Here is a 72,089-nt window from a genome sequence, read left to right on the forward strand (position 1 = left end):
TGCTAGAGAGCCAAGGAGATGAGAGTACGTGCTTTTGTTTTGGTGAAAGTGATTAGTGAATGATTAGGGAAATGAGATTAGGGTTAAGTATTTAGAATTCCACTAATTACTATCTACATCCCTAAGTATTATAATTTACAAATGCACACCATCTCATATTTGACAAGTTTACTGTTTCATAGTTCCACCACCAAGTTTACACATTTGACAAGTTTCACAAATAACCAATAACTATACACAATCAAACAATCAAACATATATAATTTCATGGAAATCAATTGTGCAATTACATGAACGTGCAATAAATACGAAATAGAAATCTTGGAACTTTGAGTTGTCACATTATCCCCAACTTAAAAGAAATTTCGTCCCGAAATTTGGTACGCACTCACTGAGGAAGCTAGGTAAGTTACATCGTTTACTGGTTTTCCTGGGGTGTCACATCATCCCCCCGTTGATTTGGAATTTCGTCCCGAAATTCAGTAGTAGTAGCTTCAGCCTCAGTAGTGGATGCATTGGTTTCGAATAACTGGGGGTACTTTTCTTTCATTTGATCTTCGCGCTCCCAGGTGTACTCTGGGCCACGTCGGGAGTTCCAACGAACTCGCACAAGAGGGATTCTCTTGTGTTTGAGGACCTTCACATCCCGGTCCGTGATTTCAACTGGTTCCTCGACGAACTGCAACCGCTCGTCGATAGTGAGTTCCTTGAAAGGAACTATAAGGGTCTCATCTGACAGGCACTTCTTCAGATTCGACACATGAAATACATTGTGAACTGCACCGAGTTCAGGAGGTAGGTTTAATCTGTAGGCTACTTTGCCAATTTTCTCAATGATCTCGAACGGTCCAACATACCGTGGATTGAGTTTGCCTCGTTTGCCAAAACGAACCACACCCTTCCAGGGTGAGACTTTTAGTAAAACCCGGTCTCCGACCTGAAATTCCAATGGTCTCTTACGCTTATCCGCGTAGGCTTTCTGACGGTCGCGTGCTGCCGCCATGCGTTGTCGTATCTGTGCAATCTTTTCTGTGGCGTCCACTACAATCTCTGGACCCGTAATCTGACTATCCCCCACCTCTGCCCAACAGAGAGGTGACCGGCATTTACGTCCGTACAATGCCTCGAATGGAGCGGCTTGAATGCTGGTGTGGTAACTGTTATTGTATGAAAACTCCACTAAAGGGAGGTGCTTTTCCCAGCCGTTTCCGAAATCGATGACACACGCTCGAAGCATGTCTTCTAGAGTTTGGATGGTTCGCTCAGACTGCCCATCCGTCTGAGGATGATATGCTGTGCTCATGTCTAAACGTGAGCCGAAGGATTTGTGCATCGCTTGCCATAGCTCTGACGTAAATCGTGCGTCGCGATCCAAAATAATGGATGTGGGCACTCCGTGCCTCGAAACAATTTCCTTGAGGTAAACGTCTGCGAGAGTGGAGAACTTATCCGTTTCCTTAATCGGTAGGAAGTGTGCAGACTTGGTGAGTCGATCAACTATGACCCATATGGTGTCGTTTCCCCGCTGGGATCTAGGTAAGCCTGTAACGAAGTCCATGGAAATTTCTTCCCATTTCCACTGTGGTATCCTGGGCTGCTGAAGTAGGCCAGCTGGTTTCTGATTTTTCAACCTTGACTCTCACACAGGTTAAGCATTTTCCAACGTACGTAGCGATGTGGGCCTTCATACTAGGCCACCAAGAAGTAGTGCTGATGTCGTGGTACCTTCTATCCGACCCTGGATGTACCGAATAGCGAGACTTGTGAGCTTCATCCATTACAAGTTCGCGTAAACCGCCATAAAGTGGGACCCAAATACGCCCCGTTACATAGTAAGCGCCGTCTTCCTTTTGTTCCATGCGTTGCCTTGAGCCGCGTAAGGCTTCAGCTTTGACGTTTTCGGGTTTCAGTGCTTCTAACTGAGCAGCTCGTATCTGTGCAGGAAGACTGGACTGAATAGTAAGCTGCAAGGCTCGTACGCGTCTAGGTAGAGTGTCTTTTCGACTGAGAGCGTCAGCCACAACATTGGCCTTGCCTGGATGGTACTTGATGGCGCATTCGTAATCATTAAGTAGTTCAACCCATCTCCGTTGACGCATATTCAAATCCTTTTGCTTAAGAATATGCTCGAGACTCCTGTGATCGGTGTAAATCGTGCACCTGGTACCGTACAGGTAGTGTCGCCATATCTTAAGCGCGAAAACAACAGCTCCCAGCTCTAAATCGTGCGTCGTATAATTCCGTTCATGAACCTTGAGTTGCCGAGAAGCGTAGGCTATCACTTTATCACGTTGCATCAACACACATCCAAGCCCCTGTATCGATGCGTCACAATAAACCACGAAGTCATCCGTGCCCTGGGGCAATGAGAGGATAGGTGCGCTGCATAGTCTATCCTTCAAGTACTGAAAAGCAGTTTCCTGCGTCTTAACCCATCTGTAAACGACACCTTTCTGTGTTAGCATAGTGAGCGGCTGCGCGATCTTGGAGAAGTCTTTGATAAACCGCCTGTATTATCCTGTCAAACCCAAGGATTGGCGTATTTCTGTTGGTGTACGCGGTGCTGGCTAATTCCTGATCGAATCTACCTTGGATGGATCGACATGGATCCCATCCCTGTTCACCACATGGCCTAAGAAGTGGACTTCATGAAACCAGAAGTCGCATTTTGAAAACTTGGCGTACAATTGATCCTTTCGAAGAAGTTCCAAGATAAGACGTAAGTGCTGCTCGTGTTCCTCCTGACTCTTGGAGTAGATCAGAATGGCGTCGATGAAGGCAATGACGAACTTGTCAAGGTAGGGTTTGCATACCCTGTTCATAAGATCCATGAAAAACTGCAAGCGAGCTCTGAATGCTGTCTTGGAGACGTCCTCATCCCGGACTCTCAGCTGATGATAACCAGACCTTAGATCAACCTTGGAGTGGTAACTCGACCTTTGCAACTGGTCGAATAAGTCGTCAATGCGCGAAAGAGGATAACGGTTCTTCGCTTTGACCTTGTTCAGTTCACGGTAATCAATGCACATCCTGAAAGTGCCATCTTTCTTTTTCACGAAAAGTACTGGAGCTCCCCAAGGCGATAAGCTTGGACGAATAAAACCCTTTTCCAAGAGCTCTTGTAGTTGCTTTGACAGTTCTTCCAGTTCGGTTGGAGCTAAACGATACGGTGCGCGAGCTATAGGTGCTGCTCCTGGAGCGAGCTCGATTTGATATTCGTCCTGATGATGCGGCGGTAGACTAGGTAAATCCTTGCGAGACACCTGAGGAAAGTCGCGTACAGCTGGATGGTGTTCCAACTTCTTTTCTTTGCATGGGATTTCTGCTTGCTGTTGCTGCTGGCGATACCGATTTGCAGGCCGTGGACTCCTGAATCCTTAGCTTCATGGCCCATCTTGAGACACCTCTGGAAACGTCCCTCGTTGCACTAACCACCGTGGTGTCTGTTGCATTAGTTACACATTGGGTGAATTCCCCGATATCCACCCTGCCCCTGACCACCAGAAGTTGGCTGACTCGGCTCTGGTGATCACTATTCTTGCGCTGCTGCTGTGCTTGAGACTGAACGGTAGCTGAACCCTTGCTGGAATACCCATCCCATTTCCGCTTGTTGTCACTAGGAGTAGTGGAAGTAGCAGGAGTGGTAGCGGTAGTAATAGCGCTGAGACAACTAGGCAGCCTGTTCTGTTCCACTGCCTGATCCGTGAGGCGATAAGTAAGACACTGAATGTCTTGAATGTTGTCGAGGTTAGCCGATGTAGCATGGCTCTGAATTTCTGAGGCTAGACCCTTGTGATACAATTCGATATGCTTGCTTGGAGGGTCCACCATGGTTGGACACAAGATGGCCAGTTCGTTCTATCGTTTCGTATATGCATCAACTTCTGACCCCGTCATTTTCAAATGGTAAAGCTCCACTTCCAACTTGTGGATGTCATCACGCGTGCAGTATTCCCTTTCAATGCGTTCTTTGAATTCGTTCCAGGGGGTGGCGTTAGCAGCTGCCAACCCGAGAATCTGTACTTGCGCGTTCCACCAGGTTAGCGCGATTCCTTCCAACGTACTAGTGGCGTACTTAACCCTGCGTGCCTCAGGGCATTCACACATCTCGAATACTGACTCGAGCTTCTCAACCCAATGGAGTAGTCCCACCGCTCCTTCTGTGCCACTGAATGTGCTTGGTCGACAGTCCATGAAGTTCTTGAATGTGCAGACAGGTTGCTGTGCGTTCTGACCCGTTGCGCGAGAAAGATAGGTCAAGGTTAAGCGCGAGAGTTGGGTCACGAGAGTAGGATCTAACGACCTAGGATAGGTTTGGAATAGCAGGTTATACCTCCTGCTGGTGCGGCTGCAAGCGCCGCAGCGACTTGTTCGTTAATGAGAGCCGTCAACTGGGCTTGTGTCATGTCAACACGTCCAGACATGATCGAACAGTAAAGGTAGCATAAGTATGAATGGTTCGCGAGTAGTACGATGACAGAAGAGTGTAAGCACGTATGTGTTCTCAAGCAATAACAAGTTGTGAGCAAGGTAATGTAAGCATACTACGAGCAAAGTTCTATGCAAATTCTAGCATGTAGGCAATAAACATAAACCTTATTACCTAGTATGTCGAGTCTTGCACGTGGAGCGAAGCGTCGTTGTGGATCGTTGAGAGCACTGTTCTGGTTATAGTTTGGTTTTAATAAAAACGTTTTCCCATATTAAAACCAAGTTCTCTATAACCAATGGCTCTGATACCAATCTACCATATGGTACATGTACATAATGCTTCATATGTTGTACGCACACTAGGTGTTTGATGAAATGCTCAAAAGAATAATATGTATAGTTTGTAAGGTGAATGTATGAGATTTAGTTGTACTAAATAAACGAATGAATGTGTTGTTATAGGCGTGAAAGAAAAGGTTCCAACACTGAGAAAACGGAAGGATCACAAGGCCGAGGTATGTTTCGTTGCATACAAGTCCTTGTTATATTTTCTATTTATATAATTTGATGTAAAACTATCCTTGTATAACAAATGCGACAAGTAGTAAGTAAGCGACAAATCCCTAGTGGATTTGGGTATGCTAACGAAAGTGGTGATAAGCTATGCATTTTGATCGATTGAAATTCAATTGTGTCAAGTAAAGATGAACGCCATCCGTTCTAACGGATAGCTTTGAATGCTATAAATAAGATGAAAGTTATAATCCGCTTTACGGATATAAGAAAGAGTAATGTTGAAAGCAAATAAACCCAATTAAACGGGTTGAATGTGTATGCTTAACTCTCGATGAGAGTGTTTATGCTAAACCCAATTAAACGGGTTGAATGTGTATGCTTATCTCTCGATGAGAGTGTTTATGCCAACCCAATTAAACGGGTCGAATGTGTATGCTTAACTCTCAATGAGAGTGTTTATGCCTAACCCAACTATTGGGGTAGTCGAATGCGTAAAAGTAAGAATGTTTTTGTATGGATAAAGCTAAAACGAAAGGTTATGATTTACTATGGTGATAACTAACCTTTTAAGATTTTGATTGTTAATGTAGGTAAAACACCTCTATAGGCGATTTGGAGATATGGAGCGAGCACATGTTCAAGCCTTATTATACCAAGCGCTTCCGCAAGTTTATATGCATGCTTTTGGGTCCATGTTTTTGTTACTTTGTTAAACCTTGTTAAAAGTTTTAGATTTGAAAACTTGTTGTTTTTGTTTGGGATGGTTTAATGTAAAAAGGGTCGTATGTGAACGTTGTCTATTATGGTAAAAAACAGGGGTCACGTCCGTTTTACGAACGGGTCATGCCCAATTTTTTGTAAAATTTTTCATTATGTGTTAAAGTTTGTATTTTGATGTCCGAAAAATCATCCTTTTGTGAGTAATCTAACATTATGGAAAAGCGGACCTTACAAGTTGAACATTTTCTTTATAAGTTTTACCGTTTCGATCATCATCATCTTTCATTGTGGATTTAAGCTTCTCAAATTTTTCAGTAATTTTACGGTTTTTAAGAACTAACTTTTCATTTTCTTGTCTAATCCTCTCATGATCAGTTTTATCATTTTCAATTTTGTTAGTTAGCTCTTTTATCCGTTCAGTTGAAGCTTTAACCATCTTGTCACGATCAAGAATTTGATTCTCAACGTTTCTGACCTTAGCTGTCAGATCCTCAACCTTCTTTCCGTTGAGATATGTGATCGTATTACAAAATTTGCGTTCTTTGATGCAATTTTTGCAATCAACATCCCCATTAACTTTCTTACCTGATTCAGTCGTTAACGTGTTTGAACTGACCTGGCTTTTAGACTCAGAGACGGATTTAGAATCTACCTCAATCGTCTTAGCTGCAAGCACCTTGTCAACCATCTTTCCGAGATTTTCAGCAGTCAATTCCTGAGTAGTGTCAATGATTCCAGTATCAACTTTCTTTGACTTCTCTATCTCTTCTTTCTCCTTCTTCTCTTTCTCTTTCTCGTCTCCAGTTCCCCACCATTTATTATGCCAATAATCATCTTCATCTTTTAACTCTTTGATTATGGCCTCTAGATCAAGAGTGTTGTGATCAATAGCAATGTTTCCATATGGGTCAAGATAACACTCCTTATCTGGATCCCATCTATTTGCTCTCTTTGCTTCCGAAAAGATACCAGATATTCTGATCATTCTGTTTGTGGCCAACAACCTTCTGTAATTGTACTTCTGTTCTTCATTTATGTTGTCTTTCCACGGAACAGGTTCATTCTTTGCCATGAATGCGTAACCAACCGCATCTTCCTCCGGTAGCAGTTCACTCCAGTCATAACCCTCATCATCATAAATCACCGCAAGAGCTCTAGATTTCTCTTTGTTCTCTTCAATCTACTTCATTCTTGGCGGCTCCGATTTGTTTTGATGATATATTGCCTTCTTGTAATAATCTTCCCTAAATGGGTTTTCAGACTCATCAGCATATGCGTTTCTGCATTCACGCTTGAAGTGACCTTTCTGCTTACACTTGAAGCATGTCACCTTGGACTTATGAAACCCCAACTTGGTAGATGGTCCACCAATTGACTTCCTGCCGGTTATTTCCATGAAACGCTAAGCTCGACGAACAACACTGGCCATGCACCACCTTATGTCGATTAGTTCCATTTCTTCAGGATCTATTTGATCATAGTCCTCTTTTGTAAGGTTAGTGTTGCCTATCTTCCCAGCTACAAGGCTTTCATAAGATTCCAATACTGACGCTAGGAAAACCATCTGCTGCTTAGCCGACTCCTCGCTAAAATTCTGAGCATTCTTCATGTCTACAGCGATGTTGCAGTGAAACAAATTCTTTGCATCAGACTGGTTTGAATTTGATGATGATCCATTGTGATAACCACTGTGATATCCACTGCTTTGACTCCTATGACTTTCTTTGCTCGTTGTGGAGACATTCTCAGCAGAAAACGCAATTTTGGGAGAATTGTTCTTTGGCATCATGCTCTTTGGATAATACAAATCCAAGTTCTGCTGGTACGATGAGTGATTAACTTTATGTGTCTTCTTCAATTCCAACTCGTGACTCTCGAGTTTCTCAATCAGCAAATCTACAGTCAACACTTCTGGCTCTTTGATAGTATTCTTCAGCATCATCGCATAATATTGCCAATCCATCTCGTCTGGCAATGAATCGAACAATTTGTCTACTAGCTCATCTTCAGGATACTTAATTCCATGTCTAGCTAGTTCCAGCTTTAGATGCCCAAACCTCTCGATCATTTTTGAAACTGATTCATTCTTTAAACACCCGAACAAATCAAATTCTTTCCTAAGAAGTTTCTTTTTGTTTTTCACGATTTCAGTACTTCCTAAACATTTCTTTTCTAACTTTTTCCAGAGATCTTTTGCACTAGAATATTCGATCAGAGAGATTATATCTTCACGAACAGATTGAAACAACAATGCTACACATTTCTGCTCAGCAACAAACGACTCGATCTCATCAGATGTTGATAAAGTTTCACCCTCTTTGCCTCCATTATCGTATCCATTTTTGATACTCTTCCAACTCGGAAATGCAAAAGCCATCAACCAATCTTTGAATTTCTTTGCCCACCGACTATACTCCTCGATAGCCATCAACTTCGGTGGTTTGTTGTAAGTTCCGAAAGCACTTTCAACTTCCAAAGAATCCGATAACTTCTTCTTGGCATTTGGCGGGTTCTCATTGTTGTTGCTTGTAGATGTATAGTATCCCGAATTTCCAGCAAATGCGTACATGTCACTAAACGGGTTCAAGAAAATGTCATCCATCTTGAATGTACCTACAAAATCAGCAAACACTTAGAAAAATTTTCAAAATTTTGAAAAATGTACACTCGAGCGAAATTACTGATAAGCGAAATCAGACAATTAAGTTCCTTAAGAGTGAAATCAGAATGTATCTAAAAGCGAAATCATAAACTTTATGTCCTTAAAAGCGAAATTAGGAATTATATGTTCCTATGAGCGAAATTATGATGTATCTACGAGCGAAATCACTGAATTTTATGTCCTTATTAGCGAAATCAATCAATTACAATTCGATGTCCTTAAAAGCGAAATCAGGTTTTAGCTAATTTTTACCATTTTTAAGCCGTATTTTAACCTGATTCTTTCTAGGGTTTGTTAAATGTATGTTTTACACGTTATACTCGAAATTCAGTCCATTTCAACCGTAGGAACTAGTTCAAATCAGAAAAGTATGAGAAGAAGTGAGTAGAAGTAAGAGAATATGGTAGAATCAAGCTGTAGTAGTATGAACTCCTCGTCCTGAGCTCTGATACCACTTGTTGGACCGTTCTATGACCCGAAAAGTCAGATCATCTTTGCATACAAAGGCGGAATCAATGTAGACAAAGTAACAACAGTTCCTTTTAATTTCCTTCTTTATAAACACTTTCTGAGTCGTTTTTCAAGAATTCTGACAAAAATCCGGCAGCACCTCGACTCTGATTTCGCTCAACTGATTCATAAGTGAAATCACATCATGGTATTTATAAGCCTATGATTTCGCTCCAACGACATGACACATGAGCAAAACCTCTCACTAAACCTAAGAGCGAAACCCCTAAAAACCCTATAAGCGAAATCATCTCTAACCTGTACATATGAGCGAAATTAACAAGTTAAGCCATATTTTGACTTTCAAGCTCCAATCTAACCTATCTTGACCTAAGACTCAATACAAACGTAGTCAACAGACATTTCATGCACCAACATATAACCTCTGCTGATGAAGCAAAATGTATGATGAACCTAAGTTCTGCTATGGACCAACAGATATTACACAATTGAACAAAAGATTTATAATATAAGATGTTTAATAGATGATGATCAACAACTCATATAGTCTGTTGAATCACCCTATAACAGTGCTTAACCTTTAACAGATCTTTAACACTGCTTAGGGGTTAACAGATGTTAGCACACTATAACAGTGCTTAGCCTCTAACAGATGCTAATGTATCTCAGACCCCAACAATTTTCATTCATCAATCTTACAATAATATATAACCTACTACTTATCCAGTCCATCAATATCACCAAACATGTATAATAAAGGTTAACCTTACTTGATATTCAACCAATAGACATTACATAACATATTCATCATTGTAGCCATTACGAACAAAACTTTTAACCACAGTTTGTTAAAACAACAGTTAACAGACATAAATAAAAACCACAAGGATTCTTCAAAAATAAGTGGTTTCTACTTATCTCTCATACCAATTCTTTTTTCATAAGCATCTAATTGTTAACCTTAGTCAGCTTCTTCTGGGTTCTTCTCACATTAGTGGATAGCTCACCAACGTTGGCAACATCAGCATCTTGAGCCATCCACTTTCCATTCTGACTTGATCCAGAATCCTTTTCAACTTCAACGACTGAAGAGTCGGCCGTAACAGAGACAACATCCTTCCAACAGATCACAAAACAACTATTGATCTCATTTAATAAAATAAGGAACTCTTTTTAAACGTACTAAACATACTATAAAAATAAATACTCACCCTTGAAGTTCGTTCAGCAGACACCTGAGAAGAGTCTGAAAGGTTAACGTCTTTAACGTCAGCTACCTCTTGAGTACCTAAAGGATCATAATATATGATATCATATAAAAAGTACACAATCCAGTGTTTAAAACTCAAAAGAAAAATAAATAGATTGAAAGAGTAATTTTATATGCTACCTCATCAGTATTTTCATCACTATTACCATCTCCACCAACCAACTCAGCAATTATTACTGGATCCTCAGTTGTTTTTTGCACAGTATAAACACGATAGTCATTTTTAAGATTGAACTCTGAAACATCAATCTTAAAAGCAGCCTTCTTATCAACCAATCGAAATATCTCATGAGGGAATCCAATATCATTGGCCTTAACCTGCCTCTCTCTTATGTCACTCGCCACTAATCCAAGAAGCTTCTAAACATCTCTATCAAACATAACAAAAGAAACACTACCACTCTCATCCTGCACCCGCACTTGTACCTTGAACCTGAAATATACACAACTAACTAAGTAAACTGCAAAACTATATTCAAATATGAGTCTTAGAATGTTACTTATATAAATATAACTCTAAATAATCATCATTGCTTACTTTATGGTGATCGATGTACATTCAGTGTGACATCTAATACAAACCAAAGAAGTTGCAGGCAATCGAAGAATATCATCTGAAACATTCTCAACATTCTGCAAGTATTCACTTTTACCCATCACCTTCTTGAAACACTTACGACAGGCAGCATAAAGCCAACCATACTCTTCTTACACAATCTTAATTGTTGCAACCACAACACAAGACATTTCCTGTAAAAACACAACACACTTCGTGTAGAAACACGCAGGTGACAAACCAAACAAATGACCAAACTATATACAAAGAAGTGAAACCTTTTCTATCTCGCTAATCTCATCAACATGTTTCTTCACACCTTCAGTTACAAATTCTTTATGTAATGGAAAAATACTCTGAGACGATAGTATTGTCTGAGAAGTAGAACTACTCCCTTGTCCAAACTTCAATATATGCCTTTTGAATACCACAAATGATTAGAATTAGTATACAAATGACATGAAACCAAGTATTTGACTTTACCATCTATATATAATAGAAATTATATTAACAATTACCTCACCCTTAGTTCATCAACTTCATCAATTTCTTGATTCAGAAAAATACGTGTTGCAAACTTGTCACTTTGAACAGTATATTCACCTACACGGAAAAGTATATAGATATTCAATGTATACCTGTCTTTATATTGCCAGAAATAAACAGTATAGTTATGATTTGTAGAAAGTAACAAAAATACCTTTCCATTCCTTACACTTTCCATGCTGTATAACAGCCATCACATGCTCATGAGGTGGGACTTTAGAAATGAAGTCCTTAATCTGCAGAGCATAATCATTCCACACAGTACACCGCAAAACCTTACCACTACATGAAAAGAATATTCATATCAAAACAACATTGAATGAATAAAAACAGAAAATAAATCAGGAAAACTATAACATTTATTAAAGTAGCAAATGGTTTCAATTTCAGTACTATATTCACTAAGAATAAACTGTAGACCTCATTTATTACCATGATTCAGCGTTACATACAAACAATATAAACCTCATTTATTACCATTACATGATCCCACATTAAATACAAACATTCTTCATCTTATTTATTAACATCATTAAATACATTTTATGATCACTACATGACTGAACAAATAAACAACAACTTACTCCAAATCTTCAATATCGAAATTCATCTTCTTAGTCTCCTTTGGAGGTCGATCAAAGATTTCAAGATCTCCACAAGAAATCACAGATCCAACAACATCTACATGATCATATTATACAATAATATAAGTAAAACTCTCTAATATTATACAAGCAAGATATGATTACAAAAATATACATTACCAACACTCAAAGCGTTTAATGCCTCTCTTTGAAGAATATCTTCATAAGCTCTGAAATTGAAACCATACTCAACACCTTGCCAATCTCTCACACGAGTAACAGTTGTGCATCTATAAAAGTTGATTTTATAAGGCTGCACTACTACTTTATATAAATCTTTATTCTCACCAACACCAAACTTCGAAAGAATCACAACAGCATCTTCTTGCAGCTGCCCATCAAAAACAGGTAGCAGATGACTCTTAATACCTCCTTGAATCTTAGCACCTTGAAGAACATTTAAAGAAATTATGTTTTTAGCATACAACACTACATTTTCTAAAATAAAATGGAAAAGCAGAGATATAAATTACCTTCTCATCAATGAAGATGATCTCCATTTTGTAACCCTGATTCCATTTTCGTATAATTCTCGCCTTCATGTTCCACATATCCTTAGCAGGATTCAAATCGTTAACAATACTAAGATTATTACTGTCAACTGATATTGACATGCTTCTAACTCGGAATTCGGGTTGTGATTAAATTTCAAATTTCAAATCAGAGAAGATGAAAGCGTGATGAAATATGAAGAGGGAAATGAGAAGAAAAACCTTATATAAGAAGGATGATTGACAAGAGTTTGAATCTGAGTGACATGCATTAATTGCTAATTACTTATTCCCATGCATATTTAAATTTGAATTTCTCGGTAATTAGCGTTAAACATCTGCTGATCTAAAAGTATTACAGAAGATAACAACATCTGCTGCTGCTAAGTATACATTTGCCAAAGGAACCAGCTGCTACTTTCTCGTAGATGGGCAGTGGTTGCCCTTTAGAATATGGGTCAGACCTTTAAAATTTGAAAATACACAAGGCAGTGGTTTGATGTGGGCCAACTTTGAATTTTAAAATCTTTTAATATTAGGCTTTATGATGTAATAATGAGATAAGAAAAGCCTTGTTGGACACCCTCTCCTGCTGACACATCAGCTTTTCTTAAGTCACTTGGATTTCTCCTTTTATAGAACGTATAGATATATGTAGATGTGGTTGGAGGTTAAGATAAAAAAAAACAAAAACAAAACCAAATCAGCCATAAGGGACTTGCGGCCGGAGCTGTCCTTCATCTTTTTATTATTATTACTAGTGCTAATACCCGCGAATTTCACGGTGTTAAGAAATGATATGTTTGTACTTTTGGTAACAGTTTTAACCTTTCATACTTTTAACTCTTAAAAACGCCACATATAAAAAATAGTTTAATAAACCCTAATTTATGAAATCGAGTTAGATGAACATATAATCAATATATGATAAAACCCAATTTACGTAATTGAGCTAGATGAATATATGACCAACAAATGGTTATAATCTTTTTATATAGATGCAAAAGAAAGTTAGCGACGTACAGTTACATATCACTCTCCACCTTCTCCCTTGTAGTATACTTTAAAAACACCATGAGTACCACCTATTTTCCAACATTCATGCTACCTATAACTTTAAAAGACGGCCTTTAACATAAATATGATAGATAAAAAATAAACAAAAACTCCTATGAACGACCATAGTTGCAGCGTTTCTTATTTGTCTGCTAAAATTTTACTCTTTTTATTAGTCAAGCACAACCAATATTCCACACCAAAACATAAGATTTACATTAAGATTATATTTGAGTTTTGACTTATGAGACTTTAGCCCAAGGCAACTACATCTCCAGCCATTAATCTTTTACATGCCAAAATAATATTTTTTTTTGTGTACATTCATTTTTTAATACAAATAACTAATCATTTCATCACATTCTCTACACATATGTATTTAATTTCCTACTCCTATTAACAAGTAGTGCTAATACCCGCGAACCTCGCGGGTTGGACAAAATAATACGTCTTGTTGGTTTGAGTTTTAAATATGAAGCAACCCTATCTCTGAAATAAGATAAGCGTAAAATGACGGGAGATTTATAAAGTTAAATTCATAAATGAGAACCTCAAATATTTGGTAAAATAACAAGGATTTGTTGAAAAAGAGATATGCAACTACAAACTCAAATTCACAACTATTTTGCAGCTATATAAGCAAATCTTAACAACGGGCTATACAAACATTCACTAATGCTGGAATGTCCAAGTTGCCTACTTGTAACACTTGTTACCATCCAAACAATAACTGTGACAACTCGAACTTTAGACTTGCTGTGATGTAACGTTACGTGCTTATGTGATATTTTCGGACTAATGAATGTTATGATATTATGTGCTTTTTATGTGTGTGTGTTATGTTTATCTTTATCGAGCCAAACCCGATCCGCACAACACTACAAACCGGCCACACAAAGCCCTTTGGGCCACACCTTGTACGCGGACCATTAGACAACCGAGTGGGCTCGGCCCACTCCCCACTCGCAACCACTATACCAAAACTAAGGGTCTTGTTTTCCTCTCATTTGTTACAACACAAGAACACACACACAAACCCTAGAAGCTTTGCTCTCCCTCTCTCGTTTACTTGGAACCCGACGGCGAACAACACTTCTCGGCTCACCCTCTCTTTGATTTCAACCGGTTAGTGTACATTGTTATTTGATTGTATTTGATGATTTTATATGATTCTTGAACATTACATGATGTAATTCGGATGATGATAGTATGGTTGATTGGGATAGAACCGGTTTACATGTGTGCTTTGTTATAAATCAAATGTTAATATGTGTTTCGGATTGTTAACATGTTCATACGGATCGGATGAAACTCGATGAAATCTGTTGTTATGCTATAGGATTCGGATGTTAACTTGTGGATATGCTAAGTTTTGGGCTAGGTAATTAGTCACGGTTACATGTTCATAGAAATAGATTATTGTTCATATGAATGCAGTTCACGTTTTTGATGTTCTTGAATTGTTATGAATATGCATGAAATCTGAATTAACTGATGATAAATTTCTGTGATCGATCTGATTTCGAAACTGCCGTAGATGTTTGCTAGAATCACGGAATAGTCAATGCAGGAATTATGGAAACCAGTTACACACGCGGTTGCGACTCGGCATCACTCGTTGCGAGTCGGAACCCCACTCGAGACCACGAACAGCACAAGCCGGAACCACGGTTGCGAGTCCCGTTGCGACTCGTAACCAGGCCATGATGAACCGAGATCACCATTTCGACTCGCAACCAGCAGTTGCAACTCGTAATCTCCGGTTGCGACTCGAGATCTCCGTTGCGACTCGAGACCACCCTTTACACGCACACCGTTGGGCCTTCACTGTCACGGGCCCAATCTATTGAGCCCAACGATTTGAATTGTGGACTGTTTATTAATGGACTTGTATGTGTTTGCTATTTGGGCCGATTGAGAATCTGGATTGTTTTGTTATTGGGCTGCTTATGTCATTGGGCCGGGTATGAATGGACTTAGAACAATTGGATCCTCACATGCTATGTCTTATCTGTTTACGTGCGTACATGGTTGCCATGACTATACGTGATTACTATATACGTGCTATATACGAACCTGACTCGTATAATAACCATGATAGGACGTGAGTGATCATTTACTTGCTACTTGTACTTTCTGTGTATCTGCCGAGCAAACCAAGGTGAGTTCACACAGCCAAGGCATGGGATTCCCGGGTTGGGAATTGGGTTGGATATGTTGAATTTGGAATGATTACTCGTACTTACGCATATACCAGACTATAGACCATCGTCCTCAGGTTAGTCAGGACACGTTACGTAAAGCCTACGTAACCCAGTATATTTGCCATATGTCTCCCGGGTCGGGAGGACACGTTACGTAAAGCCTACGTAACCCAATACCATTCACTGGCTTCCAGGTCGGAAGGCCACGCTGCGTAAAGCCTACGTAGCCCCCACGCGTACCACTGTCCTCGGGGAAGGGCACGTCACGTAAAGCCTACGTGACCCTGTACGTTTTCCTGTTCTCGGTAAAGAAGAACACATGGTCGGAAGTTAGTCTAGTAAGTACCGTTAATGAGAAGCCCTCATTAACCAGGATGAACATGGGAAGCCCCCACCTTTAGTACACACTAGTATGGGAAGCCCCCACTAGCTATACTTATGCATGTTATGAACTTACTTTCTGTGAACTCGCTCAACTAGTTTGTTGATTATTTGCTGCATGCCTTGCAGGACCTTAGGTATACTTGGAGCTTGCACAGGGAAGAGCAGGTCGTTGTGGGCAGATGGATCGTAATGATGTTGAACTCATAACTTGTAAAAACTATTTGGATTTACTTTACTATGCTTCCGCTACTTAAAACAGTGTTTGGTTTTTGAAACATCAATCATGTCATGGTGACTTATATTAACTACTTCTATTATTAATTGCTATGGTTTGATATGATTGATGGCTTGATCCTGGTCAGTCACGCTCCCGAGCGGTGGTATTCCGCGGGTGGATTTTGGGGGTGTGACAGATTGGTATCAGAGCCATTGGTTATAGAGAACTTGGTTTTAATATGGGGAAAACGTTTTATTAAAACCGGACTATAACCGGAACAGTGCTCTCAACGATCCACAACGACGCTTCGCTCCACGTGCAAGACTCGACATCTTAGGTAATAAGGTTTATGTTTATTGCCTGTTTGCTAGAACTGTTTAGAACTTTGCTCGCATTACGCTTAGATACACATGCTTTGATTTCATGAGAACACCTATATGCCTACGCTTTTCTGTCATCGCCCTACTCGCGAACCATTCTTATGTATGCTACTTGTTACTATGAAGATCAATGGCCGCACGAATTAACATGACTCAAGCCCAGCTAGAGGCTCTCATTGCTGCGGCAGTTGCAGCCGCCCAAGCAGGTCAACCCGCTCAGCAGCAGCCTGGGTGCACCTTCAAGAACTTCATGGAATGTCGTCCTAGCTCGTTTAGTGGCACAGAGGGAGCAGTTGGACTCCTCCACTGGTTTGAAAAGCTCGAGTCGGTTTTCGAAATGTGCGAATGCCCTGAGGCTCGCAGGGTGAAGTTCGCCACTGGCACACTTGAAGGGATTGCGCTCACTTGGTGGAACGCACAAGTGCAGATCTTAGGGTTGGCAGCTGCTAACGCCACCCCATGGAACGACTTTAAGGAACTCATCAAGCGTGAGTATTGCACGCGGGAAGACATACACAAGCTGGAAGATGAGCTTTATAACTTGAAAATGGTTGGATCGGAAATCGAAGCGTATACCAAACGGTCCAATGAGCTGGCCGTTCTGTGTCCAACTATGGTGGACCCTCCATACAAGCGCATTGAGTTGTATCTCAAGGGATTGGCGCCAGAAATTCAGAGCCACGTGACGTCGGCTAATCTCGAAAACATTCAGGAAATACAGCGTCTCGCTCACCGTATCACCGATCAGGCAGTGGAACAGAATAGATTGCCCAAGCGTGTTAATGCTACTGCTAATGTCACTACCTCAGTTACTCCTGCTACATCTGGTGACAGTAAAAGAAAATGGGATGGGGATTCCAGCAAAGGTTCAGCGACCGTTCAGCCACAAGCTCAGCAACAGAAAATCGACCACTATCAGAGTCCCAGTCAGCAATCCTCTGGTGGTCACAGACAGAGGAGATATCAGGGTAGTCAACCCAGGTGCCACAACTGCAACAGGCATCACCACGGCCCATGTAACAAGGGTCGCTGTCAAAGGTGCCTTAAGATGGGTCACGAGGCCAAAGACTGTAGGAGTCCACGGCCTGCGAATCAGAATCAGCAGCCTCAGCAACCAGCTCCACAGAACCAGCAGCAGCAACAGCAGCCACAGCGTGGAAACCGGGGGTGTTTCCAGTGTGGGGCTGAAGGTCATTTCAAACGCGATTGTCCTCAGTTAAACCAGAACCGCAACAACAATAACAACCAGGGCAACGGGAACAACAACGGTGGAAACAACAACAACAACGGCAATGAAGCTCGTGGTCGTGCTTTTGTGCTAGGTCGAGGTGACGCAGTGAACGATCCCAACGTTGTTATGGGTAAGTTTCTCCTCGACAATATTTATGTTACTGTTTTGTTTGATTCGGGTGCGGATACAAGCTATATGTCTGTGAAAATGTGTCAACTGCTAAAACGTGCACCAACACTTTTACCCACCAAACATGTAGTAGAGTTAGCTAACGGTAAAAGTCTAGAAGCCACGCACGTAGTTCAGGGTTGTAATCTTATCCTAGCCGGTCAAGCCTTCTCTATTGATCTCATTCCCATAGTTTTGGGTAGCTTCGACGTCGTGATTGGGATGGATTGGCTTTCCCAACACCAGGCAGAAATCTTATGCAGCGAAAAGGTTATTCGCATTCCTCGTTCTGGTCAGGAACCTCTAGAAGTTCAAGGCGACAAGAGTGGTGCAGTGGTGGGCATCATCTCTTTCTTGAAGGCTCAGAAATGCTTACGTAAGGGTCACACAGCCATTTTGGCTCTCGTTACAGACGCATCAACAAAGGAAAAGAAATTGGAGGATATTCCGATTGTGCGTGATTACCCTCAGGTGTTTCCTGAAGACTTACCTGGCTTACCGCCTCATCGTCAGGTCGAATTCCAGATCGAGCTCGCTCCAGGAGCAGCACCCATAGCTCGCGCACCATATCGTCTAGCTCCATCGGAATTGGAGGAATTGTCAAAGCAACTGCAGGAACTCTTGGAAAAGGGTTTCATTCGTCCAAGCTCTTCGCCTTGGGGAGCTCCAGTACTTTTCGTGAAAAAGAAAGACGGTACGTTCAGGATGTGCATCGACTACCGTGAACTCAACAAGGTGACGGTGAAGAACCGTTATCCTCTTCCACGCATAGACGACTTATTCGACCAATTGCAAGGGTCGTGTTACTACTCGAAGATAGACTTGAGGTCTGGGTACCATCAGTTGAGAGTCCGGGATGAGGACGTCTCCAAGACAGCCTTCAGAACTCGTTACGGTCACTACGAGTTTCTCGTCATGCCATTCGGGTTAACGAACGCGCCTGCGGTATTTATGGATCTTATGAACAAGGTGTGCAAACCCTATCTCGACAAGTTCGTCATTGTGTTCATCGACGACATCCTGATTTACTCCAAGAGTCAGGAGGAGCACGAGCAGCATCTTCGCCTGATTTTGGAACTCCTTCGGAAGGAACAGCTGTACGCTAAGTTTTCTAAATGCGACTTCTGGCTTCGTGAAGTCCACTTCTTAGGCCACGTGGTGAACAAGGATGGGATCCATGTCGATCCATCCAAGGTAGATTCGATCAGGAACTGGCCTGCACCGCGTACACCGACAGAAATACGCCAATTCTTGGGTCTGGCAGGTTACTACAGACGGTTTATCAGGGATTTCTCGAAGATTGCTCAGCCGCTTACGTTACTGACACAGAAGGGTGTTACCTATCGCTGGGGAGAGCCCCAGGAGACTGCTTTTCAGCACCTAAAGGATAGACTTTGCAGTGCACCTATCCTCTCATTGCCAGAGGGCACAGATGACTTCGTGGTTTATTGTGATGCATCCATTCGGGGACTGGGATGTGTGTTAATGCAGCGCGACAAGGTTATTGCTTACGCCTCTCGTCAACTCAAGATTCATGAACGCAACTACACGACGCACGATTTAGAGCTGGGAGCTGTTGTTTTCGCGCTTAAGATATGGCGACACTACCTGTACGGTACCAGGTGCACGATTTACACCGATCACAGGAGTCTCGAGCATATCCTTAAGCAGAAGGATTTGAACATGCGTCAACGGCGATGGGTCGAATTACTAAACGATTATGAATGCGCTATCAAGTACCATCCAGGCAAAGCCAATGTTGTGGCTGATGCCCTTAGTCGAAAAGACACTTTGCCACGGCGCGTGCGAGCGCTACAGCTTACGATTCAGTCTAGCCTTCCTGCTCAGATACGAGCTGTTCAGACAGAAGCACTGAAGCCCGAAAACGTCAAGGCTGAAGCCTTACGCGGCTCACGACAACAAATGGAACAGAAGGAAGACGGCGCCTATTACGTAACGGGCCGGATTTGGGTCCCACTTTATGGCGGTTTACGCGAACTTGTTATGGATGAAGCTCACAAGTCTCGCTACTCGGTACATCCAGGGTCGGATAAAATGTACCACGACATCAGCACTACTTATTGGTGGCCTAGTATGAAGGCCCACATTGCTACGTACGTTGGAAAGTGCTTGACCTGTGCGAGAGTCAAGGTCGAATATCAGAAACCAGCTGGCCTACTTCAGCAGCCTAAGATACCTCAGTGGAAGTGGGAAGAAATTTCCATGGATTTCGTTACAGGCCTACCTAGATCCCAGCGTGGGAACGATACGATATGGGTCATAGTTGATCGACTCACCAAGTCTGCACACTTCCTGCCGATTAAGGAAACGGATAAGTTCTCCACTCTCGCAGACGTATATCTTAAAGAAGTTGTCTCGAGGCACGGGGTGCCCACATCTATCATTTCGGATCGCGATGCACGATTCACGTCAGAACTTTGGCAAGCAATGCATAAATCTTTCGGCTCACGATTACACATGAGCACAGCATACCACCCTCAGACGGATGGGCAGTCTGAGCGTACGATCCAAACTCTCGAAGACATGCTTCGGGCATGCGTTATCGATTTCGGCAACGGCTGGGAAAAGCACCTCCCTTTGGTGGAGTTTTCTTACAATAACAGTTACCATACCAGCATTCAAGCCGCTCCATTCGAGGCATTGTACGGGCGTAAATGCCGGTCACCTCTCTGTTGGGCAGAGGTGGGAGATAGTCAGATCACGGGTCCAGAGATTGTTGTGGACGCCACAGAAAAGATTGCACAAATACGACAACGCATGGCGGCAGCACGCGACCGTCAGAAAGCCTACGCGGATAAGCGTAGAAAGCCATTGGAATTTGAGGTCGGGGACCGGGTTTTATTGAAAGTCTCACCCTGGAAGGGTGTGGTTCGTTTTGGCAAACGGGGTAAACTGAATCCGCGGTACGTCGGACCATTCGAAATCATAGAAAAGATTGGCAAGGTAGCCTACAAGTTGAAACTACCAGCTGAACTCGGGGCAGTTCACAATGTCTTTCATGTATCGAACTTAAAGAAGTGCCTATCAGACGAAACACTCATCATTCCTTTTAAGGAACTCACTATCGACGAGCGGTTGCAGTTCGTCGAGGAACCAGTTGAAATCACGGACCGGGATGTGAAGGTCCTCAAACACAAGAGAATCCCTCTTGTCCGAGTTCGTTGGAACTCCAAACGTGGCCCAGAGTACACCTGGGAACGCGAAGACAGGATGACAGAAAAGTACCCCCAGTTATTCGGGAACAAGGCAACCACTACTGAGGCTGAAGCTACTACTTCGGAATTTCGGGACGAAATTCCAGATCAACGGGGGGAGGATGTGACACCCCAGGAAAATCAGTGAACAGTACAGTTTACCTAGCTTCCTCAGTGAGTGCATACCAAATTTCGGGACGAAATTTCCAATTGGTTGGGGATAATGTGACAACTCGAACTTTAGACTTGCTGTGATGTAACGTTACGTGCTTATGTGATATTTTCGGACTAATGAATGTTATGATATTATGTGCTTTTTATGTGTGTGTGTTATGTTTATCTTTATCGAGCCAAACCCGATCCGCACAACACTACAAACCGGCCACACAAAGCCCTTTGGGCCACACCTTGTACGCGGACCATTAGACAACCGAGTGGGCTCGGCCCACTCCCCACTCGCAACCACTATACCAAAACTAAGGGTCTTGTTTTCCTCTCATTTGTTACAACACAAGAACACACACACAAACCCTAGAAGCTTTGCTCTCCCTCTCTCGTTTACTTGGAACCCGACGGCGAACAACACTTCTCGGCTCACCCTCTCTTTGATTTCAACCGGTTAGTGTACATTGTTATTTGATTGTATTTGATGATTTTATATGATTCTTGAACATTACATGATGTAATTCGGATGATGATAGTATGGTTGATTGGGATAGAACCGGTTTACATGTGTGCTTTGTTATAAATCAAATGTTAATATGTGTTTCGGATTGTTAACATGTTCATACGGATCGGATGAAACTCGATGAAATCTGTTGTTATGCTATAGGATTCGGATGTTAACTTGTGGATATGCTAAGTTTTGGGCTAGGTAATTAGTCACGGTTACATGTTCATAGAAATAGATTATTGTTCATATGAATGCAGTTCACGTTTTTGATGTTCTTGAATTGTTATGAATATGCATGAAATCTGAATTAACTGATGATAAATTTCTGTGATCGATCTGATTTCGAAACTGCCGTAGATGTTTGCTAGAATCACGGAATAGTCAATGCAGGAATTATGGAAACCAGTTACACACGCGGTTGCGACTCGGCATCACTCGTTGCGAGTCGGAACCCCACTCGAGACCACGAACAGCACAAGCCGGAACCACGGTTGCGAGTCCCGTTGCGACTCGTAACCAGGCCATGATGAACCGAGATCACCATTTCGACTCGCAACCAGCAGTTGCAACTCGTAATCTCCGGTTGCGACTCGAGATCTCCGTTGCGACTCGAGACCACCCTTTACACGCACACCGTTGGGCCTTCACTGTCACGGGCCCAATCTATTGAGCCCAACGATTTGAATTGTGGACTGTTTATTAATGGACTTGTATGTGTTTGCTATTTGGGCCGATTGAGAATCTGGATTGTTTTGTTATTGGGCTGCTTATGTCATTGGGCCGGGTATGAATGGACTTAGAACAATTGGATCCTCACATGCTATGTCTTATCTGTTTACGTGCGTACATGGTTGCCATGACTATACGTGATTACTATATACGTGCTATATACGAACCTGACTCGTATAATAACCATGATAGGACGTGAGTGATCATTTACTTGCTACTTGTACTTTCTGTGTATCTGCCGAGCAAACCAAGGTGAGTTCACACAGCCAAGGCATGGGATTCCCGGGTTGGGAATTGGGTTGGATATGTTGAATTTGGAATGATTACTCGTACTTACGCATATACCAGACTATAGACCATCGTCCTCAGGTTAGTCAGGACACGTTACGTAAAGCCTACGTAACCCAGTATATTTGCCATATGTCTCCCGGGTCGGGAGGACACGTTACGTAAAGCCTACGTAACCCAATACCATTCACTGGCTTCCAGGTCGGAAGGCCACGCTGCGTAAAGCCTACGTAGCCCCCACGCGTACCACTGTCCTCGGGGAAGGGCACGTCACGTAAAGCCTACGTGACCCTGTACGTTTTCCTGTTCTCGGTAAAGAAGAACACATGGTCGGAAGTTAGTCTAGTAAGTACCGTTAATGAGAAGCCCTCATTAACCAGGATGAACATGGGAAGCCCCCACCTTTAGTACACACTAGTATGGGAAGCCCCCACTAGCTATACTTATGCATGTTATGAACTTACTTTCTGTGAACTCGCTCAACTAGTTTGTTGATTATTTGCTGCATGCCTTGCAGGACCTTAGGTATACTTGGAGCTTGCACAGGGAAGAGCAGGTCGTTGTGGGCAGATGGATCGTAATGATGTTGAACTCATAACTTGTAAAAACTATTTGGATTTACTTTACTATGCTTCCGCTACTTAAAACAGTGTTTGGTTTTTGAAACATCAATCATGTCATGGTGACTTATATTAACTACTTCTATTATTAATTGCTATGGTTTGATATGATTGATGGCTTGATCCTGGTCAGTCACGCTCCCGAGCGGTGGTATTCCGCGGGTGGATTTTGGGGGTGTGACAATAACCTACAACATGTTAATTACCATCAAAACAATAACATTCAACATATAATTCACACGTAACACAACCATCGATGGACAATATCAATAATTAATAATCTTAACATCAATAACTAATAAGGCATGTCATCAAATATTTGCATTACAACAATATTAAGAAAACATCTATCTTGTTCATCTCAGATACAAAATTTCATAAGGTCCAACAGTTACCGGTTACCACTCGCAACTGCATGTATCATTAACATTTCAAATTTTACATACTTGGAGAAACAAAACCGGTGACATCTGGCCTGAACCGAATCATTAAACCAAGATGAAAGTACTTGCACACGCCCCTAGGAAGTCCTCAACAACGGCAGTCGTGGTGCCAGCCAAGCGGATAGAAAATACTACAAACGATAAATGACTTAATATTTTTAAATGGCTTCTTTTGTTGACAAAATCATTACCTTTGTTCATCTTAAAGGTCAAGATTTTCATAGATTTTAGGGCCTGCCATGACACTGTTTATTTAAAAGGATTCATATTTGTCTATTGGTTATTGACATAATTTTATAAATTAACTTACTGAATTTCCCCAAGTAATGATCATTGTTCCCAGCTACGCGGCCAATCCAACCTTGCCATCTGCCGTGATGATGGTGTCTAAACATTACAAACAATAAACCAGCTCATTTTAATTTAAGTGGAAAAAATATAAACTAATAACTGATGAACATATATACTGCATTGTTATAAATAATAAAAAATCCTTTAGATCTACCTTATAACGCCTTGCTAGACTAAGGCTACCCCAGAGAAACCACTGTTTCTCCTAAAAACCAAAACGATAAAAGTTAATTATAGCTTTTCTAATGGCCTAAATAATATATAACAACGACAACGTAGACAATTTTACAGTTTCAAATTGGGAATAAGTTCAAGTTTAGCGATACAATAGAATAATTTTTTATAAATATTTCACATGTATATTTTATGAAAACTCCGATAAATATGGAAGATATATGCTTCTATTTTCAATCTTATAACAAAAAACCCTACGAATATGCTTATTTTTTCAGTCGCTACATGTATTTTCTAAAAAGAAAAAACTAATTTGCCGCTATTTCCTCGCTTTTTAGGTGCTAACAATCACATAGCGGCATAGCATCGCATCGCTACGCTATTCGCTATAGCGGGCGCTATGCTCGTTGTCGATAACTATGATACTTAAACTATAGAAGAAGTGTTTCAAAGGGTTAACATTAATGAAAGAGTCCTTCAAAGTAAATGAGAATCTTTTCTGAATCATTAAGAACAGAAAGAGAGAAGATAATAATAATCATTTGATTAATGGATCTTCCTAGAAAATATTTAATAAATTATGGTATTTATGACCAAAAACCAAATTAACTACTGAGCATATTGGAAAGGACTGACATAGGATGACTGTGCATTGTTGGGATCTGAAGTATAGAATGAAAGTTCATCTTTTGCCATATCTTGAAAAGCATCAGAGAAAGATCTTATTAGTCGTTTAGATGATAGAAGATCACCTTCAATATCACCAACCTTCCATAACATGTAACCATCTTATTTCCAGTTGTTAAAGTATACTACATTTTTAAGCGATGATAAAAAGGAGCTATAATTATCATATAAAAAGCTTTCATCATCTAAAAATAACAAACTGATATTAGAATGAAAAAACACATGTGAAATGATAGCGAAATAATGTGAATTGGCCTGCAACAGACATTAAAAATAAGTTCAGTACAATTAAGATGTTGATCATACCGTAGAAAGTACAATTAAGATGTGATCATACCCTTGAAAAGAACCGAACTTTCAATCAACTGGCAACTGAAACTGCTTCTTAATTTTTATCCAATAATGCTACTATTCTAAACACAAACAAATCCCTTTACATAACTATCCATAAGCAAACTAAACAACCAGTTAGCTTCAAATAAAGCACAAAAGCATAAACAACCTATAAGCATATGTTTCTGAATCTCTTCTGAGCATCACATATACTAAAAGAACTGAATTCATTTCTTCCAAATCTTCTCCTTTTCTGAAGCTTCTTAACACCATTCAAAAAACGCATCAGCATCACCATGTGGCCACTTCTTCACCACCACTCTCCGGCCAGTGGAGACACGTGGACTCACTCTTATCCTATGTCCATCATTTCCGCTTCCCACGTCGCAATATTCATCTCCTGTAAGCACAAACATGACGCCAAAAATTACTTTTAATTGATGGTCTGGCAACACCAAATCTTTGTATGTAACTTGTACGCAGTTTATAGCTATAGAATTGATGCTTTATCATACAAATACAACATATTGAGAGAGACAATAGGCAATAGAAACAACAGCTAAAGCAACTGTGTATATTCAGGCGATCGTATGACATCGTTCTGTTTCAATGAAGTTACATAGTTTCAGCTCAAAGTTTATTTGAGAGGGGGCAAGTACCTGGATCATGAGGTGTCCACTTTATAGCTATAAAATTCTTAAAGCCAATACTGGCAAGCTGCCTCATTGCCAAATCACAATTTCCATCTACAATAATTTTCTCCTTACTAAATGCTCAGGAGTATACTGAAAATGTAAACAAAATCAATCTCACATTAACAAACAATTCAATTCATAGTCAAAAATATATATATATATATCATCCACCAACACATAATTCGTTATATTTTGGTCAAAATCGACACAGAAAACATAATTAAGAACCAATATGAAAAAGATTGCACCAACTGAATATTGTATAATAATTATATAAGATAAAATGTACATATACTCAAGTTAACACACAGACATGTACCTTCCGTTCACCAATTAACTTTGAAATGAAACACGCAGCTCGTAGGGGTCACCAAATTTCTGATCGAAACCCGTGTGGCGTTTCATTTTGTTTTGCACCGATATCAACACAACATCCCACTATCATCGATTGTACACCTTACCCGACACCACCAGAGGAAGATTCATCCTAACTTATCTATGGCTAGAGAGGCTGAACACACCTGAGTGGTTTGGATCAGAGACCTGCATTGTTCGTGCATCCTATTACTTCATTCAAACTAAATAACAAAATAATAACATTAAACATCTTTATACAACAATTGATTAAGACATAATAAAAGATAAAATATGAAAACAATATTTTTTTTTGAAATAGTAGCAAAAAATTAATCTGGAAAAAAATCTATACACAATATAATCTAAAACGACATTTTTTAACACAATAATACCTATTGATCTAAAACACAATGATACCTATATTTCTTTAATAACTATATATATATATATATATATATATATATATATATATATATATATATATAACGAACAAATATGTTAAACTGTATGGAATAAATAATAAACGAATTTACAGTAAAATAAGATAATGATCACAAATCTCGAAAACCCTAGATTAATCAAGGGAAATAGAATCAAATCGAACAAACTAATAACACAAAATCCACATTAATACCACCATTGAACACCAAAAGAGCGGCAACGACGGTTGTGAATCACCAGCAACGGCAACAAACAACCGCAACATCAATCAGAGTGGAACCTATTGGAGAATGATTAGGGTTTAATTAGAAAGTTTGTAAGAAAATAAGAAGAAATATAATCAAGAATCAAGAATTGACTAATAGAAAAGGGAACCCTACCTTGGTGAAGGGATTCAATTTTGAGACGAATGAGAGGGAGATGTAAGGTTGAAGATGCAGAAACCCGAGATCATTGTTGAAGATTAGATGAAATCGAATAGTGAAAACGTACATTTGGAATCGCCAATGTAGAATTTAAGGTTCTTGATTAGAAGAAGCTCCAATCAAAGAAAGTTAGGTTTAGAGCATTGAAGATTCAGAAAAAAAAAAACTTACATGTTGCTTACAATCGCAATTGGGGATGAAGATACGTAGGGTTGATTCACAGGGAGGAGGCTAGGGTTTCTTAATGGAGAGAGAATGTGAATGAGGGAGGTGGAAGCGTGGTGAAGAAGCTAAAATCCTAATGCGATATGAGAAGTGAAGTTTCTATTCGGGTTATAACAATATATAGGCACACGTGATTATGACCCATATTACAAAACGGGTCCGTATGACCCATACACCAGGGAAAACAAAGGGACCGTAACTTAACTTTTGGCGGGAAAATGAGGAATAGAGGCTCTACATGGGTGACATGTGTCCCCTAGTTAAGGCTTTTATTAGGTTGTATAGATTTTTCTTAATTCATTGTAGGATATACTTGTGACAAAGGGGAGGTGGTAATTAATTAAAACAAACTGACAAATACATATGTTGTGAACTTGGGTGTTAATAATTCAAAGAAAAAAAAACTTTAAATGACTGCTATGTCCGTTCGCTGCCAGTGAACTTGGGTGTTAATAATTCAAAAAAAAAAGAACTTTAAATGGCTGCTATGTCCGTTCGCTGCCAACATATAACTTTTTTTTTTCTCTTCTCTTGTTTAGACATAACAATATGCATGATAGTGGATTAGGGGAAGTTTCAAATGAAAACCATTAGTTATTGTGAAAACTCGAAAACTAATTAAAAAAGCCAAAAAACATACCAAAAGTTTTTTTTTTTTTTTTTGCATAATAATTTTCGCTACTTTTACTATATAAAAAAATTTTTCAAAAAAAAAATTCTTTTTTTTGTAGTGCACATGTGTAATACACATGTGTAGTACACATACACATGTGTAATACAATTTTTTTTTTGAAAAAAAGTTTTTTTATATACAAAAACCTGCGATTTTTTATAAAAAAAATTGAAAAAAAAATAAAAATTTTTGGTGTGTTTTTTTAGGCTTTTTTTAGTTAGTTTTGAGTTTTCACAATAAAAGTGGTTTTCGTTTGAACCATCCCCTAGTGGAGTATGTCACATATTTAAAAAAAAAGCCACATACCTTACACCTTGCAGCCGCAAGGTGGTTTGGTATTTTTTTTCCTTTCTTGTTGACATATAAGACATACAATTGGCATAATTATGTTACGTTAAGTAACTAGAATATATAATCAGCTAATTAAACAAGTGTAATATCATATGGTTGGGTTTTAGATGGTATAAGATAAGGTAATCTAAGGTATAAAAATGTATCAAGTGCATCAAGCATGTATAAGCAATGTATAATTCACATAAACGGTTAATTTTATTGCGATCGAAGTCTTGGATTTACAATGGCTTGAAACGAAATACGATTACAAGAGAAGCAATGTTTCCAAAAATAGGATTATGAGGCAAGCTTTCTAATTAAAGAAAGTTACGAAAAAGCGGAGCGTTACAATAGACGCTTTACATACCTACTTACACCTAAACTTTCAAATGTTTTTGAGATTCATTTGATGCGCATATAAATAAAACACATGAACTCGCTCAACTTTTGTTGATGTTTTTCAACTTATATGTATTTCAGGCAAGTAGATGGATCTTTGGCGCTATTGTCATTTTCAAGCAGTGAATGTCAAGTTTAGATATCATCCATTTTGGAGGGTTTGGTCCATATATCTCATCCTTGATGAGATATAAGATGCAAAGCCTCGGGAAACTAGTCTTTTGTTAATAAGTCCTTTTGTGGAACTTTGAATCTTTTGATGGTTTATGTTAAAAGAGCAATAATATGTTGTTTTTATTTGCAAATGATTCATAAGATAATAAATAACTGATAATATATTGATATTTTATATGCAAAAACTGTTAAAAAGTTTTACACGTTAGTTTTTTTTATGGTATTTGCCAATTGTTATTAGAAACAAATTGCACAATAGCTATTTTTTTCATGTTTTTATTAAAAAAAATCCTGGTGTGCGAGGCTTACATATGTATATTTCCAAATTGCCCAATAGAATAAAAAAACATGATTTGCGTGTAAGATTAAGAAATGAAGAGTAAACCTTAAAGTAGTGAGCATAATCTGACTATGAGTTTGCAAGTATGCAAATGTAATGCAATATAAAATTAAAAAGATTAAATTACGTTTTTAGCCCCTATGGTTATATTACTTTTAGGGGCTGTTTGTTTACCTCTTAATGAGGCTTTTAATGGTTCAGACATTTTACTGGTTCAGCACTTAATGGTTCAGACATTTGCCTCTGAATGGTTAAGATTTATACCGAGTCTGAATGGTTAAGACCTCTAATCGGAATTGGTCAGACATTTGCCTCTGAACGGTTAAGCATTATACAAGTTCAGACCTCTTACTGGTTCAGCACTTAATGGTCCAGACCTCTTACTGGTTCAGCACTTAACCATTCAGATGTTGCCAAACAGCCCCTTACTATATTAGCCCAAAATAGGTTTTTTTAACAACTGTGCCCCCGTGCTCTCTATAACTAACTATTTTGGCCCCTAAGTCTAACTCCACCACTAACCCTGGTTAATTATTTGTCACATGCAAGGGTAATTTTGTAACTTCCCCTGCCCTTTAAATCTAATTTTTATTTCTAACCCAGATTTTAAGAACACATCATCATCTTCATGAACTTGAACAAAATAAAAAAAAAACAAAAGTTTCAGATCAGTTTCAGATCTTCATGAACTTGAACAAATAAAAAAAACAAATTAAATCAACAGTTCAGTTTCAGATCTTCATGAACTTGAACAAATAAGAAAACAAAACCCAAATTCAAGAACAAGAACCCATCATCTACACATCATCATCTTCTAACCCAGATCTTCAAGAACAATCATCATCTTCAAGAACACTTCAAACCCAGAGATTGGGGCACTGCAGAAACAGATTGGGGTTTCCTTTGATTGACACGACTTCTAGAGGATCTCGTGAATCCATGGGCTTTATCAAATTCTTACTGGATTTTTGCATCTTGAGCGACATGAAGTTTGCGAATTGCATCTAATTCCTCATCACCAGATCAAGTATTAGAATCCCTGCCCCTGATAGACTTGAAGCCCTTCTTAGGGGTAGGGATGAGATCGGTACGATACCGGTACGGTACCATACCGGTACCGATACCGTAAATACCGTTGCTGAAATTGAGGAAATGTGGATACCGATTACGGTACCGTATTTATAGATTCGGTACAGGTATGGTACCAGTATTGGTACCGGTATTTCGGTACTTTACCACATTGGAATCGCTTTGGTGTCATCCATTGTTTTACCTAAAAACATTTCATGTGCAACCCATCCATCCATTATTAACTGAGCTAGAGTAATATATAGAGAAATGTAAACAAAAGTTAAACATATTAAGTAGTCAAAAAATCAAAAGGTAAACATCCATGGGTTCGACTTTTTACATCCAAATTTCAACATGTCTAAAAAATCATCATAATTGATTAAAAATAACCAAACAAAAGAAATTTGATATTGCTTTTTGTAAAACAATGTTCAAGAATATATAACTTCATAGCGGGATCTAAGATAATAACAAAGTACATAAAGTCATTATTAAATTCGGTACTAATACCGGTATTTACCGAAAAATACCGGTATCGATACCGTTTTATACCGACACCGAATTTCAAAAAATCTATTACCGATACTGGTACCGTTTATGATCGGTGCGGTACGGCATCGATATGGTACCAGTATGTATTTCGGTAAAAAATCTCATCCCTACTCAGGGGAGCCGTTCCTAGCCTTTTTCGAAACATCATTTTCAACCTCCTCAATCCCTAGTGATTGATTAACAACTTCTGGGGAATGAATAAGAGGGGCTTGATGCGGGAAATCGCTTCACTTGGATTCAAATCTTCCAGAGACGAGAACAGTTTCGGCAGGGGGTACTAGGGTTAGCAATCACAGGTGGCGCCTGTTGTGCGATGTCACCATGCGGCTCCAAAAAAGGCCCAAGACCACTATCTTTGGACGAATTTAGAGGGGGCTGAGATAAACTAGATGGAGGATTAGGTGGTAGATGGAGACTCAGAGGTGATTGGACTGGGATTTGTCCGATCGTTGAAGATTTCATGAAGGAAATGCTCATGACGGCAGACTTCACTCTTCTCTTCCTCTATATCTGAGCTCTTCCTGGAAAGCGAACATGGTGGCTAGGGTTTTGAGAAAGTGAAAAGGGGAAGGATAAAGATGATGATGTGTTCTTGAAATTTGGGTTCGAAGATAGAAATTAGATTTAAAGGGGAAGGGAAATTACAAAAATACCCTTGCATGTGATAAATAATTAACCAGGGTTAGGGGTGGAGTTAGACATAGGAGCCAAAATAGTTAGTTATAGAGACCACGAGGGCACAATTGTTAAAAAATCCTATTTTGGGCTAATATAGTAAAAGCAATATAACTACAGGGACTAAAAACGTAATTTACTCAATTAAAAAAATGGAAATAATTTCAAACGTATGCACACAAGGATTTATGTAGTCAAATTGGATGCTTATATGAAAATTTATAATTATCTAAATTTCCAAACGTATACACATAAGGATTTTTTTTATGCATATACTGATTATGTAACTGATGTGCGTGAAGTGTGATATATTTTTGATGTATATTTTAAGCTCTTTTTACACTTTTAACCAAGTTTTAAATTTATAAAACACGATATTTACTAACACTAAACACACATATGGGCAAGTGCACCCATCGTGGACGTAATATAGTGTTGGTAAGATACCGAGGTCGTCCAAGGACACAAGAGCTTTTAGTACCGGTTTATCCTCAACGTCTAATCAAATCAAAAAGTTAGAAAAGGTTTTTAAACTAAGAAAATAAAAACTAACTAAATGCTGAAAAATAAAAATAAAATAAAAACAGATAGACAAGATGAATCACTTGGATCCGACTAGTGTATTAGTATAACCTTTGATTATTTTCGCACTTTTGCACTTGTTTAAGAGATTATCTTAGCTATTGTAGTAGGCCCCTCTTTTGAAGGCGAAGTTACCCTCAACCCAGTAGTTTAAGTCAGCAAGGGTACAATCCTAAAGGGTCGGATTATTGAAAGATAATGAATTAAGTTATTAATGCAAATTATGGTAGGCCCCGCTTTTGGCGGTGACGTTACCCTCGGCTAAGTAGTCTGAGTCAGCAGGGATACATTCCTAAATAGCCGGCTTATAGTATTAATAGTAGTTAACTTATGAGGGGGTCAAAGAGTTTGGATCCCCGCCATCCAATACCATAATGAAGGAGATCCTACTAAATTTGACCCAGGTCCCTTGCAGGACCTCTAAACGCTGAACAAGGGCAAGACACTTACCAAACCATTCCCTTAACCCCCGACCAGGTAGCCAACATACCTCCATATAGACCGTGGAGATATGAATGGTGAAAATCTTTTATTTTATATAGACAGTAAAATAATGCCAAGACACCACGGACAAACGATAAGGAAAGATCACCTTCAACATAAGCAACTAGTTATTAAAGTCATTAATACAAAACCAAATAAAAAGTGCAAAAGATTAAAAATAAAAAGTATTATACTAAACACTTGTCTTCACCAAGTGATGTAAGAGACTTAGGCAAACATGGCCTTGATTGTCAAGAACTCTTACGATCAATCTTGGATCCCGAGACGACTCACACACTCTATGATGGACAATGGATGATGGTGGTGGATGATGGTGTTATGGTGGTGGTGGGTGGTGGATGAAGTGTGAGAGAGGTGGTGTGCCAAGGGATGAGTTGAAATGAAACCAAGCACTCCTATTTATAGGCTGAACAGAAGGCTGGGCACGGCCCCGTGTCCGCTGGACACGCCCCCGTGCCCGTCTGACACTCTCTCTCTTCATTAATTGTAATTCGCAATTACAATTAATGCGCATGCTGTACTTTCGCCACGCCCCCGTGCTCACTGGACACGGCCCCGTGGTGGGCAATAGAAGCTTCTATAGGTTTGTCTTTTCTGCTGCTTCTTGGGCATGGCCCCATGCTGGCTGAGCACGGGGCGTGTTCAGTCTTCTGACTTCTCTTTTCTGCTTAGGAGGATGCCGTTGAGGGGTCGGGCAATCCACTTTTGTTCCTTTTCTTGTATTTATGTTAGATTTAGCTGTCTTTTCGCTTCTTTTGTGAATTTGAGCTCATTTCACCCTGAAAATACAAAAGGAAGAGAAAAACACTCTTTTTCCAACATTAGTACTTAAAAAGGGTTAGTTTTATGCCTCCTTTGATGTAATTTATATGTTGCATTTTACACACATCAAATACCCCCACACTTGAACTTTTGCTTGTCCTCAAGCAAAACTCTTTAATATGTGGCTTACACTCCCAAATGGAATGGGTAGAAGAGAAGGTTTTTGGCTTGTTATAGAGTGTCGGGAATCCAAGATCTTTTTGGTTTTATTTTTATTCATTTACAATCCTATTCGTTATGATTTATTTAGAACGTTTCATAAGAAAAATTACTTATTTGGGCATAGCATGCCTTTTTAAAATTTCATTTATATACAAGTTCACATACCTCACGGGAGAAATCACTCAACACTCGGCCGAAGGTGTATTTTTAGTGAATCACTCGAGAGCGGCATGGAACTTATTCCTACCATAAGCTTGCCAAGCAATCAATCCTCCTCCTTTTTAACTATATACCTTTGTAAATATCAAGAGGGCTTTTTGGGTGAAGGGTTAGGCTTGGGCTAAAGGTGGGTGGTTGGGTTAGTGGTTAGTAAAATGGCGAAAAGCGTAAAAAGCGTCGGTTTTTGTAAAACACTTTGTTTTAGTGATTTTTTATTTCGAAGTATTTCTCCAAACAAGCTTTTTGTTTTAATAGCTTTGTTTGTTTATTTCTAACTTCATCATTTTTTTTCACACGAAAAACCGAGCTTGTTACTAAAATAAAGGGTGAAAATAAAAAGGGTTTTTTTTTTTTTTTGGTGGGTGAAAAGGTTTTAGGGTAAAGAAATGAAAGGTTTAGGCTCAAAGGGGTTAACTAGGGGGATTTTGGGTAGGTGGTAAAAAAAATTGAAAAATAATGGTGTAGAAAGAAAAATGGTTAGTCCTAATGCCTCCATCATTTACTTACTTGGGTTTAAGTTGGTAAGGACCGGGAATGAATCGTCGTGGCAAGTTCTAGAGTCGTAACAACCAAGCGGCTATTCACACAAGAAATGAAAAATGAGCATTTAGTCTAAAGATGTAAATTTGTATGCTCAATAAAGGCTCAAAACTCACTTTTGTGGGAAAGGGTTTTTATGTGATCAAGTATATATAATCGAATTTTAAACCAAGCTTGTTATGCCGTTTCATAATTTTCTAATGTTGGTTCTTGTTATCACGACGCTATCGGTTGTAAATTTATAAAAATATAACCTTATTAAAACTTGTTATTCTCAAATTAAACCAAGACAAGTAAAAAAAAACGAAAAGTTTTTGAAAAAATTTGGGGTGATTAGCGGTTCCAAATAGAGTTTTGTGTAAGGCTTGTTAATAGGACTTGCAAAATTTCAAGGTTTTAGCTTCCCCCCCACACTTAAATTACACATTGTCCTCAATGTGTCCCAAAAATAAATTTTTAGGTTGATTGGATGTGTAATGTGGTGTTAAAAAGCAAAGATTTATGTTACTGGCAGTCTGGACACGGCCCCGTGGGGACCGGACACGGCCCCGTGTTCAGGTGCCAGTAACAAAAATTAAAGAAATGAGACAGAAGCCTGGACACGGGGGCGTGTCTGGTGAACACGGCCCGTGTCCAGTTACCTGAACTGGGCATTTTTCTGCAGGGGGTTCAGCACGGGCCCGTGTTGGTTGGACACGGCCCGTGTTGAGCCTTCTGTAATGGAGAAATTCATGTCGGGTTGCCTTGTTCTTATGCATGGGGCCATTTTTATCGTTCCCCTTTTCATCCTTTACCACCATGAGTGTGTTTTATTCCTGCAAAATTAAAACGAAAAGATTAAACTAAACTAAGGATAGTTCCGCGGAATGCCTCCGTGGTGTGCCACGTTTATAAGGGTCCTTGGCTAGACCCAATGTGAGGTTATATATTTTCTGAGTGGGATGTTTGGCATCCCATATTACACCGTCGGAGAGCCGCATCCAAACTCGAATCAATAACCTTCATGTAGTTGACCGGGTCGTCGTCTTCTATTCTCTTCCCAACTCCGAATTTTACTTCATCATCCCCGTACCTCAAGGTGAGCGTTCCATGATTCATATCTACCACTGCTTGTGCGGTGGCAAGAAATGGTCTCCCTAGTATGAGGGGGACCTCGGTGTCTTCCTCCATATCGAGTATGACAAAGTCGGCCGGATAGACGAATTTGCTTACCTTTACCAGGACATTTTCGATGACACCTTGCGGGAATTTAACGAATCGATCAGCAAGTTGTATGCTGATTTTTGTAGGACTCGTTGTTCCTAGGCCGAGTCTTTTAAACATTGATGAGGGCATGAGGTTAATGCTAGCCCCAAGATCGGCTAGTGCATTACGAACGGGGGAATTCCCGATTGAGCAGGGAATCGTGAAGCTTCCGGGATCGATTTTCTTTTGGGGAAGTTTGTTGAGTACGAGAGCAGAGCATTCTTCGCCTAAGTTAACTAATTGCAAAGTTTCAATTTTCTTTTTATGAGTGAGGAAGTCCCTCATGAACTTAGAGTATTTGGGCATTTGGGTTAGGACATCAATAAAAGGAATATTGACATGCAATTGTTTTAATAGACTTTCGAATTTTGCGAATTGCTCATTGGTCTTTTGACGAATTAACCTACCGGGGTACGGAACTCGAGAAGCCTTGGTAGGCTCTGATGACGGAGGGGAGTTCTTCTCCAGCAGAGGCGAGGGTACAGTTTCCTCTGTCGGCGGTGGTGCCTCCGCAGGCCCCACGGTGCGGTTTCGTAATGTGATGAGATGAACTTGCGCTTTTGGGTTTGTTTCGGTATTGCTTGGTAATGCACCTTGTGGTCTCTCGGAAAAATTTTGAGCTAGTTGATTTAATTGTTTTTCTATGTTTTGAATACTAGCTTGTTGATTTCTAAAATTTGACTCTAATTGTAGAAACCTTTCCGAGTTTTTCTTTTCAGTGTCGGAGATGAGGCGAGATACAGTATCTTCAAGCCTTTCTCGTCCACCTTGTTGTTGAGTGAAATTTTGTGACTCGTTTCTTGGTTGTTGAAAGTTTGTTCGTTGGGTTTGTTGGTTACTACTATTGCCGGGCTCTCTCCAACCAAGGTTTGGGTGACTTCGCCATCCTTGGTTGTAAGTGCCCGTTGGAGGACCCGACGGCCTAGGTCTATTATCAATGTAGCTTACCGACTCTTGTTGAACGTCTGTTTCTTTCATACAACTCCAATTTTCATGAGGCCTACCACACCCTTCACAAGCCATAACCGAGACTGTTTTTGTCATTTCTAATTTTTTTATTTTCGAAGAAAGGCCCTCGATTTGGGCTTGTAAAGAGGTGCTTTCATCAACCTTATGGGCGCCCGGGGCAATAGATTTATTGCCTCGGGGGGTGTGCCACTGAAAATTGGTTTGAGCAATTTCCTCAATTTGGTTATATATTTCATGCGGGCGGCGATTACCTAAAAGTCCCCCGGAGCTAGAGTCAAGTGTCTGCCTTGTGTGTGGCAACAACCCATTATAGAAAGTGGATACTTCTTGCCATATCGCAAGGCCATGATGTGGACACTTGCGTAATAGTTCCTTGAACCTTTCCCAAGTTTCATATAAGGATTCCCCGTCCTCTTGTGAATATGTATTAATTTCAGTCATTAATTTAGCCGTTTTAGCGGGAGGGAAATACTTATATAGAAATTTTTGGGCTAGTTCATCCCAGGTGTTTACCGATCCAGCTGGGAGGGCGTTGAGCCAAGCTTTTGCTCGGTCTTTTAGTGAAAAAGGAAACATTCGGAGGCGGATGGCGTCATTTGATGCTCCATTGATTCGAAAGGTATCACATATTTCTAAGAAATTAGTAATATGTAGATGGGGATCCTCGTCCGCAAGCCCATGGAAGGTTGCGGAGTTTTGGAGCATTTGTATCAAATGCGTCCGAAGTTCAAAGTTATTGGCTTCAACATTCGGTGCATTTATAGCGGTGCCTAGGTTACCTACGGTGGGTCGTAGATAATCCATGATGGTACGTTGGTCCGCCATAGGTGGATTCCCCAAAACTTTCTCTTGGTTTTTAGCTTTTAGTCTTTTTCTGAGAAAGCGTTCGGGTTCTTCTAGAGGTTCTTTTATGTCCTTATTAGAACTGGAGCTCATACACTACGTAGGATGGCGTCTGGTTCCAAGTCCTGCAATAAAAACCGAAAAGAATGGTGGTCAGACGGTTCACCACGGCCCCGTGCTCAGCGAACACGGCCCGTGGTCGGAACTACAGTGATTGTTTTCCAGATCCCAGTTACTGGAAAGTTGGACACGACCCCGTGTTGCACCGACACGGCCCCGTGGTCAGCCTTCTGTAACTTGGAAAACTAAAAACTGCCAGTAACGATGCTGGGCACGGCCCGTGTCCGACCAGGCACGGCCCGTGCTGAGCTCTGCAGAAGCTGAAAACTTAAGAAAATCCTAAAAAATTAAAAAGAAAAATAAAAATATGATTAGGCCGTTGATTCCTAACTTTCTTAAAATCCTTGATGTGCGTGAAGTGTGATATATTTTTGATGTATATTTTAAGCCCTTTTTACACTTTTAACCAAGTTTTAAATTTATAAAACACGATATTTACTAACACTAAACACACATATGGGCAAGTGCACCCATCGAGGACGTAGTATAGTGTTGGTAAGATACCGAGGTCGTCCAAGGACACAAGAGCTTTTAGTACCGGTTTATCCTCAACGTCTAATCAAATCAAAAAGTTAGAAAAGGTTTTTAAACTAAGAAAATAAAAACTAACTAAATAAAAATAAAACAAAAACAGATAGACAAGATGAATCACTTGGATCCGACTCGTGTATTAGTATATCCTTTGATTATTTTCGCACTTTTGCACTTGTTTAAGAGATTATCTTAGTTATTGTAGTAGGCCCCTCTTTTGAAGGCGACGTTACCCTCAACCCAGTAGTTTGAGTCAGCAAGGATACAATCCTAAAGGGTCGGATTATTGAAAGATAATGAATTAAGTTATTAATGCAAATTATGGTAGGCCCCGCTTTTGGCGGTGACGTTACCCTCGGCTAAGTAGTCTGAGTCAGCAGGGATACAGTCCTAAATAGCCGGGTTATAGTATTAATAGTAGTTAACTTATGAGGGGGTCAAAGAGTTTGGATCCCCGCCATCCAATACCTATAATGAAGGAGATCCTACTAAATTTGACCAAGGTCCCTTGCAGGACCTCTAAACGCTGAACAAGGGCAAGACCCTTACCAAACCATTCCCTTAACCCCCGACCAGGTAGCCAACATACCTCCATATAGACCGTGGAGATATGAATAGTGAAAATCTTTTATTTTATATAGACAGTAAAATAATGCCAAGACACCACGGACAAACGATAAGGAAAGATCACCTTCAACATAAGCAACTAGTTATTAAAGTCATTAATACAAAACCAAATAAAAAGTGCAAAATATTAAAAATAAAAAGTATTATACTAAACACTTGTCTTCACCAAGTGATGTAAGAGACTTAGGCAAACATGGCCTTGATTGTCAAGAACTCTTACGATCAATCTTGGATCCCGAGACGACTCACACACTCTATGATGGACAATGGATGATGGTGGTGGATGATGGTGTTATGGTGGTGGTGGGTGGTGGATGAAGTGTGAGAGAGGTGGTGTGCCAAGGGATGAGTTGAAATGAAACCAAGCACTCCTATTTATAGGCTGAACAGAAGGCTGGGCACGGCCCCGTGTCCGCTGGACATGCCCCCGTGCCCGTCTGACACTCTCTCTCTCTTCATTAATTGTAATTCACAATTACAATTAATGCGCCTGCTGTACTTTCGCCACGCCCCCGTGCTCACTGGACACGGCCCCGTGGTGGGCAATAGAAGCTTCTATAGGTTTGTTTTTTCTGCTGTTTCTTGGGCACGGCCCCGTGCTGGCTGAGCACGGGGCGTGTTCAGTCTTCTGACTTCTCTTTTCTGCTTGGGAGGATGCCGTTGAGGGGTCGGGCAATCCACTTTTGTTCCTTTTCTTGTATTTATGTTAGATTTAGCTGTCTTTTTGCTTCTTTTGTGAATTATCCTGAAAATACAAAAGGAAGACAAAAACACTCTTTTTCCAACATTAGTACTTAAAAAGGGTTAGTTTTATGCCTCATTTGATGTAATTTATATGTTGCATTTTACACACATCAGTAACTATGGTATTTTAAGGGTGAAGGAAGTGGTTACCTAATGGTATTTGGTAAACTTCCAATTCACCCAATCACATAGCGTCATGTCAAGTCACCTAATTAACTTCACTGATGCTCAAAAACGTTGGCGGTGGTTACCTAATGGGGTTTAGGTAAACTATTTTTTTTTTAAAAGGGGAAAATGTGTGATTGGTTGAGAAGGAATGGAGCCCACCACACACCCATCTCTCTCCCCCTTCCCTCCCTCTCACCGACTCGGTAAAGCTTCACCAAAAATGCCCCCTATTCGATAAACGTTGGCTCGGTAAAAAGGTTGGCGGTGGAGTGGGATTCGGTACAGAGCGGGTTACCGCCCCCACTACATTCACCCTAACTACCAAATGCTATGTTTAATGTTAAGGTTTATACTTTTGTATCATTTTTTTTTTAAAAAAGTGCTAAATAGGTACAACATATTGAAACAATTGCAAGTGACATATTATCATATATGGTCATACAATGAACATAATCTTTTAGCAACTTTAATTGTGATATAAACAGAATAACCCGAATATATTAACAAGTATTATTTGGTCAAAACAACTCATATATATATATATACATATATATATATACTAGTAGGAAACCCGCGCGATGCGGCGGGGGCGACAATTTGAGGTGTATAGCGATGCGGCGGGGGCGACAACGATATATATATATATAGGGGAAGGTTCGTTTGAGAAAAAAATTTAATTGAGAAGAAAAAGAACAAGGGGTAACTTTGTAAAACATTAAATAGTTTTTTTCACTTATCTCATTTATTATCATTTTTGACTAATTAATTAGTCATAAAGACTATTATCCTCCACACTAACTTTTTTGCCTACACACATCAAAAGTTATCCTACATATTTTGAAATTCATCCTACACGTTGAAATTTACCCAACACAATTCATTATTTATCCTACACAACTCGTAATTTATCCTACACTTTAAATTATTTTATTTTATTTTTTTGAAAAGATATATATTTTGAAGATAAGTTACAAATTATTTAATGTAGAACACAACTCATTATTTATCCTATACCCATTTTAATAACTCATTACCTAACCTACATGAACTACCCAAAGTCCCACTTCGCCTCACATCTGGTCTCTACTCTTATGCATAATTTGGTGTGTCAAGTATCAGCTATTTGTGATCACTATCGTCCTATTTAGACTTCATTTTGAAAAGAAAACAAATAATAGTAATTCAAGATGTCTAAACATGTTCCATCTTTGCAGATGTTTATGGCTTTTTTTTTCTTCTTTATTTCTTGAGTAAAGGGGGAACTTATGAGAGAGAATAATCTTATTTTTTTATTAAATTTTTTGTTTTGGGGGGGGGGGGGGGATATCATTAAAACAAGGCGAAAGAAACGCCTCCAGCAAAGAGCTGTTGGATACAAACGAACAAAACAAAGAACAACTATGGCATATTACAAGTTACAAAGGAGATTCGAGGACCAAGAGTTCCAGCAAGTTTCCATATGATTGGTCCTACGAGAAATCCAGTTGAGCAGAGAAGAAATAATGTTTCTCAGCACTCTATCGATCGATGTCTTCCAGCCATGAAATCTATGAGAGAGAGTAATCACATGTAAAAGTGATATTAAATCATATTTGGGACAATCCCACAAGTTAAGCCCAACTCACATGATTTGTTTAGCTAGCCTAGTTTGTGAAGCTTCTACACACAAAAAGCAGACTTTAAGCATAAATTCAAAGGAGAAAAAACAAATCCCAATTGGTTCATATTAATTTGTTTGGGCACACATTATCGAATGTGTATTTTTTTAGAACAGTCAAAGCAAATTATCATTAGAAACGAAGAGCTTGGCCAATAGCTAGACTCCCAAAGTACAAAGAAACAAAATTACAAATAAGAAAACCAGCTATCGGAATAAAAGACCCCACCAGGTTAACCCCGGTAGAGATCGGATTCCATTATTGACTGGCTATGAGTTTCATAACTGACTAAGTTTCAGCATATATAGGTTTGTGAGTTTCAGCACATATAGGATAGGACCAAGTTCTTTCACAACGTTGGCACTCGGTGAGAACTCAATTAATGAGGGTTGTACGAAGTTTTCTTCGGACTTTATAACTGTACCACCTGTAAGGATTTTCCCTCCGTGCAAAAGGATCAAAAGAGTAAAAGTTAAGGGGTTCAAATGGTTTGGGTAGGGTGGACCTCCAAACATATTGTTCTTTGTTCATATTAATTATTATAGATAACATAATTAGTATTTAGAACAGCCCTTCTTTATAAAATACACAAAAGATAATTCTTTCATTAACTGTTTCAGTTTTAGACATTTAACTAAAAAATTCACAAACATATATGCAACTCATCTCCTCAACATTTAGCTAAATCTGGTTAAACTTTGAGCCATATGAATCAATATGATTGAAATGTTTGAAATTTAGCAACAAAAAAAACTCACAAATGCATCAGCAATAGATTCCTTTATGCTGCTAATACGCGCCTTAGAACTTCTGCATTATATAAGTGCCTTAAAACTCACAAATGCATCAGCAATAGATCCTTTTTATCCTCTCCAAAATAATAATAAGTAAATAAATAAGTAAATGAAGGTTATATAGACTAAAGCCCAAATGTGGAATGTACCTGGTGACAACCCCCATCTCCTGCATTCCACAAAGATCCGTAAATCATATACAGACCATCCAGTCTAAGAACTTTCACCGTTGCAGGTCTTCAATTAGTTCAATAACATAAAAAATAGCTACCAAATGATATAAATAAGGTGTAAAACCGAAAAGATGCGGGCAAAATACCATTGTCGACAGAGGTGACAACATGTAGTGAAAGGGTTTCGCCGGAACCCTAATCTCCTCGCCAAAATCCCTAACTGCTCACTGGATTAACAACCTTCACCAAATCAGTACTCGTGGGCCATTCTAACCTAAAACGAAATATACATGAGGAGTAGGACTCACCAGAAGTTGATCGGAACCCTAGTCTCGGTCGCCGGAAGTTTGGCTCTGCCGAAATTCCTCACTGTCATCTTGTTACACCAATATGGCTACCAACCAAGCCCTCTGTCATCGTCTTCGAGACCCCCTACATTTGAATAGAATGATGAATGATTGTAGAGACAACTGGGTTTTGTAGAGAGAGAAAGGGGGAGAGAATTATGGTGGGAGATATCAGATTCATTTTGTGTTTGAATTTGAAATGATAGAAAAGTAAAGCTGGCAGGCAAGAAAAAGGTACTGCAACATCAGACATTTGGGAATTCAAAAAAATTTGAAGGGGATTCTTGAGTCAGAGAGACGGATTTGAGCGGGATACATTTCGGAAGCTTGTTGTTTGTACTTTGCACACCATGCTGATCCAAAAACTCTTAAATTTCAACTTATCAACTTTCTCTCTCTAATATCCATTATATATAGTAATTGATATATGTATATATATATATATATATATATATATATATATATATATATATATATATATATATATATATATATATATATATATATATATATATATAGAAAGAGAGAGAGAGAGAAAGTGTAAAATAAACGTACGACAACGTGCGTAATTATTTGATATAACATGCGTGATTATATCAAATTTTCATTTAGCCCGGGTTTGATCAATTTCGTCCAATTCGTTTCAATTGTCTTTTCGTTTCACTTAAAGTTGGCTATTGTTTGGTCAATCTGGTCGAATTGGGTTCAAATTCATCGTTGATTTTGAAAAGTTTCATCAAATGTCGACCCTCGAAATCAAATCGTAGAATAGAGGACGAAGAAACATGACCAAGTTTTGATTCAGATAGTAGAACAGAGGATGCATGAACATGACCAAGCTTTGATTCGATTGGAGTCAGAGGGCAGTAACAATGGTTTCAGATCGTAGAATAGGGGATGTGGTTTTTGAACTAGGAGGTAGGCATGCGTGATAACGTGCGTGATTTATGTTTTCAACATGCGTGATTAGGTTTTTTTAGTTTATAACGTGCATGATTTTCAAATGAACGTGCGTAATTATCTGTCGTACGTACGTGATGTACGTTGAAGAAACAGTGATCTAAATCGATCAATCAGATCCGGGGTTTAGTGTCTGCATAAAAAGGTTAATCCTCTCGTCGATTCGCTGGTTGGGAGCTACTTCACATGAGAACACTGCAACACAGAAAGCCGTTAGACTCGCCATGGGGATAATGAGGGTTCTCTCCGTGACCACCCTCCGGCGTGAGAATAAGTACAATGATCTCAAAGGAAAAAAAAATGAAGTAGTAATTGTGAAAGTATGTGAAAATAGCTTGTGAGATCATACCTGCATTCCCATATTTATAACCAAGATTTTGGCGCCAAAAAAGGTGACGGAGGAGTGACGGAAATTACTTTTCCATTGACAGTTATCTCGTTCCGTCAACTAGTTAACTCCACATCCATGTGCACGGATCGTGGGTCTGATCACGGTTGGGGAGATGCCATGTGGAAAGTGGCTTTGTGTAGACCTTTCTTCAAGTTAGTGTCATCATCGTGATTTAGATGAGTGTCTAGGATTATGCCACGTCACATTCGGTTACAACCAAATGAAGCCATGCACGATGAGCATTTAAGGCCTTCTAGAAGATCTACAACTGTAAACCATTACATTATTGCCACGTGTCCATTCTGTTGCAACAAAAAAGATTCATTTTGTTCAAGTCCTGATTTCATGCACGCGAAAATGTTTGGGACTTTATCTTCAAGCCTAACTGTTCCCTTGCGCGAGCCCACGCAAGGGTGTTAGCTGAATATTTGTCTCTTTTCTCCAGCGCATGGTCATCAAAGACTGTTCTTTCCCAAATCTTGTCTAGAACCGTTGCGCGGCCGCGCAGGGTCTTATTCAAGATGCTTTTGGGATGAAGTTATAGTATGGTCCTATGCGCTTGGGCAGAGTTTTTGGGACTATACCCCTTCATACGTTAAGCCGTATTGTACGTTATGGTATATTTGTAAGTGGTTTTAGCATTGTTGGTTTGTACTCTTTACTTTACGGGTGGTTTATGTATTAAGGTATTGTACTTATTACTTTGTTGTACATTTGTTGGGTATAAAAGGTGAAATCCTCATTTGTGCATCACCTTCCGTCTGTCCCACTGCCTCACCCACTTCATGCCGACGACCATAGATGACTCGCTCCGCCGTTCCCTCCTTTTTGTTACGATCGTTGGTTTTGACAGTTAGTTGTATATTTGTTGGGTTTAAACACCTAACCCGTCATTTTTGTGCCAGCTTTCATCTGTACCACCGCTTCACCTAACTCCTGCCGTCCACCTTTGCCACCGCCGCTACGCCATTCTTTGCTTTTTGTTCCAGTTGTTGATTTTTATATTGACGTTATCTGAAACGCTTCCAGTTTCGGTTAACCCTTTAGGGTTTATTTTGTTTTTTTTTGTACTTACCGGTATAATATTGTTTTGGTCAAAAATCACACAAGGATAATGCAACCAAATCTGATTTTGTGAGGTATGATGCTTGGTTAATTGTATGAACAACAAGTACATGAAATCAACGATGAACACCGAGATTTATACGAGGAAAAAGCCCTTGATCTTTAGAAGATCTCCGGCATAAAAAACCTCGGGTGATGGAAACTACCGATCACCAAATATATTGCAAAAACAATAGTGATCCTTGTACAACTTCGGAAGAAAACAAGCTCAATACATTGAATTTCTAGTGTAAGTGTGTGTTTTTTGCTAAGTGTTTGCAGAGAATTCGTGTGTTAAGTGTTTTTTCTGTGGTGTGCACGACTTGTGCCTCAAATGAGCTTGTTTCCCCTTAAAAAGATAAGGGAAAATCAACTAACTAATGTCACACCCCCAAATTACCACATAGGGAGTGTCCCTGTTAGGCGTGTGACATACCAATAACGAGCCACCAATTACATTGAACCCATACAAGTTATAATTAAAATCCCCATTATTAATAAAAACATCTTCAATAAGTTTAAACGAAAACCAATAAGTTCAGCGGAAGCAAATAGTAAACGAAGTTAAACTGTTTCAAAACCAAAGTATAATATCAAGAAATCAGTCACATAAATCCTTCCTGTCGACCCATGACCACTCCAGCTACTCCAGACAGCAAGTTCCCAAATCCAAAATACCTAACGACCTGCGAGCATGCAACAAGTGTATCAGACAACGCTGGTGAGTTCATAGTTTTACGAAAACGTTGATTACCAAGTGTTTAGTTAATCCATTGAATTTAATTCCGAAAGTAATGTTGAAAACAATGTTGATAATACCCCAATACAAGACGGCTTCTGATTATTTTGCCCTTTCTCCAATGCTCCTATCAAAGCATTGGTCATGACTAGGTCATTAGTTCAACACCCGTCCTCCGAGGTACGGGGTGAGGTTGCCAAACCTAAGTAGCGCTACTAACTAATACCATGTTACCTTCCAGGTAACCAAACAACACGGAGGGACTTTAAAGGTGATAGGAAGAGTATATTATCCAACATTCCCGTTTTTACCCAAAAGACTTATCCCTCCCAGGAATACCCACTGACTGTCCCAACCACCGGGACGCATGCTCAAGAAAGATGAACTCACCTTTGGTTTGCTCGGTAAGATTAAGCACTTGATTAACAGTTGAACAAACACCTCCTAAAAGGGTTACCAATAACAATCAGTTTTTACGTGCACAAAAACCACCTATCATTCACATAATTCACCGATGTATTTCTTTATCTATAATATTCAGCCAATCTCTACTGTAGCGACTAATGACAAAATAGTTTTGTTTCCGAATAGTTCACACATTGCCATACGTATACTTTGCACACATAGTTATGTTTCATGTCACATTCCACATACAGTTCACATAAACAATCGCATATAATGATGCACATTAATAGTCAGGCTCTTGCAAAACCCATATGTTGGATCGGCCCATAGTGTAAGGTAACTAATTACCTTCGGCCCACTCCCGTGTACAGGTTTCATTCAAATAATGCAACCCAATTTAGTAACCCAACCTTTTTCTTTGTTGAAATTATTCATAATTCCTATGATAGACAAACATCAAATTAACAAATCATTACTAGGCAACCATCAGATTAACCCACATATACATACATACATGAATTTACCAATCATATATTTTTCGGCCCAGTGTGGATGTGAACCAGTTGTGATGCGTAACACTAATGTACCAGGCCCAACGTTAATGCTATCAACGAATTGCACATTAAAGCTTTCGCAGCACTCATAACACAATACCCAGCTAAACCGTCAATCCGCATGAATCTGTAGGTTGTTTCTTTCATGCAGGGCATGACATTAAATCCTAGGTTTCATTCTGATTAGTCTCATCACGTTTGTACTCACAAGCCGTAGATTCTCAAGCATGTACATGATCGTTCGTTAATTATCAAGTCATAGCTATCTACGTTTTATTACTTCCTGTTAACTCCAATTACCATCTAATATTGCAAGGAAGTCCAAAAATCGTTCTTATATTCAATTGCAAGCTAATACCCTGATTATGAGGCATCACGATTTACATCCTAAAAAAACATGTCATCCTACATCTCAATTGTCATGAAAATTCACATATCAAACATTTACACCCCACTGAGCAAGATCAAACAGAATTAAATACATATCCTCATACCCTCATGGCCATAGCGGGTTATTATTCTATTCACATAACAATCCACAACATATATAAAACCATATATACATATTACGTTATTACTCTATACATGTGCTAACCTGATTATAATGCACAAGAACACAGGATTCAAGAGAAGTGGGTTTCGTCTGCCGTCCAAGATCGAGAGATGGAAAAATAGTAGGGTTTGTATTTCTTGTGCACATATCCATTTACGTTACATGTAATTATATGGGTACAAAACTGGGCCAGTTGTTTGCTAACAAAGCACTGGATTGGACCGATACCTTACAAAGCAATGGATTGGGTCGATACCAAGGATTGGGCCGATAACTTACAACCATACGAACAGATTGGGTCTAGTCTAGAGGTTTAATCAAGTGCTTTGGGCCAAGTTCAATTAGTTATGTTAATGGATTCCAACAAACAAACACACACACATTGCGGCCCACTTTATACGTATGACATAGAGATTGACCCGTTACACACGCACACCACACAACTACAAGATACATTAGCACGCTTATCAAGGTCACGGGTTAAATAGATAGGTTAGAACAAGGACGAGAGTGTCATAAAACCGAAGGAACTAACCTTGAAGCTTCAGGTTGTCACATCATCCCCAACTTGAAAGAAATTTCGTCCCGAAATTTGACAAGTGGGCACGAAAGAGTAAAATAATAATTAGAATTGTTGCGGATTTTGCTCAGGTGTGACATCATCCCCAACTTGAAAGAAATTTCGTCCCGAAATTTGACGAGTACGCATAGTGCAGTGAAGTGATAAATCAAGATTGATGTAGATTTTCCCCGGGTTGTCACAACTAACTTCCCGAAAAAGGTGGAAGTCACCCATGACCACCACTAACGGTTATTTCTTCAATATGCACGTGCCTAAAAGCATATTCCACGAGATTCCAGCAAAGAAGTGGTCCACTACGTCCAGTACCTGCATTTACACATTAAAAACGTGCAAAACATAAGTTCTGTTAAGGATCCTGATCCTCAGACTCGTGATCCTCAGACGCGTGATCCTCAGACTCTGGATCCTCAGATTGTCTGCATCATCCATTAAGGATCCGTGATCCATGCCCAGACTCAGGATAGATGATCCTTAGCATAAAATTCATGCCCTAACAATTGCCCCCAATATGGCAGTTGTGATAAGGATTCACAGCTGTCATATTTCCGTCAGAAGCGGACTAGCTGTTGCTGCTGGTAACTAGTTGTTACACTGCCTGTCGTCACTGATAAGACCTGCTATAATGATCATTGCAAAATATAGAGTTAGAGATAACTCCTCAAATTCCTTTACAGACAAGAAGATCCTTCTATTTGTGGAGAATGAATCCTTCTTCACAGTTCGCTATTAACCTTCCTGCACTTTAATTTCTGCATAGACACTTTAACTGTTAGATAGCCTTATCCGGCTTGGGTGGATGGTCCACGGTTTTGATGGTGAAATCCAGGCCAGATGATTTGATACACAATGAATGGGTAATAACATTAAACATTTTTAGCTACAACTATTGTTGTTTCTTTCCTCTTTATTTTTCATGTATGCTTTCTATTTTCAAAGATATCATCACCAAACAACTGGAAAGTTATTGGAAATCTGATGATAATGTTAAACTTTTAACAGAAAACTTGAAATGTTCGAATAAATGTGGATCAATGACCCTTAACCAAAAAGGATAAGAGACAACTTACAGCTTCGAAAAAGTTAGAATATTTCATACCAGAGAATCCAAGTTAGGATTCTATATCCTTGTAAATTATTGCTGAATAAGCAAACTATGAAAAGTAAAGCTTCTAGGATCAAGGATCCTTATCTTCAGAACTTGTATAACTTTAGACAGTAGTTTCTAGGGTGAAGGTTCATGGATCCTTGAACAATAGGCAGGATAATGGGTGGTGGATGGATCCTCTGTTTGGGGGATGAAGCCACTCGTTATCCTTCCGTCTTTTATTTTCTGCACTACAAAGACCCATAAACAACGGACACCCTTTGCCAACCCATGTGGACGGGCCACGTTTTGCTGGTAGAAACGTGGGTTGGCAATTTTAACAACCATAAAAGCTTTAATGTTTTGTGAATAAAATAACTTTAACTTTTTGGCTATCTCCCGTGTTGCTATCCTTATGTATCCTTTAGTTTTCAATTGTTGTGATATACATTTGTTTGAATAAGAAAAGTTAAACAAATTAAGTTTAACAATTTTAGGATATGATCCAGGATTAAATGTCCTATAGTCGAAAAGTTCCGAAAAGTAGTATATTTTAAGGATCATAAGTTCAGTTGTCAAAGTATAAGGGTTATTCAAATGAATAATGAATAAAATCAAAATAGTTAAGGATCATACCTGAGAATCCAAGTTAGGATCCTAACCTTTATCATTATAAACAGGATAACCATAAGAAAAACCTTAATGGAAGGTAAGGATCAAGGATCCTTGGTCGTTTGTCTCCAAAAACCTGAAATAGGATACAACTTGGGACTAAGCCAATATAAGATAAGAGTTAGTAACTGGGGACAAGCCCAACAAACTAGGGACAAGCCCAAATAAACTGGGGACAAGCCCAAATAAATGGATGTAAATTGGGGTCAAGCCCATATAAACGGATGTAAACTGGGGTCAAGCCCATATAACTTGTGTAAACTGGAGTATGGCCCTCACTGGCGACTATCCAAACTTGAGCGACATGAAAATGCCGAAACCTTAGCTAACGTGAAAACGTTAGAAACCTTAGGAACGGATGTATGGTACGTCTACCATTATACGTAGGATCCTGGGTACAGCCAGTACAATGAAATTGTCAGCCCCTAAAACGAGTACTGGTCGCACTGCCTTGAACTGCACCAGGATCATCGTGCGCTACTGGCGAAACTGGGGACAAGCCCAAATAATTGGGGACAAGCCCATAAACTTTGGAGAGTTGGCTAACCACTTTGATCTTCTGTAAAATGATAACAACTCTGCAAAAGCTTAAACTTTGTGAAAATAGATGTTAACTGATTAACATCTTTAACTTATGATAAGTAATAAGTATAAAATGAATGAAAATGAAAATGAAAGTAATGTGTTACCAAATGTAGAATCATATATCCTTTGAGGATCCTGGATCCTTAATCAGAATACCGGTATCGCTGAGGATCCCTGATCCTTCTTACTTAAAGTATTTTTTGAGATGAACAGCATTCCCAGCTCTTGGTAGGAGATCACCATCCATTGTTAACAAATGATATGCCCCCTTTCCTGATTCAGCTTCAATTAGATAGGGGTCTTCCCACTTTGGTGCTAGCTTGCCATCAGAGGGATTTGTAGTGTTCTGGAATGTTTTTCTTAGCACAAAATCACCAACTTGAAATCTTCTAATCCTGACATTCTTGTTGTATGCTCCAGCCATTCTTTGTTGATAACTGGCCATTTCCTTTTTTCTGACTTTGAGCAAAAGCTTCTTCTTAGGATGCAGATGTTATGTTGGTTGGTGTAGAATATTACTATGCCTTTGACAAGCATCACACTTCTTTGCATAATCCACAACATCCTTCTTCGTGGTAGGCCTATAGTAAGTTGTTCTAAGGATCCTTGAGAATAGTGCTCTGTCCCCAGTGTGGTTTCCACAGTCTCCTTGAATTTAAAGCTTTAGGATTTTGTCCTGTAGGGATCTCTCCATGTTGTATATATCTTAGGATTGGAAGGATCTAGGATCCTGAATTCGACTGTGCAGGATCACCAGATATGATTGCAGAATCCTCCACTATCTCCATAGTTACGTGATCCTCAATTGCAGGAGTTAAAACATGGGTGATGAGTATTTTTCACATCTTCTGGCATCTTTAAGAATGATCCAAGGTTAGTTAAAGCGTCAGCTTCTGCATTTTCTTCCCTGGCTACCTGTGGTAGACTGAAAAAAGCAAAAGAATCTGCCAGTTTCCTGACTATTTCTAAGTACTTGATTAGCTTTTCACATTTGACAGTGTAAGAATTGTTATAATGATTAGTAATTAATAGAGAATCTACATATACTTGAAGATACCTGATCCTCATATTATTAGCTAATTGCAAACCTGCTATCAAGGCCTCATACTCTACCTCATGATTAGTGGTTTGGAATTCACATGCAATGGATTGGGGTATAATGTCCCCTGTGGTGATTTTAGTAGTGTGCTTTGTTTAGTTCCTTTAACATCTGAAGCTCCATCCGTGAGGAGTGTCTAAGGATCCTTGGTCTTCTCAAGTTGTTGAACTTCTAATTCAGCTTCCCTTTGTAGATCACTACTGAAATCAGCCACAAAGTCAGCAAAAGCTTGGGACTTGATGGCAGTCCTGGGTTCATACTTAATGTCATATGCAATAAGCTTGATTGCCCACTTTGCCATTCTACCTGACATTTGAAGTTTCCTGAGAACATTCTTGATAGAAAAGTTAGTTTTCACAATAATGGTGTGAGTTTCTAGATCATGTCTATGTTTAGCAGAAGCCATAATTAAATCAAGAATTAATTTCTCTAAATGAGAATACCTGGCCTCAGCATCAAGTAGAATTTTACTTACATAGTATACCGGATGTTGAGAGCCTTCATGATCCTTAACTGGGATCATACTTACTGCTTTAGCTGAAATAGCTAAGTATAAGGATAACGATTCTCCATTTTCTGGTTTCATCAGGGCTGGTGCTGAGGATAGATAATCCTTAAGAACCTTAAGTGCAGCTTCATGCTTATCAGTCCACTCAAACTTGCCTTGAGCATTTTGTCTACCTCTTCTTGGATAATGGCATTCCTTTCAAGTGCAAACTTTCTCCTGTCATATCTTCATGTTTCCAAGCGAAGGTAGATTTTCTTCTTTCCAAGAAGGATACTAAATCCTGCTCAATACTGTCTAGGATCCCGGACCCTATAAAAATTTTGGATTCAGGATCCTCTGGGTTCAACATAATATCCGTGACGTCTTGCTCTCTTGCCTCCATGATGTCTTGCTCCTTGGAGGCTGGCTTCATTGAAGAAGTGTAACAGTTCTTTGCCTCCTGCTGATCACTTTCTATCTTCACCATATCTCATAGAGTTGGGACCTTGACACATTGATGATATGTTGAGGGGGAGTGCCTTCATATCGTGTATCCATGGCCTACCAAAGATAACATTACAGCAAGATAAGCAATCAATAACATAGAATTTTTTAACATAATTCACTCCCTCTATATAGATAGGAAGTATGGTGTCCCCCAATGTAATCTTTGTCTCTCCACTGAATCCCACAAGGACAGATGATCTTTGGACAATATCGGATTCAAGGATGTCCATTCTATTGAGGACATCTAACTGGATTATGTTCACTGAGCTTCTCCCATCAATGAGAATCCTGCGAACAAAATGGTTAGATATAAATAGTGTAATAACCAAACCGTCATGACGAGGATCCTGTATGTCCACATGGTCATCCCCATCAAAGGATATGACTTTTTCCAGGGTAAGAATGGAAGTTCGAACAGGTCTGTCCCTATTCTCCATCTTTGTTTCCTTTGCATGTCTCTTAGCCGCCGAGAACCTCCGGAGATGAAATGGATGATTTGAGCATCAGCTGGTGGAGGAGGAGCTTTTTCAGGAACTTTCTCAGGATACTTGATCCTTGACTTTTTCCTTCCGAGTAATTCCTTTAAGTATCCTTTGCTCAAAAGATAACCTATCTCCTTCCTCAATGCTATGCACTCATCTGTGAGATGACTAGAATCCCCATGGTAAGCACACCATTTTGATTCGTCTTTGGTGGTAGGCGGTTTGTCATTCTTCCTTGGCCACCTAACCTTGTCACCTAAACTCTGCATAGAAAGGATTAGTTCATTATTATCAGCAGAAAAACAATATTCAACAATAGGAGGATAATCCTGATCATCTTCCTCTTGTTCCATAGCATGCACACTCTGGTTGTCATGCTTGGAGCATTGCTTGGATCAGTTATCCTTGAGATAGGATCCTTATTTGTCTTGCTTTGAGTATCCTGACAATCTCTCGTGGATCCTTTTGTCATCCTCTAAACGGATGAACCTAAGGACCCTGTTTCTTTCCTCATCTAAGTTCCTGCAAGGGGTCATGACAAGATCATCATAGAACTGAGAATCCTTAAGTAAACCCATTTTAAAAGCCTTTACAGTTGTGGCAATATCTAACTTAGGGATTTCTAAGGATTCTCTACTAAATTTAATTATGTAATCTCTAAGTGATTCATTATGACCTTGAGTTACCCTATATAAATCACTAGTTAATCGTTCAAATCTCCTACTACATGAGAATTGGCTATTAAACAAATTAACTAGATTAGCAAATGAAGTAATAGAGTAAGGAGGAAGACTTAGCAGCTGTTTTGGTCAAAAATCTAATGAGGATAATGCAACCAAACTCTTAGTTACGGGGAATGATGCTTGAAATGAAGAACAATAATAAGGATCACTTCGATCTAAATTGCAGAAACAACACAAGGATTTATATGAGGAAAAAGCCCTTGATCAATGAATGATCTCCGGCATAAAAAACCTTGGGTGATGGAAACTACCGATCACCAAGCTCAAATAAATTAATAAATGTTTACAACTTCGGATAGTGACGAGCTAGATACAAGGATCACTATGGTTAATTGTGTAAAAGTGTGTGAAAACTGTTAAGTGTTTGCTGAAAGCTTCGAGAGTGCAGTTGTACGAGAGTGTATGTAGCTGAAAATGACTAAGTGTTCTAAAAATAGCTCGTCACCCCTTTAAAAATAAAAGCTCACTAAGCTAACAAACTGTCCGACTTTTGTGCCATGCTCCCACGTTCTCCACAATGTCCATTTCCATTCAAACGTGTGCGAAATACCCGTGGAATATTCCATAGTAACGTTGCCAAGACCAAGTCAAGCTTATTACTCCTGCAAAACAATACGAAACATAAACGAACAATCGTTAGTATGAGGATCCTTAGGGTGATCCATGATCCTGATCCTAAAGGTCTTCTGAGGATCACTATCTGTCACAGAAGTAAGGATCGCTATTAGGATAACAAGTAAGGATCACTAATTGTTAGAAAATCCTCCCCTAACAATTGCCCCCAAAATATAAGGAGTAATATGTGTCACACCCCAAAATCCATGTGCGGAGTATCACCGCTTGGGAACGTGACTGACCAGGATCAAGCCACCAATCATATAGAACAATGTATATAGTTAAAGTAATAGTAATTAAACCAAACCAAATCCATATGAAAGGTGTTTCCAAAACATAAGTAAGTTATCACTGTTTAGCGGAAGCGTATAGATAAAAAAAACCCAACATAATTAAGTATGTAATGTCATAAAGTATTTAACAAACAATCACGATCCAAGACCACAACGACCAGCTCCTCCATGTGCAAGCTCCATGTATCTAACGACCTGCAAGGCATGTAACAGAGGATCAACAACTAGTTGAGCGAGTTCACAGAAAGTAATTGCGTAATAATAAGTCCGTTTGTAACAGGTGGCTCTACTGGGCCGATAGTACGTTCTATTGGTGGGGGCTTCCCATGTTGTATAACCACTAGACTATTCGTAACCATAAGTGTTTTACATATCCCGAGAACAGTAATACGTACAAGTTTACGTAGGTTTTACGTAAGTAATCCTTCACAACCGAGAATAGGGGTACGCGGGGGTTTACGTAGGTTTTACGTAAGTGCCTGACACAACCGAGGCAGTAGTGAGTATAAGTTCACGTAGGTTTTACGTGAGTGTCCTTCGCAACCTGAGGACAGTGAATAGCACAAGTATACGTAGGTTTTACGTATGTGTCCTGCACAACCGAGGACGATGGTATGGTAGCCTAGTAACAGTGTATGTACGAATCCAGTCAATCTCATTCCTTCAATCCCATTCCCAAGCCCTTGGGAATCCCATGCCTTAGTAAGAGTGTGAACTCACCTTGGTTTGCTCGGTATGCTTTACTATGTGCTCGCAAACAGTCAATCAAAGCCTAGAGTGTGCATGTGTATACAGTCAGTTCATGTTGGTGAAGTTTAACATTCAATTCAAGTCACTAAGTGTACTGGATAGTTAACATCAAGTAACACGTAAACAGTTATTCAACTTCATACAACTGATGCTCCATGCAACTGGACCCTTAATCAAATCTAACATGAGTTATCAATTTACAGTCATGATAAACTTATCTAAGCTAATAGAGTTAATATGCTTGACTGACTTAATCATATAACAAATTCATCAAACTAACAGAGCTACAATAACTGAGTTTATTTAACTAACAGGGTTAGTGAACACAAGCATATGAAACGAAATCACTTGTATAACGTAAACACTTTGCAGCGAAATCCCTTGGGCCGAAATCCCCTTTTGGGCCGAAATCACTTGTTGAACGAAATCACTTAGTGGCGAAATCATTTCTCATTTATTTATTTATTTAATTTTTGGACGAAAACCCTTTTGGGCCGAAAACCCTTTTGGTTTCGTCGGCTTGGAGTATGACGAAAACACTTAAGTGTTTTCGTCCAGCTTGTGTTTTCGCCAGGCTTGTTTTCGTCGAGATAAAGTATCATCATCAAACAGTTACAACCTAAGGCAACCTAATCATCGTTTACAGTTACATGATCAAGCATCACGAAATCATTGAATCAGATCATCAACGTATTTACAGAACAGTAACACATAATCATACTAGCCTGATTAGTGGCCTAACAACCCTCAGATCTGTTCATACAATCAACATCCTTAGTATGTATTACATGTTAACAGATCGTTGTTTCACATAAACCATAACCTCCAGTCAAACATGATCAGTAGTACAATTAATCAGATTTAGCCTAACGATTCACAACAGAAATATCAACCCTATCAAACAACCCAGTAAGTTTATCAATCTGATATAACAATCTCATCAACTAATCGAACAAAAACATGCAGCCATACATTAACTTTGTAAGAAACCATACAAGAATCAAGCAACAGTGTAAACTAACCGAGGTAGGAAAACTAATGGATTGATCGAAAACGAAGGCTCCGTAGGCTTGCAGTTGTCGTCACAGTTAAAGAGAAACTCTAGGGTTTTGCCGATCAAGAGTTATCACGTAAAGTCTCAAATCAAACTTATACTAAATCGACAGTGGGCCAAGGCCCATTTGGTTTTAGTTGGCCACCTGATGGATGAAAACACACAAAGTGTTTTCGTGAGTGGGTGATTTCGTGAAGGAGGTGATTGGCAAGCATCCTAGTTTATTAATTATACACCTCACAACATTAACACACAATATGTATATATATATATAAACCACATACACACTTATATAATGCACACCAAATGTATATAAAACATTAACCATAGTACGATTCAACATATTATAACGTGTACAGCTGTGAAACAAACAAGTCGTGTCAATAAACAATCTAACCATTAACGTGCAATAGTGCGAAAATGGAATCTTGGAAACCCGAGTTGTCACATTATCCCCAACTTGAAAGAAATTTCGTCCTGAAATTTGGCATGCGGTTACTGAGGAAGCTAGGTAAGTTGTATCGTTTACTGGTTTTCCTGGGGTGTCACATCATCCCCCCGTTGATTTGGAATTTCGTCCCGAAATTCCGCAGTAGTAGCTTCAGTCTCAGTAGTGGTTGCATTGGTTCCGAATAACTGGGGGTACTTTTCTTTCATTTGGTCTTCGCGTTCCCAGGTGTACTCTGGGCCACGTTTGGAGTTCCAACGAACTCGAACAAGAGGGATTCTCTTGCTTTTGAGGACCTTAACATCCTGGTCCGTGATTTCAACTGGCTCCTCGACGAACTGCAACCGCTCGTCGATAGTGAGTTCCTTAAAAGGAACTATCAGGGTCTCATCTGACAGGCACTTTTTCAGATTCGACACGTGGAATACGTTGTGAACTGCACCGAGTTCAGCTGGTAGGTTTAGTCTGTAGGCCACTGTGCCTATTCTTTCAGTGATTTCGAACGGTCCAACATACCGTGGATTGAGCTTGCCTCGTTTACCAAATCGAACCACACCCTTCCAGGGTGAGACTTTGAGTAGCACTCGATCCCCAACTTGGAACTCGAGCGGTTTTCTGCGTTTATTAGCGTAGCTTTTCTGGCGATCACGAGCTGCCGCCATGCGTTGTCGTATTTGTGCTATTCGTTCGGTAGCGTCAACTACCATTTCTGGACCTGTAATCTGACTGTCCCCCACCTCTGCCCAACAGAGAGGTGACCAGCATTTACGACCGTACAATGCCTCGAATGGAGCGGCTTGTATGCTGGTGTGATAACTGTTATTGTACGAAAACTCCACTAAAGGGAGGTGCTTTTCCCAGCTGTTGCCGAAATCGATAACACACGCCCGAAGCATGTCTTCTAGAGTTTGAATCGTGCGCTTAGACTGCCCATCCGTCTGAGGGTGATAAGCTGTACTCATGTCTAATCGAGAGCCAAAAGCTTTGTGCATCACTTTCCATAGTTCTGAGGTGAATCGTGCATCCCGATCCGAAATAATGGAGGTGGGCACCCCGTGCCGCGAAACAACTTCTTTAAGATAAACGTCTGCGAGGGTGGAGAACTTATCCGTTTCCTTAATTGCCAGGAAGTGTGCAGACTTGGTGAGTCGATCTACGATCACCCATATAGTATCATTCCCACGCTGAGATCTGGGCAGGCCTGTAACGAAATCCATGGAAATTTCTTCCCATTTCCATTGCGGTATCCTGGGTTGTTGCAGCAGGCCTGAGGGTTTCTGGTACTCTGTCTTGACTCTCGCACAAGTCAAACATTTGCCGACGTAAGTTGCAATGTGGGCCTTCATGATAGGCCACCAATAAGTTGTTCTGATGTCGTGATACATTTTATCCGATCCTGGATGTACCGAGTAGCGAGACTTATGAGCTTCATCCATCACGAGTTCCCGTAAACCGCCATATAGTAGTACCCAAATACGCCCTGTTACATAGTAGGCGCCGTCTTCCCTCTGTTCTAATTGTTGCCTCGAACCACGTAAAGCTTCAGCCCTTACGTTTTCCGGTTTCAATGCTTCCACCTGAGCATCTCGTATCTGTGCAGGAAGATCAGACTGAATAGTGAGCTGCAAAGCTCGTAGACGTCTAGGCAAGGTATCTTTCCGACTGAGGGCGTCAGCCACAACATTGGCTTTGCCCGGATGGTACTTGATGGCGCATTCGTAGTCATTAAGTAACTCGACCCATCGTCGTTGACGCATATTCAATTCCTTCTGCTTGAAGATATGCTCGAGACTCCTGTGATCGGTGTAAATAGTGCACTTGGTACCGTACAGGTAGTGTCGCCATATCTTAAGCGCGAAAACAACAGCTCCCAGCTCCAAATCGTGCATCGTGTAATTCCGTTCATAAACTTTGAGTTGACGAGAAACGTAGGCAATAACTTTATCCCGCTGCATCAATACACAGCCAAGCCCCTGTATCGATGCGTCACAGTAGACCACAAAATCATCCGTGCCCTCTGGCAGTGAGAGAATAGGTGCGCTGCATAGTCTATCCTTCAGATACTGAAAAGCCGTTTCTTGTGTATTACCCAAACGATAGGTAACACCTTTCTGTGTCAACATTGTGAGCGGCTGTGCGATCTTGGAGAAGTCTTTAATAAATCGTCTGTAATACCCTGCCAAACCCAAGAATTGGCGTATTTCTGTTGGTGTACGCGGTGCAGGCCAGTTCCTGATCGAATCTACCTTGGATGGATCGACATGAATCCCATCCCTGTTCACCACATGGCCTAAGAAGTGGACTTCGCGAAGCCAGAAGTCGCATTTTGAAAACTTGGCGTACAGTTGTTCCTTTCGAAGAAGTTCCAAGATAAGGCGTAAGTGCTGCTCATGTTCCTCCTGACTCTTGGAGTAGATCAGAATGTCGTCGATGAAGAAAATGACGAACTTGTCTAGATAGGGTTTGCACACCCTGTTCATAAGATCCATGAAAACTGCAGGCACGTTCGTAAGCCCAAATGGCATGACTAGAAACTCGTAGTGACCATAGCGAGTTCTGAATGTTGTTTTGGAGACGTCCTCATCCCGGACTCTCAGCTGATGATACCCTGACCTTAAATCAATCTTGGAATAGTAACTCGACCCTTGCAACTGGTCGAATAAGTCGTCAATGCGTGGAAGAGGGTAGCGGTTCTTCACTGTGACCTTGTTCAGTTCGTGGTAATCGATGCACATCCTGAAAGTGCCATCCTTCTTTTTCACTAATAGTACTGGAGCTCCCCAAGGCGAAGAGCTTGGACGTATGAAGCCCTTACCCAAGAGCTCTTGTAGTTGCTTTGAAAGTTCTTCCAATTCCTTTGGAGCTAAACGATACGGTGCGCGAGCTATAGGCGCTGCTCCTGGAGCTAACTCGATTTGAAATTCGACCTGGCGATGAGGCGGTAGACCAGGTAAATCTTCAGGAAACACCTGAGGAAATTCGCGTACAACTGGAATATCCTCTATTCTTTTCACTTTCGTCGCTGCATCAGTAACTAGTGCCAAGATAGCCGAATGACCCTTTCGTAAACATTTCTGAGCCTTCAGGAAAGAGATGATGCCAACCACTGCACCACTCTTGTCGCCTTGAACTTCGATAGGTTCCTTACCCGAACGAGGAATACGAATGATTTTCTCCTTACATAGAATCTCTGCCTGCTGCTTAGATAACCAATCCATGCCGATGACGATGTCGAAACTACCCAGAACTATTGGAATAAGATCAATCGAGAAGGTCTGACCCGCTAGAACGATGTTACAACCCTTGACTACATGTGTGGCTTCTATACTTTTACCATTTGCTAGTTCTACGACATGTTTGGTGTTTAGGGGTGTTGGTGTACGTTTTAACAATTTACTCATTTTCAAAGACATATAACTCGTATCCGCACCCGAATCAAACAAAACAGTAACATAAATATCGTCGAGAAGAAACTTACCCATAACGACGTTGGGATCATTTCTGGCATCACCCTGCCCCAACACAAACGCACGACCCCTTGCTTCATTGCCGTTGTTCCCACCGTTGTTGTTGTTGTTGCCATTTCCTTGATTGTTGTTGTTGTTGTTGTTGTTCTGGTTCCTGTTCAGCTGAGGGCAGTGCCTTTTGAAGTGACCCTCTGCACTGCAATGAAAACACCCTTTGTTGCCCTGCTGTTGATTCTGCTGTGCTGGTAGCTGCTGCTGATTCTGATTCGCAGGTCGAGGGCTTCTACAATCTTTGGCCTCATGACCCATCTTGAGGCATCTTTGACCGCGACCCTTGTTACACTGGCCACTGTGGTGTCTGTTGCAGTTGTGACACTTTGGAAGGTTCCCTCGATATCCGCCCTGCCTGTGGCTACCTGAAGAGTGCTGACTGGGACTCTGATAACTGTCAGTCTTTCGCTGCTGAACCTGTGACTGAACTGAAGCTGACCCCTTGCTAGAATCCCCGTCCCATTTTCTCTTGTTGTCACTGGGAGTAGCAAGTGTAGCAGAAGTAGTAGCGGTAGCAGTAGCGCTGATACGTTTAGGCAGTTTGTTCTGATCCACTGCCTGATCTGTGATGCGATGAGCGAGGCGTTGAATAGCCTGGATGTTGTCAAGATTAGCCGATGTCACATGGCTCTGTATCTCTGGCGCTAATCCCTTGAGGTACAACTCAATGCGCTTGATTGGAGGGTCCACCATAGTTGGACACAGCACAGCCAGCTCGTTCGACCGTTTAGTGTAAGCTTCGATTTCTGACCCAGTCATTTTCAAATGGTAAAACTCATCCTCCAGCTTGTGGGTGTCTTCCCGAGTACAATATTCCCTTTTAATCAGTTCCTTGAAGTCATTCCAAGGGGTGGCGTTAGCAGCTGCCAACCCTAAGATCTGCACTTGCGCGTTCCACAAAGTTAGAGCAATCCCCTCTAAAGTACCAGTGGCATACTTGACCCTGCGAGCCTCAGGGCATTCACACATCTCGAACATAAACTCGAGCTTTTCAAACCAGTGGAGGAGTCCAACCGCTCCTTTAGTGCCACTAAATGTGCTAGGACGACAATCCATAAAGTTCTTGAAAGTGCAGACGGGCTGCTGAGTGTGTTGACCTATTGTGTACGAATAGGACAAGGTTAAACACAAGAGTTAATGTAGGATCTAAAGATCCTAGTGTGAGTCTAAACTGCTGGGTATACTACCTGCTTGAGCAGCTGCAAGTGCCGCAGCAACTTGTTCATTAACGAAAGCCGTCAACTGGGCTTGAGTCATGTTAATTCATCTGGCCATTGATCTTCACATCAAAGGCAACATAAGTGAGAAAGATTCGCGAATAGTGCGATGACAGAAGAGTGTAAGCACATAGGTGTTCTCAAGCAATAACAAGTAATGAGCAGTGTAATCTAAGCATACTACGAGCAAAGTTCTATGCAATTCTAGCATGCAGGCAATAAACATAAACCTTATTACCTAGTATGTTGAGTCTTGCACGTGGAGCGAAGCGTCGTTGTGGATCGTTGAGAGCACTGTTCTGGTTATAGTCTGGTTTTAATAAAAACGTTTTCCCCATATTAAAACCAAGTTCTCTATAACCAATGGCTCTGATACCAATCTGTCACACCCCCAAAATCCACGTGCGGAGTATCACCGCTTGGGAACGTGACTGACCAGGATCAAGCCACCAATCATATAGAACAATGTATATAGTTAAAGTCATAGTAATTAAACCAAACCAAATCCATATGAAAGGTGTTTCCAAAACATAAGTAAGTTATCACTGTTTAGCGGAAGCGTATAGATAAAAAAAACCCAACATAATTAAGTATGTAATGTCATAAAGTGTTTAACAAACAATCACGATCCAAGCCCACAACGACCAGCTCCTCCATGTGCAAGCTCCATGTATCTAACGACCTACAAGGCATGTAACAGAGGATCAACAACTAGTTGAGCGAGTTCACAGAAAGTAATTGCGTAATAATAAGTCCGTTTGTAACAGGTGGCTCTACTGGGCCGATAGTACGTTCTATTGGTGGGGGCTTCCCATGTTGTATAACCACTAGACTATTCGTAACCATAAGTGTTCTACATATCCCGAGAACAGTAATACGTACAAGTTTACGTAGGTTTTACGTAAGTAATCCTTCATAACCGAGAGTAGGGGTACGCGGGGGTTTACGTAGGTTTTACGTAAGTGCCTGACACAACCGAGGCAGTAGTGAGTATAAGTTCACATAGGTTTTACGTGAGTGTCCTTCGCAACCTGAGGACAGTGAATAGCACAAGTATACGTAGGTTTTACGTATGTGTCCTGCACAACCGAGGACGATGGTATGGTAGTCTAGTAACAGTGTATGTACGAATCTAGTCAATCTCATTCCTTCAATCCCATTCCCAAGCCCTTGGGAATCCCATGCCTTAGTAAGAGTGTGAACTCACCTTGGTTTGCTCGGTATGCTTTACTATGTGCTCGCAAACAGTCAATCAAAGCCTAGAGTGTGCATGTGTATACAGTCAGTTCATGTTGGTGAAGTTTAACATTCAATTCAAGTCACTAAGTGTACTGGATAGTTAACATCAAGTAACACGTAAACAGTTATTCAACTTCATACAACTGATGCTCCATGCAACTGGACCCTTAATCAAATCTAACATGAGTTATCAATTTACAGTCATGATAAACTTAACTAAGCTAATAGAGTTAACATGCTTGAGTGACTTAATCACATAACAAATTCATCAAACTAACAAAGCTACAATAACTGAGTTTATTTAACTAACAGGGTTAGTGAACACAAGCATATGAAACAAAATCACTTGTACAACGTAAACACTTTGCAGAGAAATCCCTTGGGCCGAAATCCCCTTTTGGGCCGAAATCACTTGTTGAACGAAATCACTTAGTGGCGAAAACAAAAGTTTGGCGAAATCATTTCTCATTTATTTATATATTTAATTTTTGGACGAAAACCCTTTTGGGCCGAAAACCCTTTTGGTTTTCGTCGGCTTGGAGTATTTCGTCGAGATAAAGTATCATCATCAAACAGTTACAACCTAAGGCAACCTAATCATCGTTTACAGTTACATGATCAAGCATCACGAAATCATTGAATCAGATCATCAACGTATTTACAGAACAGTAACACATAATCATACTAGCCTGATTAGTGGCCTAACAACCCTCAGATATGTTCATACAATCAACATCCTTAGTATGTATTACATGTTAACAGATCGTTGTTTCACATAAACCGTAACCTCCAGTCAAACATGATCAGTAGTACAATTAATCAGATTTAGCCTAACGATTCACAACAGAAATATCAACCCTATCAAACAACCCAGTAAGTTTATCAATCTGATATAACAATCTCATCAACTAACCGAACAAAAACATGCAGCCATACATTAACTTTGTAAGAAACCATACAAGAATCAAGCAACAGTGTAAACTAACCGAGGTAGGAAAACTAATGGATTGATCGAAAACGAAGGCTCCGTAGGCTTGCAGTTGTCGTCACAGTTAAAGAGAAACTCTAGGGTTTTGCCGATCAAGAGTTATCACGTAAAGTCTCAAATCAAACTTATACTAAATCGACAGTGGGCCAAGGCCCATTTGGTTTTAGTTGGCCACCTGATGGATGAAAACACACAAAGTGTTTTCGTGAGTGGGTGATTTCGTGAAGGAGGTGATTGGCAAGCATCCTAGTTTATTAATTATACACCTCACAACATTAACACACAATATGTATATATATATATATAAACCACATACACACTTATATAATGCACACCAAATGTATATAAAACATTAACCATAGTACGATTCAACATATTATAACGTGTACAGCTGTGAAACAAACAAGTCGTGTCAATAAACAATCTAACCATTAACGTGCAATAGTGCGAAAATGGAATCTTGGAAACCCGAGTTGTCACATTATCCCCAACTTGAAAGAAATTTCGTCCTGAAATTTGGCATGCGGTTACTGAGGAAGCTAGGTAAGTTGTATCGTTTACTGGTTTTCCTGGGGTGTCACATCATCCCCCCGTTGATTTGGAATTTCGTCCCGAAATTCCGCAGTAGTAGCTTCAGTCTCAGTAGTGGTTGCATTGGTTCCGAATAACTGGGGGTACTTTTCTTTCATTTGGTCTTCGCGTTCCCAGGTGTACTCTGGGCCACGTTTGGAGTTCCAACGAACTCGAACAAGAGGGATTCTCTTGCTTTTGAGGACCTTAACATCCTTGTCCGTGATTTCAACTGGCTCCTCGACGAACTGCAACCGCTCGTCGATAGTGAGTTCCTTAAAAGGATCTATCAGGGTCTCATCTGACAGGCACTTTTTCAGATTCGACACGTGGAATACGTTGTGAACTGCACCGAGTTCAGCTGGTAGGTTTAGTCTGTAGGCCACTGTGCCTATTCTTTCAGTGATTTCGAACGGTCCAACATACCGTGGATTGAGCTTGCCTCGTTTACCAAATCGAACCACACCCTTCCAGGGTGAGACTTTGAGTAGCACTCGATCCCCAACTTGGAACTCGAGCGGTTTTCTGCGTTTATTAGCGTAGCTTTTCTGGCGATCACGAGCTGCCGCCATGCGTTGTCGTATTTGTGCTATTCGTTCGGTAGCGTCAACTACCATTTCTGGACCTGTAATCTGACTGTCCCCCACCTCTGCCCAACAGAGAGGTGACCGGCATTTACGACCGTACAATGCCTCGAATGGAGCGGCTTGTATGCTGGTGTGATAACTGTTATTGTACGAAAACTCCACTAAAGGGAGGTGCTTTTCCCAGCTGTTGCCGAAATCGATAACACACGCCCGAAGCATGTCTTCTAGAGTTTGAATCGTGCGCTCAGACTGCCCATCCGTCTGAGGGTGATAAGCTGTACTCATGTCTAATCGAGAGCCAAAAGCTTTGTGCATCGCTTGCCATAGTTCTGAGGTGAATCGTGCATCCCGATCCGAAATAATGGAGGTGGGCACCCCCTGCCGCGAAACAACTTCTTTAAGATAAACGTCTGCGAGGGTGGAGAACTTATCCGTTTCCTTGATTGCCAGGAAGTGTGCAGACTTGGTGAGTCGATCTACGATCACCCATATAGTATCATTCCCACGCTGAGATCTGGGCAGGCCTGTAACGAAATCCATGGAAATTTCTTCCCATTTCCATTGCGGTATCCTGGGTTGTTGCAGCAGGCCTGAGGGTTTCTGGTACTCTGTCTTGACTCTCGCACAAGTCAAACATTTGCCGACGTAAGTTGCAATGTGGGCCTTCATGCTAGGCCACCAATAAGTTGTTCTGATGTCGTGATACATTTTATCCGATCCTGGATGTACCGAGTAGCGAGACTTATGAGCTTCATCCATCACGAGTTCCCGTAAACCGCCATATAGTGGTACCCAAATACGCCCTGTTACATAGTAGGCGCCGTCTTCCCTCTGTTCTAATTGTTGCCTCGAACCACGTAAAGCTTCAGCCCTTACGTTTTCCGGTTTCAATGCTTCCACCTGAGCATCTCGTATCTGTGCAGGAAGATCAGACTGAATAGTGAGCTGCAAAGCTCGTACACGTATAGGCAAGGTATCTTTCCGACTGAGGGCGTCAGCCACAACATTGGCTTTGCCCGGATGGTACTTGATGGCGCATTCGTAGTCATTAAGTAACTCGACCCATCGTCGTTGACGCATATTCAATTCCTTCTGCTTGAAGATATGCTCGAGACTCCTGTGATCGGTGTAAATAGTGCACTTGGTACCGTACAGGTAGTGTCGCCATATCTTAAGCGCGAAAACAACAGCTCCCAGCTCCAAATCGTGCGTCATGTAATTCCGTTCATAAACTTTGAGTTGACGAGAAACGTAGGCAATAACTTTATCCCGCTGCATCAATACACAGCCAAGCCCCTGTATCGATGCGTCACAATAGACCACAAAATCATCCGTGCCCTCTGGCAGTGAGAGAATAGGTGCGCTGCATAGTCTATCCTTCAGATACTGAAAAGCCGTTTCTTGTGTATTACCCCAACGATAGGTAACACCTTTCTGTGTCAACATTGTGAGCGGCTGTGCGATCTTGGAGAAGTCTTTAATAAATCGTCTGTAATACCCTGCCAAACCCAAGAATTGGCGTATTTCTGTTGGCGTACGCGGTGCAGGCCAGTTCCTGATCGAATCTACCTTGGATGGATCGACATGAATCTCATCCCTGTTCACCACATGGCCTAAGAAGTGGACTTCGCGAAGCCAGAAGTCGCATTTTGAAAACTTGGCGTACAGTTGTTCCTTTCGAAGAAGTTCCAAGATAAGGCGTAAGTGCTGCTCATGTTCCTCCTGACTCTTGGAGTAGATCAGAATGTCGTCGATGAAGACAATGACGAACTTGTCTAGATAGGGTTTGCACACCCTATTCATAAGATCCATGAAAACTGCAGGCGCGTTCGTAAGCCCAAATGGCATGACTAGAAACTCGTAGTGACCATAGCGAGTTCTGAATGCTGTTTTGGAGACGTCCTCATCCCGGACTCTCAGCTGATGATACCCTGACCTTAAATCAATATTGGAATAGTAACTCGACCCTTGCAACTGGTCGAATAAGTCGTCAATGCGTGGAAGAGGGTAGCGGTTCTTCACTGTGACCTTGTTCAGTTCGCGGTAATCGATGCACATCCTGAAAGTGCCATCCTTCTTTTTCACGAATAGTACTGGAGCTCCCCAAGGCGAAGAGCTTGGACGTATGAAGCCCTTACCCAAGAGCTCTTGTAGTTGCTTTGAAAGTTCTTCCAATTCCGTTGGAGCTAAACGATACGGTGCGCGAGCTATAGGCGCTGCACCTGGAGCTAACTCGATTTGAAATTCGACCTGGCGATGAGGCGGTAGACCAGGTAAATATTCAGGAAACACCTGAGGAAATTCGCGTACAACTGGAATATCCTCTATTCTTTTCTCTTTCGTCGCTGCATCAGTAACTAGTGCCAATATAGCCGAATGACCCTTTCGTAAACATTTCTGAGCCTTCAGGAAAGAGATGATGCCAACCACTGCACCACATTTGTCGCCTTGAACTTCGATAGGTTCCTTACCCGAACGAGGAATACGAATGATTTTCTCCTTACATAGAATCTCTGCCTGCTGCTTAGATAACCAATCCATGCCGATGACGATGTTGAAACTACCCAGAACTATTGGAATAAGATCAATCGAGAAGGTCTGACCCGCTAGAACGATGTTACAACCCTTGACTACATGTGTGGCTTCTATACTTTTACCATTTGCTAGTTCTACGACATGTTTGGTGTTTAGGGGTGTTGGTGTACGTTTTAACAATTTACTCATTTTCAAAGACATATAACTCGTATCCGCACCCGAATAAAACAAAACAGTAACATAAATATCGTCGAGAAGAAACTTACCCATAACGACGTTGGGATCATTTCTGGCATCACCCTACCCCAACACAAACGCACGACCCCTTGCTTCATTGCCGTTGTTCCCACCGTTGTTGTTGTTGTTGTTGCCATTTCCTTGATTGTTGTTGTTGTTGTTGTTGTTGTTCTGGTTCCTGTTCAGCTGAGGGCAGTGCCTTTTGAAGTGACCCTCTGCACCGCAATGAAAACACCATTTGTTGCCCTGCTGTTGATTCTGCTGTGCTGGTGGCTGCTGCTGATTCTGATTCGCAGGTCGAGGGCTTCTACAATCTTTGGCCTCATGACCCATCTTGAGGCATCTTTGACAGCGACCCTTGTTACACTGGCCACTGTGGTGTCTGTTGCAGTTGTGACACTTTAGAAGGTTCCCTCGATATCCGCCCTGCCTGTGGCTACCTGAAGAGTGCTGACTGGGACTCTGATAACTGTCAGTCTTTCGCTGCTGAACCTGTGACTGAACTGAAGCTGACCCCTTGCTAGAATCCCCGTCCCATTTTCTCTTGTTGTCACTGGGAGTAGCAAGTGTAGCAGAAGTAGTAGCGGTAGCAGTAGCGCTGATATGTTTAGGCAGTTTGTTCTGATCCACTGCCTGATCTGTGATGCGATGAGCGAGGCGTTGAATAGCCTGGATGTTGTCAAGATTAGCCAATGTCACATGGCTCTGTATCTCTGGCGCTAATCCCTTGAGGTACAACTCAATGCGCTTGATTGGAGGGTCCACCATAGTTGGACACAGCACAGCCAGCTCGTTCGACCGTTTAGTGTAAGCTTCGATTTCTGACCCAGTCATTTTCAAATGGTAAAACTCATCCTCCAGCTTGTGGGTGTCTTCCCGAGTACAATATTCCCTTTTAATCAGTTCCTTGAAGTCATTCCAAGGGGTCGCGTTAGCAGCTGCCAACCCTAAGATCTGCACTTGCGCGTTCCACCAAGTTAGAGCAATCCCCTCTAAAGTACCAGTGGCATACTTGACCCTGCGAGCCTCAGGGCATTCACACATCTCGAACCCAGACTCGAGCTTTTCAAACCAGTGGAGGAGTCCAACCGCTCCTTTAGTGCCACTAAATGTGCTAGGACGACAATCCATAAAGTTCTTGAAAGTGCAGACGGGCTGCTGAGCGTGTTGACCTATTGTGTACGAATAGGACAAGGTTAAACACAAGAGTTAATGTAGGATCTAAAGATCCTAGTGTGAGTCTAAACTGCAGGGTATACTACCTGCTTGAGCAGCTGCAAGTGCCGCAGCAACTTGTTCATTAACGAAAGCCGTCAACTGGGCTTGAGTCATGTTAATTCGTCCGGCCATTGATCTTCACATCAAAGGCAACATAAGTGAGAAAGATTCGCGAATAGTGCGATGACAGAAGAGTGTAAGCACATAGGTGTTCTCAAGCAATAACAAGTAATGAGCAGTGTAATCTAAGCATACTACGAGCAAAGTTCTATGCAATTCTAGCATGCAGGCAATAAACATAAACCTTATTACCAAGTATGTTGAGTCTTGCACGTGGAGCGAAGCGTCGTTGTAGATCGTTGAGAGCACTGTTCTGGTTATAGTCTGGTTTTAATAAAAACGTTTTCCCCATATTAAAACCAAGTTCTCTATAACCAATGGCTCTGATACCAATCTGTCACACCCCCAAAATCCACGTGCGGAGTATCACCGCTTGGGAACGTGACTGACCAGGATCAAGCCACCCATCATATAGAACAATGTATATAGTTAAAGTAATAGTAATTAAACCAAACCAAATCCATATGAAAGGTGTTTCCAAAACATAAGTAAGTTATCACTGTTTAGCGGAAGCGTATAGATAAAAAAAAACCCAACATAATTAAGTATGTAATGTCATAAAGTGCTTAACAAACAATCACGATCCAAGCCCACAACGACCAGCTCCTCCATGTGCAAGCTCCATGTATCTAACGACCTACAAGGCATGTAACAGAGGATCAACAACTAGTTGAGCGAGTTCACAGAAAGTAATTGCGTAATAATAAGTCCGTTTGTAACAGGTGGCTCTACTGGGCCGATAGTACGTTCTATTGGTGGGGGCTTCCCATGTTGTATAACCACTAGACTATTCGTAACCATAAGTGTTCTACATATCCCGAGAACAGTAATACGTACAAGTTTACGTAGGTTTTACGTAAGTAATCCTTCACAACCGAGAGTAGGGGTACGCGGGGGTTTACGTAGGTTTTACGTAAGTGCCTGACACAACCGAGGCAGTAGTGAGTATAAGTTCACGTAGGTTTTACGTGAGTGTCCTTCGCAACCTGAGGACAGTGAATAGCACAAGTATACGTAGGTTTTACGTATGTGTCCTGCACAACCGAGGACGATGGTATGGTAGTCTAGTAACAGTGTATGTACGAATCTAGTCAATCTCATTCCTTCAATCCCATTCCCAAGCCCTTGGGAATCCCATGCCTTAGTAAGAGTGTGAACTCACCTTGGTTTGCTCGGTATGCTTTACTATGTGCTCGCAAACAGTCAATCAAAGCCTAGAGTGTGCATGTATATACAGTCAGTTCATGTTGGTGAAGTTTAACATTCAATTCAAGTCACTAAGTGTACTGGATAGTTAACATCAAGTAACACGTAAACAGTTATTCAACTTCATACAACTGATGCTCCATGCAACTGGACCCTTAATCAAATCTAACATGAGTTATCAATTTACAGTCATGATAAACTTAACTAAGCTAATAGAGTTAACATGCTTGACTGACTTAATCACATAACAAATTCATCAAACTAACAAAGCTACAATAACTGAGTTTATTTAACTAACAGGGTTAGTGAACACAAGCATATGAAACGAAATCACTTGTACAACGTAAACACTTTGCAGCGAAATCCTTTGGGCCGAAATCCCCTTTTGGGCCGAAATCACTTGTTGAACGAAATCACTTAGTGGCGAAAACAAAAGTTTGGCGAAATCATTTCTCATTTATTTATTTATTTAATTTTTGGACGAAAACCCTTTTGGGCCGAAAACCCTTTTGGTTTTCGTCGGCTTGGAGTATGACGAAAACACTTAAGTGTTTTCGTCCAGCTTGTGTTTTCGCCAGGCTTGTTTTCGTCGAGATAAAGTATCATCATCAAACAGTTACAACCTAAGGCAACCTAATCATCGTTTACAGTTACATGATCAAGCATCACGAAATCATTGAATCAGATCATCAACGTATTTACAGAACAGTAACACATAATCATACTAGCCTGATTAGTGGCCTAACAACCCTCAGATCTGTTCATACAATCAACATCCTTAGTATGTATTACATGTTAACAGATCGTTGTTTCACATAAACCGTAACCTCCAGTCAAACATGATCAGTAGTACAATTAATCAGATTTAGCCTAACGATTCACAACAGAAATATCAACCCTATCAAACAACCCAGTAAGTTTATCAATCTGATATAACAATCTCATCAACTAATCGAACAAAAACATGCAGCCATACATTAACTTTGTAAGAAACCATACAAGAATCAAGCAACAGTGTAAACTAACCGAGGTAGGAAAACTAATGGATTGATCGAAAACGAAGGCTCCGTAGGCTTGCAGTTGTCGTCACAGTTAAAGAGAAACTCTAGGGTTTTGCCGATCAAGAGTTATCACGTAAAGTCTCAAATCAAACTTATACTAAATCGACAGTGGGCTAAGGCCCATTTGGTTTTAGTTGGCCACCTGATGGATGAAAACACACAAAGTGTTTTCGTGAGTGGGTGATTTCGTGAAGGAGGTGATTGGCAAGCATCCTAGTTTATTAATTATACACCTCACAACATTAACACACAATATGTATATATATATATATATATATATATATATATATATATATATATATATATATATATAAACCACATACACACTTATATAATGCACACCAAACGTATATAAAACATTAACCATAGTACGATTCAACATATTATAACGTGTACAATTGTGAAACAAACAAGTCGTGTCAATAAACAATCTAACCATTAACGTGCAATAGTGCGAAGATGGAATCTTGGAAACCCGAGTTGTCACAATATGTAAAATGAACGAGTTATGTTTTCTCGATCTTATTTGTAACTAACTAACGGATATATAGCCGTTGATGTAGAACTATCCGTTGCAACTATGACGTCACAGAAGTGACATCCCTGCAGAATCATGA

The 72,089-nt window shown here is 40.4% G+C and overlaps 3 long non-coding RNA genes and 1 other non-coding gene across 9 annotated transcripts; 1 reads left to right on the forward strand and 3 right to left on the reverse strand.

Annotated features, from left to right (window-relative positions):
- Nucleotides 1-11,153: 11,153 nt before the first annotated feature.
- On the reverse strand, nucleotides 11,154-11,810 carry LOC118483000. The gene is made up of 3 exons (XR_004869437.1): nucleotides 11,757-11,810; nucleotides 11,327-11,454; nucleotides 11,154-11,229 (listed from the first exon to the last, which is right to left on the reverse strand). It is a non-coding gene; the product is annotated as an uncharacterized LOC118483000 (long non-coding RNA).
- A 13,460-nt stretch (nucleotides 11,811-25,270) lies between these two features.
- Nucleotides 25,271-27,699, reverse strand: LOC110884653. 6 transcript variants are annotated; one of them, XR_004869439.1, is made up of 6 exons: nucleotides 27,334-27,699; nucleotides 26,475-27,233; nucleotides 26,120-26,245; nucleotides 25,630-25,860; nucleotides 25,465-25,540; nucleotides 25,271-25,382 (listed from the first exon to the last, which is right to left on the reverse strand). It is a non-coding gene; the product is annotated as an uncharacterized LOC110884653 (long non-coding RNA). The 6 variants fall into 6 exon arrangements; XR_002561403.2 differs by having other exon boundaries at nucleotides 25,465-25,860; nucleotides 26,475-26,698; nucleotides 27,150-27,233; nucleotides 27,334-27,698; XR_002561402.2 differs by having other exon boundaries at nucleotides 25,465-25,860; nucleotides 26,475-26,733; nucleotides 27,150-27,233; nucleotides 27,334-27,698.
- A 9,504-nt stretch (nucleotides 27,700-37,203) lies between these two features.
- Nucleotides 37,204-37,310, forward strand: LOC118483410. Its single transcript, XR_004870698.1, has one exon. It is a non-coding gene; the product is annotated as a small nucleolar RNA R71 (small nucleolar RNA).
- Nucleotides 37,311-41,208: 3,898 nt separating this feature from the next.
- On the reverse strand, nucleotides 41,209-43,229 carry LOC110884652. The gene is made up of 2 exons (XR_002561396.2): nucleotides 42,830-43,229; nucleotides 41,209-42,748 (listed from the first exon to the last, which is right to left on the reverse strand). It is a non-coding gene; the product is annotated as an uncharacterized LOC110884652 (long non-coding RNA).
- Nucleotides 43,230-72,089: the final 28,860 nt, after the last annotated feature.

This window comes from Helianthus annuus, chromosome 10 (assembly GCF_002127325.2).
Source record: "Helianthus annuus cultivar XRQ/B chromosome 10, HanXRQr2.0-SUNRISE, whole genome shotgun sequence".
Taxonomy (NCBI): domain Eukaryota; kingdom Viridiplantae; phylum Streptophyta; class Magnoliopsida; order Asterales; family Asteraceae; genus Helianthus; species Helianthus annuus.